The sequence below is a fragment of the Jaculus jaculus genome, chromosome 3 (genome assembly GCF_020740685.1).
Source record: "Jaculus jaculus isolate mJacJac1 chromosome 3, mJacJac1.mat.Y.cur, whole genome shotgun sequence".
Classification (NCBI taxonomy): Eukaryota; Metazoa; Chordata; class Mammalia; order Rodentia; family Dipodidae; genus Jaculus; species Jaculus jaculus.
The window spans coordinates 105,997,802-106,069,890 of record NC_059104.1 but is presented as its reverse complement, the minus strand read 5'-3'; the positions used below and the strand labels follow the sequence as shown (position 1 = coordinate 106,069,890).

At 40.0% G+C, this 72,089-nt stretch overlaps 1 protein-coding gene and 1 non-coding gene across 2 annotated transcripts; one reads left to right on the top strand and one right to left on the bottom strand.

Moving 5' to 3' along the window:
- Positions 1–18,488: 18,488 nt before the first annotated feature.
- Fdx1 (ferredoxin 1) lies at positions 18,489–56,564 on the top strand. Its single transcript, XM_045145716.1, has 4 exons — positions 18,489–18,628; positions 22,141–22,265; positions 43,652–43,781; positions 55,556–56,564. Exons 1-4 carry the CDS (start codon positions 18,489–18,491, stop codon positions 55,668–55,670), a joined length of 510 nt encoding a protein of 169 aa, XP_045001651.1. The 3' UTR covers positions 55,671–56,564.
- On the bottom strand, positions 33,235–33,365 carry LOC123459959. Its single transcript, XR_006636690.1, has one exon. It is a non-coding gene; the product is annotated as a small nucleolar RNA SNORA33 (small nucleolar RNA).
- Positions 56,565–72,089: the final 15,525 nt, after the last annotated feature.

The window sequence follows — 72,089 nt, the reverse complement described above, 5'->3', positions numbered from 1 at the left end:
TTCCTTTCTTTTTGTCTTTCTTCTTTTTTTCTTTTTCTTTTTTTGAGACAGGGGTCTCATTCTCATGTAGCTCAGGCTAGCCTCAAAATAACCATGAATTTGAACTCCTGATTCTCCTGCCCCTACCTCCCATTTCTGGGATTAAAGGTATACACCACTATACCAAGTCCTTTTAATTTTAAATTTAAGGTGTTTCTTTTTTATTATGAAATTGTAAGAATTCTTTATATTCTAGATATCAATCTTTTAATTAAACATATGCATGGTGAATATATTCTCCCAGATGGTGGATGTATTTTTTAAGCTGTGTCTTTAAAAAGCAATGATTTTAATTTTGATAATGTCCACTTTTTCATTTTTTTTAAAAAAATAATCATATTTATTTATTTGAGAGAGAGAGAGAGAGAGAGAGAGAGAGAGAGGATGAATATGGGCATGCCAGGACCAATCCAAATAAACTCCAGACGCATGTGCCACTTTGTACATCTGGGTTTATGTGGGTACTGGGGATTCAAATGTGGAACAACAGGCATTGCAAGTAGTTCCTTTAACCACCTAGCCATCTCCCTAGTTCAATAATGCTCATTTTAACAATCTTTCTGTTATGCCTTGTGATATGTATGTCCTATGCAGAAATTTTTCTCTATTCCACAAAAATAAGTATTTTCTTCCATGTGTTTTATCATGAGACTTTCATGATTTATATTTTGTTTTAGGTCTGTTATCTATTTGAGTCAAATATATACATATATATTACATATGTTGCCAGTTATTCTAGCCCATTTCTAGAAAGACCATGACTTCTTCATTCGATAAGGGTTGGATTGTTTGTCAAGCCAGGCGACCATACATGTTGAGGTCTTTTTTTGGCATTTGTTTCTTTATTTCCTTTAGTTTTCTCTTACTAATTACAGTCCATATTATATCTGGATTTAATTAACTTAATTCAATGTCCTTTTCTGTGCCAGGATCCCACCCCAGACACCGCATTACATGTAGTCATTGTGTCTCTCTCAGGCAACTCTTGGCTGTGAAAGTTCTGTTTGTTTTTGATGAAGTTGATGGCTTTGAAGAGATGTGGTCAGGTACTTTTTAGAGTGTTCAACAGTATGTTTTTTTTTTTTTTTTTTTTTTTTCGTATTTCTGGTTTGTATAGTATTTGACTATGCTCTCTCCCTGAAGCTTTATCTTCTGATAGCAAGGTCCTCCATGTGGTGATGCTGGGAGGTAGTGAGGCCTCTATGAGGGAAAGTCTAGTGGAAGGTGACTAAGTCATAGGATGAGGTCTAAGAAAGATAACTAGGTCATAGGAATGCTAATGAAAGGAAGATTTCTGCTGGTTTTTCAAAATGACTTAGTTCCTGAGAATGAATTGTTATAAAAAGAATGTCTGGTTCCCAAATCCCTCTGGCTTCTTATCTTACCATGTGACTTCTCCTTGTGCTCTGTCATGGTGACACCATCTACAATGAAGCTCTCACTGATGACAAAGTGCATGGGATCACCTGGACATTCAACCTCCAAAACTACATGCTAAATAAACCTCTTTTCTTTAAAAAGTACCTAGCTTCAGGCATTTTGTTGAAGTGGCAGGAAATAGAAGAACACTATTGGTGTAGTGCTGTGTCTTTAGAGACGAAAATCACAGAATTACTGTGCATTCTCATCATATATTAATGGTATATACTATCAATACAACTTACAACTGTTGATGCTGGCCTTGATCATTTGGCTAAGGTAGTGTCCCCAGGTCCTTCTAGTACTACATACTCTTTTTGTCCTCCTTTCCATTCTGTAGTCTTTGGGAGGAAGGTGGTATATACAAATCTCATCATGGGTGGGAATGAGCTGTAAAAATGCACTAAGGAATGAAATATGGGAAAGAACTGTGGCATGATCTCTTATGGATATTATAAATGTTTTCCGATATTGTTAGTATGAAATACATTTTTGCTAAATTTCTTACTTATAACTTATCCTAAAGTTAATCTCACAATCAAATAATTCATAAGCTCAAAGCAATGTGACTAGTTTTCCTCTGCCTTGGTGAACCTTTGCCCTAACCAGCACAGATGACCAAAATTGACAAGGAATGTTTAGAGATGCTGTCTGATCTTAACCTATGCTCTTTGCCCAATTTCCTCAGTGGCCTGGTTAGACTCTTGACTCAGAACAAGTGGTCATGTATGAGAAGTGCTGACCATAGCACTGAAGACAATGTGGCCAGTAATGAACTGCCTATAGAACTGCCACAGATCTGTTGAAGACAATAGGTGGGCTTAGGTGATTACATTTGTGAACAGAGTGTGAGTGGTTTCTGGATCCACAGAGTCCAAAGGTCATGGCTATATGTCCCTTCCTTGTCCATGCAATATTTAACTTGTTCACGTATTACTGTTCTTTGGTTATTCAATAAAAATTCCAGTGAGTACCTGAGTACAAAAAGCTACAGCCACAGAAACACCCAAGCCATGGTGACAGCAGATGCAGTGAGTTTAACCTTGGTTTAAACAACTCCAAGGTTCAGGTTCTTTTCTCTTAAGCTCTGCTGCTAGAGACAGCATGCTCACTCTTGAGTAATTCCAAGGATAAATGACTCCAAGAATTGGTTTCTGTAATTCCAGGGCTGTGCCCTCCACAATTGGGCAATCTTGAATATCTAACCCAGTACTAGAATTAACAAGCTATTTAAGGATCTCTTGTTCTTTTGTTAGAAAATGGCACCTCGATCTTAGAAAATAAATATGTAAATATCTAGGTACTCTATTTCTTTTATTATGAGTAATATTTCTAAAATAAATATTAAAAGAGAACATGCTGTTATAGATTCTATGAATGATGTTTTTTGAGGCAAGGCCAACAGACTGGCCTTTTTTATGAGAGAGAGGGAGAGATAATTGGTGTGCCAGGTTCTCCAGCCACTGTAATTGGACACCAGGCATCTGCACCACCTTGTGCACATGTATGACCTTGTGCATGCATCACCTTGAACCTGTGGATGAGCTAGTATAGTCAAGCATGGATTCTTAGGCTCCTCAGGCAAGCACCTTAACCATTAAGCATCTCTCCAGCCCTCTATAACAATTTTAATAATAAATTTGAATACAAACAATTGTATTGCAATAATTTTGATAACAGATAAGTTTGACCATTTCTGTGAAGCATACATGTTTCTAAACTTGTCTTAAGATGAAACAAGAAGTGTGTGTGTGTGTGTGTGTGTGTGTGTGTGTGTAACTTTATTATCAAGAACCTTCTCAGGCTGGAGAGATGGCTTAGCAGTTAAGTGCTTGCCTATGAAGCCTAAGGACCCCAGTTTGAGGCCCACGTTAACCAGATGCACAAGGGGGTGCATGCGTCTGGAGTTCGTTTGCAGTGGCTGGAGGCCCTGGCGCACCCATTCTCTCTCTCTCTCTCTATCACTCTCAAATAAATAAATAATAAAAAAAAATTTAAAAATAAAAATAAAGAACCTTCTCAACAAAGAAAATTCCAAAAGTTAGGCTAATGGCACAAGCCTGTAATCCCAACTACTTGGGAGGATGAGGCATTCAGATTCACTGGTCAATTCAATAAAATATATCATGGTGAAATAATAGTAATATTATGACACTCTTTTGAAAAATGGAGGAGGTAGCTACATAATAATGTGCTCGTGGCTTATAATGTCCTGTAAGTCTGTTATCAAGCCTGATCAAAACAGCAAGAGAAAATTACAAAATAAATCTTTTCTTAGCATAGTTAGAAATATCCTTATTCAAGTATTGGCATATAAAATCTAGAAAACAAGAAAAGGTTAACATCTAAGGCCCAACAGATATTATCACAGAAATGTGAAGTTTTCTCTCATTCAAAAAAATCCATCCATGCGTTAGTGCATGTTTTATTTTTTCTTGAAGCTATCAATGGGTCCATCCCAGAGTTCCGTTTTCTTTGAACCATAGTCTTACTGGCTTGTTCAATTCTTGGAAATAGCTGTCAGAGATATTTTGTTCAGTTGTGGCAGGATGGCAATGGCATGAGGCAGGTTAAGGGTAATAGGGTGAGAAAGTGAACTAAAAATGGCTGAAGACATGAAATGTCTTGGGCCTGTAGACAGAATCTGGGCCATCCTTATCTGTGCTCCCTGAGGAAGTCCTTCCACTTTATGAAATTATCTCTCCTTTCCGATGAGGATGCTCTTCCTGGAGGATTAAGATTTCAGAGAAACTGCCCTCCCCCAGAAAACCTAAACCCAGGCACCTAACATCAGGACTGGACCAACCAGTTCCATAAAAGATCCCAATCTAGGTCTCTAGGTAGGCTTCTCATTTTCTGGAAGATTCCTCTTACCCCCTTCTTGGGCATGAGCTATAAGTTTATTTCTTCCATTAGCTTTCCTTCTTTTTTTTTTAACTTTTTTTTTTAAATTTATTTATTTGAGAGCGACAGACACAGAGAGAAAGACAGATAGAGGGAGAGAGAGAGAATGGGCGCGCCAGGGCTTCCAGCCTCTGCAAACGAACTCCAGACGCGTGCGCCCCCTTGTGCATCTGGCTAACGTGGGACCTGGGGAACCGAGCCTCGAACCGGGGTCCTTAGGCTTCACAGGCAAGCGCTTAACCACTAAGCCATCTCTCCAGCCCTAGCTTTCCTTCTTTAAAAGCTCGTTCTCCTAAAACTCTACTAAAATCTTTGGCTCATGGATTTCATTTATTGAAATCCATGAGCCAAGAATTTGGAGGACTGACTCTGACAGCTTTTTGTGACCATTGATCTTCCGGGAATCTAACCCCTCCAAGAATTGAGATAAAGCTCTGATGCTCCCCAAAACACCACAGATTCCTGCATCATGAAGACTACTCCAACATCATTTACTGTGTAGTTGCCAGAAATGAAACTCAGGAAGATATTCCTTTAAAATGCTGGTGGACATGATTCAGCAGGCAATGGAAAATGTACGATGCTTGAAGCATTGATTCCTCTCTTCTTCCCTCCTGTTCTTCCTTTGTTTCTATCTCTTTTTTTTAATCTTTCTGAAGCAGGGACTCACTCTAGCCCAGATTGACCTAAAACTAACTCTGAGGTCCCCAGCTGACCTTGAACTCATGGCACTCATCCCATGTCAGCCTCCCAAGGGCTAGGATTAAAAGTGAGCCACTGTAGCCTTGAAGCATTGATTTCTTAAACATCCCAGGCTCTTCCTTCCACCTTTTCCCTTGTACCTTCTCAGGGTAATTTGCTATTTGTAACTTTGGATTCATGAGAAATAAGGCATTTCCTGTCCCCTCTGCAGCTACTACCCTCTAGGTGCTGAGGCTATGTCCCAGATTACCCAGATTACTTAATGCTTGTGGCAATCTGCCTCTGGCTGTTAAATGCACACTGTGGAGATCCTGCTAAACCACATGACAGGAAAGAGCACTAGAGGTGAAAGCCCTAACAACCTAAGGATATAGCACACTACTTCTTTTTTCCTGTGACTTCTATTCTGAACTTTGAGTTTTATGTGGCAATAGCACCACCTATATTTTATCCAAATGCTTATCACATCTGAAACTTCCTCCATTTACTTTGATTCTCCACTTGGGTTTAGGACCTAGCTCTTTGAATAGTTATTCTTTGGCTGTCTGCCAATCACAATCTTCTGGGAGTTTTAGTGTCTATCAGGATTGATTACTTACATGTCCATTTAGCTTCTTTTCTAGTTTACCTTATAGCAACATTGTGTGGTAATACAGATGACAACCCTATGCGATTTCTGATCATGTACTCTAAAGTGATGTGGACAGTCTAGTTTCAGACACCTGCCTATGCATTCATAGTACACATTTTCATGATAATGCTGATCTGTATTTGATTTTGAGATTTTGAAATATCATAAATTCCCAGGTAATTATCTTTACATTTCAGTCAGTGGGTGGGAAGCATAGCATTTATAAGAGTAAAAAAGCAACAGGATTCCTATAACCTTAATGAATGCATGACAGAAAGTTATACTTCTTCTACTAATGAAACCAAGGAAGTCTAGCATAACTTATATGTTTGGAAGAGAGAGAGAGAGAGAGAGAGAGAGAGAGAGAGAGAGAGAGAGAGAGAGAGGGAGGACACATGCCAGAGCCTCCTGCTACTGCACATGGATTCTGGATGCATGTACCATTTTGTACATCTGGCTTTAACTGTTCAGCTACCTCTTTAGCCTTAGGATAAAGTTCTACTTCATTAGGTGTGACAGTCACACATCATTGACGACTAGCTGGAATCATCGAAGAGATATGCTTCTGGGCTTGTTTGTGAAGATATATGCAGAGAAGTTTAGTTAAGGTGGAAAGACTCACCCTGAATGTGGGGGACACCATTCCATAGGCTGGGGGTCCCCTTCCATAGGGAGGGGAAAAGGAAATATCTAGCTGAGCACTGTGTTCTTTCTCGGCTTCCTGATCAGCACCTCAGACCAAGCTGTTCCCGCCTTCATGCCTTCCTCACCACAAAGGACTGTATTCCTCCCAACTGTGAGCTACAATAAACATTTCCTCCCTGCAGTTACTGTTGCTCAGGTATTTGGACACAGCAATACGAAAAGTAACTAATACACTAGGCAACCAAATATTACATTGTAAAGCAAATGCTTCTTGTCACCCCCATACTTCTCTTCAAAGTTGTGTGAAGGCACTGTAAATACCAGGATCTACCTAGCAGGGCTTATCAATTTAAGAACCATCATAAATACCAGGATCTACATAGCAGAGATCATCAGCATAAGAAAAAGGTAATACAAAAGAGCTCAGAGCATAGACAGAAGGTAAAACATAATTGCTTTCTCTTAAGTCATTTAAGGGGAAAACAAAAACCTTGTAAAATGAAAACATTAAAAAGGCAAAGGCAAGATCACCAGATCTAATGTACAACTTAAAGATTTAGAAGAACAAAAACTATGAATAGTATGAAAACATATATGGGTCATATTCAGTTTTTTTGTGATATAAGTTAGATATCTCAAATATACAATCATATATGTTTAATCTTATCTGGATTGTTTGCTTTTTTGTTTTTGTTTTTGACACAGGGTACCATGGTATTGCAGGGTGGCCTAGAATGTACCATATAGTTTAGGATGACCTTGAAATTCTGACCTTTCTATCTCTACCTACCAAGTGCTTGAATTTTAGGTATGGACCACTCCACCTGGTTTACACAGTGCAGGGGATAAAACACAGGGAGGGCCTCATGCATGCTATACAAACATTATACCAGTGCTTCACTTTGTCAGCTCTGAAACTGTTTCATTTTTTTTAATATGAGGAAACTTTTTTTTAACCAACAACTAGATGTCAAGGAATATTATGTCAACATGCATAAAATAATTACTATTTATTAATAATTTATTGTATGACGACAGCAAAGATAAGGTTTGATTGTGTATGAGATATCTTTTTGTTTCTTTTGTCTCCATCTAAGTACTCAGGCCATAATCTTTTCTTTTCTCTAAAATTGCTTACACACAGACTGAGTTGCATCCCAAAGTCGAAAGACTACTAGAATGAGTTAGAGGAAAATCAGGTGCATGAAAACTGTCTCATAGCCCCATATGGTGGTACACGCCTTTAATCCCAGTGTCCAGGAAGCAGAGATAGGTGGATTGCTGTGAGTTTGAAGCCAGCCATAGTAAATTCCAGGAAAGTCTGGGCTAGAGCAAGACCCTTCCTCAAAATCTCACCCCCCCCCAAATGCCTATATTATAAAGGCATGGAAAACTATGAAATGTTAAGGCGAGGAAAACCTCAATTGGATTATTGAGTTTCATTGGGAGAGTTACTTATGATTTCTTTGAACCTTGGATTTTCATCTATAAAATAAAAGGAGTCACACAATAACATCCAGAGAGCATCTACTACATCTTTGGGAACTTCCTTTAGGTGCTGTTAGTCTTCAGTCCTCTGACGAAGGCACTGGTACATCTTCCACTCACAGGTAAGGACATGAAGGCTTGAGAAGGCAAAGAAGTTTCCAAAGTCAAACATTAGGCAAGTGAAGAAGCAAGGGTTCAGTTTTACTCCAGAGCCCAAGGCCTTCTACTATACCACCTGGCCATACTCTAAACAGATAATGTTTGTTAAAACACTTCATACTTGTTAATTATTTTGATGCATTGTGGAAGTTATCATTAATTAACAGTCAGAGGGACATAAAGATATAAAGAAATAAACATTGAGTTTGTTCATTGTGAGTCTTGGGTTCCACATCCTGTATCTATGTTTTAGTTGATTGTGATAAGACCCTTAACATTATGGGTCTAAATTTTCTTTTTTTTTTTTTTCATTTTCATTTATATATTTGAGAGTAACAGAGAGAGAAAGAGGCACATAGAGAGAGAGAGTGAGAGAATATGGGCATGCCAGGGCCTCCAGCCACTGCAAATGAACTCCAGATGCGTGCACCCCCTTGTGCATCTGGCTAACGTGGGTCCTGGAGAATTGAGCCTTGAACCGGGGTCCTTAGGCTTCACAGGCAGGTGCTTAACCACTAAGCCATCTCTCCAGCCCTTTTTTCTCTTTTTGAGGCAGGGTCTCACTCTCTAAATTTTCTTAAGCTATAAGTATGATATTTATATCCTTTTAGCTAGAAAATGATGCCATGTTGTCATTGCACAATATTCTGAAGTAGTTTTCTCTCACAAACTGGCTCTAAGCCTCCTTTAACTAGATGATACAACATGCTTAGAAAAAGCTATGGCAAATATAAAGAGAAATATTTTCTCTAAAATTTTGTTTATTATTACTATTGTTTAATTTTGAGTAGGAGAAGTGTGAATATTTTTCCAAAGTAAGAACACTATTAAAAGTCATATATCAAGGAACTTTGCTTCCTTCTCTGGTCCTAGCTATCCTCTTTCTCCTGCCCCTATTTATTTATTTCTTGTTTATTCTTTCAGTGTTTTCCCTGTTTTGTCTTTTGATTATAAATGCACAATTTATGAAATGTATAGCAATAAAAACTTACAGGTGTCTGTCACTTTGAACTTTTAGAAATATTTGTATGTGAATGATTGTGTGTGTGTGTCTGTGTGTTAGTGTGACTACATGTGTGCCATGGTGAGGGTGTGGAGATTAGAGGATAACCTTGGGTGTTGGTCCTTGCCTTTTCATTTTATTCAAAGTAGGGTCTCTTGTTTGCTGCAATATACAACAGGTTATCTGGTCTGTGAGATTCTGGGAATGACCCTGTCTCCATCTCCCATCAGGCTCTAGGTAGCTGGGATTATATATGCTTGTGCTATGGTGTCTGTCATTACATGGGTTCTTGGGATCATAACCTAGGTCATCATACTGATACAGCAAATGCTTTACCAACTGAGCCATCATCTCTTCAGCCCCACTGGGAATTCTAGTAGCTAACAATGAGGGTGCTTCTCATAGCAGGTAAAAGTAGAGCTCTTGTGCATTCACATTTTAGATTTCATTATGTGAATCTCATCACATAATATTCTGTTTAGTATTTAAGGTGAATATGTGGCATCACCAGCAGGTTTGCATTTTCCATTGTCACCCTATCATGCTACAATTATGTCTCTCAGACAACCCTGGTAGAGATGAGGAGATATCAGTTCCATCACTTCTGGTCCAATCTGTTGCCAAGGTCAATTCTTTTTGTTAAAGTTACCAATACACACTGGCCTTTTGTATGTATGGGTTTCCCAAACAAACATTCATCTTTCTGTTGGACATCCTACATGTTGGCAACTCTGATGCTCTGCCCATATCATTTCTTTGGCACATCACCTCAGAAGTTGGGGCATCTGCTTCTGACAGCACAGCTCAGTCATGCGGGCACTGCTTTGGTCCAACCCATGCCCCCTCCCGCAGTCTGTCTCATGATTAATGACTGTTGGTGCAAGAACTCAAGACCTGGCTCCCCTGCTTCAAATGGGGACAACTGAAGAGCCATCCCAGCTTAGAATTCTTTGATGGATTGAGACTTAAGTTGCCCAGTCCAGATTTCTTTTCAGGCATAACTCGCAGGAGACTCATTAACCAGACTTTCACAAATTATTCTCTGGCTCAGCATCTGTTTCCAGTGTAGATGAGGAAAATATATTTTTTATGCCCCTCTATGTAATTAAAAAGATTCTTATTTACTTGTAAGCACGGACTGATAGAAGAGAGACAGACAGAGAGAATGGGCATGTCAGGGCCTCTACCTGCTTCACAGGCAAGCGCTCAACCACTAAGTCATCTCTCCAGCTCAAAAGCTAAATATTTTTAAAAAGAGTTGGGAAGTAGAAATGCTTATCAAACTTCAAAGAAATCTTTGACAGGTATGGGTCCTTCAAAGCATCTTCCAGTCTGAATCCCTGCACTTAATGCCTCTTAATCATAAATTACAATGATATTGGAACAGAGTAAGTTAATTTCTGCAATTTTTATCAGCCAAACTCAAGGGAATTTAGCAATTGCCCTTGGAGTTACTCAACCTTAAACCACACAGATCAACAATGCCTTCCCAGGAAATGACCTTGACTGTCTCATAGCATTGTTAACTGAACTCCTTTATTGTTGCAGTCCAACTGGGTATGCCTTCTAACTTCAAATCAATAACTGCATATTCACAAACTTTAAAGGCAAAAACACATATTGGAAGAAACAAGATGAAAAACAGAAAATGAAGATTTTTTTAATGTGGAGTTAATAATTATCTCTTTCTTTTAAATGCCCTCCCTAACAGAAATATTTCTTTGATAAAATAAATAGAAACCAATAAGAGTAATTCCCTTCTATTGCCCTCTCAATTGCAAAGGCAAATGAATCTATTTTAATATAATGCTGTCGCATTATTGGCAGAAATCACCTGATCAAGAGCACCTTGTGGGGAAAAAAGGTTTATTTTGGCTTATAGACTTGAGGGAAAGCTCCATGATGGTAGGTGAAAACAATGTCATGAGCAGAGGGTGGACATCACCCCCTCACCTACATAAGGTAAACAACAGCAATAGGAGAGTAAGCCAAACACTGGCAAGGGGAAACTGGCTATAATACCCATAAGCCCAACCCCAACAATACATTCCTTCCAGGAGGTATTAATTCCCAAATCCCCATAATCTGGGAACGTAGCATTCAGAATACCTAAGTTTATGGGGGCCACATGACGCAAACCACAACATTCCCACCCCTGGCCCCCATAAACCGATTACCATCCATGATTTAAAATGCAATGCATTCATCCAACTTTAAAAGTCTCCATAGTTTTTATCAATTCCAATGATGTTCATATATCTCCACAGTCCAAAATCTTTTAACTGAGCCATAATACCAAAAAAAAAAAAAAACAAAACCCCAAGCCCATAATGACACAGAATATTCACACTACAAAAGGTGGCACTGGACATAGCAATGAAATATTCAACCAATACAAGATTTAAAACAACCAGGACAAACATTAAACTCTGTACCTTCAAGTCCAACAACTCTAGCCAGTGACAAATCTCCAAGTCCGATAATTCTAACGAGAAACAAGTCTCTGGCATTCCAATTGTACCCCTCCAGCTAGGCTACTCACAGTCCTGGAAAACTTCATCTGGGAGCCAAGACATTCCACTTGGTCTCCACTGTAACCCACAGTTCCTCCTCACAGCACCATCAATCCTACTTCACAATGCCCATGGCCGTTTACAAAACACAAGACCATGTTAAAAGTTCTATGACCCTCTTTTTCCTGAATTTCTTATACTCCATAATATTCAATAGTAGAGTGTTAATGGGGATGGGGTGCAGGAATAAAGCAGACTTTGACGAATAGGACACACTGAGCATTCAGGCCCCTTCAAAAGACTGCATTTTTCTGTCGTCCCAATGCAGGTCAGCTGGCCCAATCTCAATGGTTGTAATCTTTCATACAATTGCAGCTGAATGGGCAGACGGTTTGATCCAAAGATTTCTTTCTATGTCATATCCCTCTGCACACACCAGTCTGTTTTTGTGCAATGCAACCCTGCACAAGTTCTCAGGACATGGGCATAACAGCAAATGTCTCACACAAACTTCTTCTAGCCCAGTCCAAACAAAGCTCTTTCTCATCCTCATAAGCCAAACCTCACAATCCACAGTTCTTACTGCATTTGGGTCTTTCAACTCTGACTAAAATAGTCCATAAAGCTGTACTTAGAGCACTGCAAGGTGTGCCTTAGGCCAAGGTTTCAAATCCTTCCACATTCCTCTTAAATCAGCTCCAAAAGGCCAAAGCCACACAGTTATATGTCTAGCAGCAAATGATACTACCCCTCAGTACCAATATTACTGTTGCAGTCAGGTTTGCATTGCTGCAGAAATCACCTGAACAAGAGCACCTTGTGGGAAAAAGGGTTTATTTTGGCTTACAGACTCAAGGGGAAGCTCCATGATGGCAGGTGAAAATGATGACACGAGCAGAGAGACATCACCCCCTGGCCAACATAAGGTGGAAAGCAGCAATAGGAGAGTGTGCCAAACACTGGCAAGGGGAAACTGGCTATAATACCCATAGGCCTGTCCCAAACAATATATTACCTCCAGGAGGCATAAGTTCCCAAATCTCCATAAGCTGGGAGCCTAGCATTTGGAACACCTGAATAAAACCACCCCAAATGCTAAAATATGTACTATATCTGTTATGTTTGCAGTCAATAAAAAACCTCTGTACATATGTGTATGTGTGTGTGTGTGTGTGTGTGTGTGTGTGTGTGTGTGTATTTTTTTTATTTTTTTGAGGTAGGGTCTCTTTCTAGTCCAGGCTGACCTGAAATTCACCATGTAGTTTCAGGGTGGCCTTGAACTCATGGCACTCCTCCTACCTCTGCCTTTCAAGTCCTGAGATTAAAGGCATGCACCACCACACTGGGCTCTCTGTACATATTCTTAATGAATCATCTATCATTAAGCTTCTCATAAACAAGGCTCATATTCACTTCTCATAAACATCATTTGGAAAAAAAATTAACTACCAACTAGGTCCTTATCCTCCACCATTGTCATCTTTTTTTTAATATTTTTTGTTCATTATTTATTTATTTATTTGAGAGTGACAGACACAGATAGAAAGACAGATAGAGGGAGAGAGAGAGAAGAGGTGCGCCAGGGCTTCCAGCCTCTGCAAACAAACTCCAGACACGTGCGCCCCCTTGTGCATCTGGCTAATGTGGGACCTGGGGAACCGAGCCTCGAACCGGGGTCCTCAGGCTTCACAGGCAAGCGCTTAACCGCTAAGCCATCTCTCCAACCCATTGTCATCTTTTTTTTTTCTCACAAGTAAAGGATATATTTCAACTTATAATTGTTTTAGTTATCACTGGTAACAATAGATGGTAATAGTCAAAAAAAAGATCTTTAGCAGAAGTAAAACATGTAATTCCAGGGCTAGATATGTCTTAAAGATTATAAAATGCAATTATCTCTTTCACCAATGAGATAAATGCAGTACCCTTAACTGAATAATGCTCTTGTTGAAATTATAGCACCGGAAAAAGAGGATTTTATAAGAAGAATCAATGAGGATATAACTATAAGATACATCATTCTGTATAATGAATATACATTAACACAATTATTTGTTGTTTTTTTTTTTAAAGGAGAGGGCTAGAGAAATAGTCTATTTGGTAAAGTGCTTGCCTTGCAAGCATGAAAACCTGAGTCCAATCCAAATTATCCACAAAGAATGCTGGATATGATAGTATGCAGCATAACCCTAGCCTGAGGCAAGAAGAGACAGTATGGCTTGCTGGCTGGCTAATTTAGTCTAATTGCTAAACTCCAGAACAATGGAGACTTGTTTGAAAGAAGATCAAAAGTAATTCAGGAAGGACTAACAAGTTTTGTTTTTTGTTAGTGCTGAAAATGTTTGAAATAAAAACCTAAGGGCAGGAGCAAAATAATGGCCCTAGCCAGGTGTGGTGGCGCACCCCTTTAATCCCAGCAGTTGGGAAGCAGAGGTAGGGGGATCACCTTGAGTTCAAGGCTACCCTGAGACAACATAGTGAATTCCAGTTTAGCCTAGGCTAGAGTGAAACCGTACCTCAAAAAAAAAAAAAAAAAAAAAAAAGGCTCCTCACAGACACATAGCCCTAAACTTTGGAACTCATGAATAAGTATTTCCTAGGGCAAAAGGGACTTTATAGATGTAAATAGGTGATAGCAGCCTAACTTGTCAGGAGGGCCCCAAACTTATTGATGGAGTCTTTAAATGAAGAGAAGCTTTGCTCCTGAGGTCAGAGAGAAAGACAATGATGGAGAAAGTTCAGGGAGAGGCCAGGTGAGGACTCCATGGCCTTTCCTGCAGTTGAAGATGAAGGAAATAGAGCCAAGGAATGCAAGCAGTCCTAGAGGCTCAAAAGACAAGAAAACAAGGTCTCTCCTTCAGCGTCTGAAAAGGAGTGTGGCACTGCTGACAGCTCTTTGAGTCTTGTTTTGGTTTTCTGACTTATGGAACATAGTAAATCATTGAGTCCTGTCTCATACTTCTTACCTATTGAGCTGCAAAAATAGTAAGTTTGTCACAGCAACAACATAGAATTAATATATCAAAGTATGTTCTCTTTAATGACATAGAGCTAGAAACGCACTTATTACATGTTTTGCACCAAAAGCACTAAAAATAGTTTAAGTGGTGTGGACAATAGAACAATATTATATGAAGGTAGAAGGTGGAAATACTGTGGGTGGAAATATTTAAGTGGGGATGGGTATTAGAGAGATGGTATAGGGAAAAGGGTGTGGGGAAATGGTTAACTAGGGATGCGTGTGAAGCTATATGGAAGCTTACTACTTTGTAAGCTAATTAAAAAATATATACTTTAAAACAAGATTGAATGGAGGTACATGGTATGGGTGGATAATGCTATTCCCACAAGATAGAGGTTATTAAATGAAAATTACAGTTCCAGGTATGTGATACCTCCCTGGGAGTTGTTGGTCAGGGAGGCCCCAAGGGCCATAAAATAACAGGTAATTGTTATTGCTTTTGAGACCAGAACTCATTCCATTTCTGAAGACACCATAAGATTTGAGTGCAGAACAAAGAGAAATCATGCTGGAACTGAACTGGAAGCTTCCACCATATTGTCCAGCATTCAGAGTGCCAGAGTGTCTAGGCAGGCTACTGGAGTAAAATTGTCATTGACAGTCTTACTCACCTGTGGATCTTGCATGTTATACAACCAACTTGCCACACAGGATGGCCCCACTGGTGTAATAGTAGTATGACTATTGTGGTTCATGACTAACCACTTTCTGATTAGATTTGAGACCCATTCCATGGGAGGGAATTTGTGCCTGGTATTGTAAACCTTAAAAGCTTGAAAGATCATAGGCCCTAGTGGAGAAGCTACTATTTATTTTTATTTTTATTTATTTGAGAGACAGAGAGAAATAATCAGGGGGAGAGAGAGAGAGAGAGAATGGGCACGCCAGGGTCTCCAGTCACTGCAAACAAACTCCAGATGCACTGGCTTACGTGGGTTCTGGGGAAATGAACCTGGGTCCTTTGGCTTTGTAGGCAAGCACATTAACCACTAAGCCATTTCCCCAGCCCTGCTATTGTTGTTTTGCAAAATGAATTAAGAACCTTTCAAACTGACCTCTGAGTAGTTATGTTTATGCCCACAAATCTGTGCTACTCTTAGCCTTGGTCAGGGAAGCTGCTTTTGAAGTGGATGGAGGCATTGCAGCGAATCCACTGGTCAAAGTGACTGTTGACTGCTCAGCTCTAAATGAGTCGTTTATGACACTTCCTCTATGGTTCAGGGAACGCTGTTGAAGAGGAGATGGAAAGAATGTAAGAACCAGAAGAATGGAAGGAGGGCTGTAGAACACTGTCTTCTAGATATAACATGGCTACTGTACTCATGAATTCATAGCAACTGTAGTTATCTGCACAAGACCTGCACAGTGTTGAGCTTTTCAACATTCCATCATGGATTGGGGCGGAGCTCACAGGCCTCACCTCTCCCTGTGGAGCCGTCAGCAGTTAATGTTTTCTGGGAGAGGAGAAAACATTAGGGGTGTGACCACTGATAAGTAGTCCATGGTGCAGTAAGTAATCGCACACCCATGCTCATGCAAGGATCATCAAAGTTGAAGGAAGTGGTAAGAGAGGGTAATGAAGGGTGAATATATTCAAAATAGATCTATGCTTAATGAATTCTGATGATTAATAGTGAACATTACCTGGTAACATTAACTTATTCCCAATTATTTATTGGACTTTTGAAATATTTGATTACTATAACATAATTGTTTATCACACATACACAAAAATACCTTACGTGCCAAATGCTGTGTCACAGCCAGGTCAAAGTGAAGATTAATGTAGGAGGCTAAGAGGAGGAACATGTGCATTCTTTCAGTTCTCCATCCGAACAACTCATCTGATGTTGGAGAGTTGATCTATAATTTTTTATGTATATATATGTATGTCTGCTCATATGTGTGTGGGTGCAAGTGTGTGTCCAAGGAATGTGTAATTGCATGCAGGTGAAGGCCAAAGGTCAACATCCGGTGTCTTCCTCAATCACATTTCATCTTAATTTTTTTTTTTTTTTAATTTGCAACTGGGTCTTTTGCCACTGTAGCGAATGGCAGATGCACCAGTTTTTATGTCTGCTTTTGCCCCTTATTTCTCAATGTTCCCCAGACTTAGCAGGTTGATATAGAGATGTCTCATCTTGCACTGAGCTTTCAACAACTTCTTATTCTCAGCATTTGGACAAGTTTTGAGTCTCCCAGGCCATCTGAAAAAAGACACTTCTCTGGTCCACACTAATAGCAGTATTAATATTCTTTCTATATCTCCTCCACAATGTTCCCTGAGCCCTGGCAAGTATGATAGACACAGGTCACCCAGTGCAAATCACTCAAAGGTCACTTCTTAGCACCTTGATGAGTCTTGGGTCTCCCCAGTGGTCATCACCATCCATGGCAATGAGTGGCTCACTGGGCCTCCACCTTACTTTTTGAGACAATAAGCAAGCCCCAGGGATGCTCTGGTCTAGGCCTCCCCAGCACTGGGATTACTGGCACACACCATGGTAGGTGCTAGGGATCTAAACTTTGTCCCTAGAGGTTTGATTTCATAATTAAAGCAACAAACTTTTTTTTTTGTTTGTTTTTTTGAGGTAGGGTCTCACTCTAGCTCATGCTGACCTGAAATTCACTGTGTACTCTCAGGGTGGCCTTGAACTCATGGTGATCCTCATTCCTCTGCCTCCCAAGTGCTGGGATTAAAGGTGTGCACTACCACACCTGGCTATTTTATAAATTAAAAAGTATAGCGTCCTGTTCAGGATTACTTGTCAAGATTTGTTGTACCCTTTCTAATTTGAATTTTCCGTTTTTTTTTTTTTTATGTAAAGAATGAGGCAATTAGGTGCCCTATAACTCCTTTCTGCCCACAGGTTAAAAACTGCTATACAACCCCTGAACTGAAAGACTTTACCTGGGCCTATACTATTTTGTTTTGAATATTTTGTAAAGCATTTTTTATTGTTTAGCATGCTTGCAGTATCCACTTTTATCTTTTAGCCACTTTAAGAGTACCAATATGGAGAAGACTCAGGAAGAAATATTGCTCATGATTTGTGACGCACGGTTCATTGTTAGTTTGCACAACCGTCAGAGTGACCTCGAAGTGTGGACTTATCTTATCCATGGTTATGGAAACTCTGATCCTCTAAGAGGGTAATTTATCCAAGGTCTTGGATGGTCTAAATGGTAGACCTTGTGTTTGAACATTGCTATTTCTGACCTCAAAAGCCTTATTCCACAACATAGCAGCCATGCTCAAATGCAGTTAACATTTCATTTTTCTGACTTTAGTAAATCTTAAATTTAAAAAATCCCCAGTTGATCAAAATATGCCTGTTGAGTCACAGGGACTTCATGTATTCAAATTAACTCTTTTTTTTGCCAGTCCAGGCCTAGGATTATTACTCACCTGCTTCAACAGCCCTCAGTAATGAATGAAAGAAGCTTTTATACCTATGCCTCTCTTTGTAATGTCTCTTGGCATTCTGAAACTTTTTGAAACCTTTTAGTGTCCCTGTTTGATATTCCCAGGATACTTTTTATTTACTTACTTTTTGGCACAATTTGAACACTTACAAACTAGGTTTTGTTTTTAGGAAGTGGGAGGAAGCGTAGGCCAAAACCAGTGGTTTAGTCAACCAGAGGTTGATATTTTTTTCTTTTCTCTTTTCCCTGCCAGATATTTTGAGTTTTCTTTAAAACGAGATTCTTCCTTCAAGCACACAACCCGACAGTCAAACAGGCTCAAGGTTAGCAGCGGGGCCGGGCCGCCCTGGACGCGCGCAGGGCAGGCGTGGCACCCGTGGGCGGGGCGGGGCGGGGCCTCGGGGCGCACGGTTATAGGTCACGCGGACGCTCGCGCACGCACGCCCAGCGCTCGCCGGCTCGGAGCAGGACCTGCGGGACCCCTGGACCGGCTCCCCGAGCCTCCGCGTCGCTCGCCGCCAGCCACCGACCCAGGCCATGGCCGCCGCGGGGAGCGCCGGGCTCCTGCGCGCCTCCTGCGCGGCCCTCGGCGGCTCGGCCCGCCGCTGGCTGCTGGCGGTGGCCGGAGCGCGCGCGGGAGCCCGCGGGCGGCCGCTGAGCGTGTCTGCGCCGAGCAGGTGAGGCGGCGGGCGGGCTCGCGGCGGCGCTCCCCTGGCCTCCTCCCGGCCCGGCCCGGCCCGGCCCGGCCCGCCTCGGTGCTGCGGCCCGGCGGCGTCGCCTTCCTTCCGCCGCGTTGTGGCCGACCGGCCGGTGCTTTCTGAAAAACCTCGCTCCCCGCCTCCTGGCTCTCCTTCCTTGTCCCTGGGATGCGGCCCTTTGCCCCGAGCCCTCAGTGACCTTCCTGGGATGTCCCAGCCTGGCTGCCTGCGTTCTCTCTTTCTTCCACCGTGGGAGTTCACTGCTTTCAGTTCTTCCAGAGACTCCCCTACGGTGCCCCTCTACAGTTAGTGAAGATTTTGGCTGTGCGTGCGTGCGTGTGTGTGTGTGTGTGTGTGTGTGTGTGTGTGAATTGTAATGGTTAAGCAGGCTTTCTAAACTTTGATACATGCTGTCAAACTTCCTCATTCACTATAAACCGAGGATAATGTCACCCTTATAGGGTTATTGGAGAATAATTGAGAACACAGGTGACATTGTTACTCTTGCACCTGGCTGAGTGAGGGTTCAACATTTTCAGCAGCAGTGTCTTGGGCTCACAGTGAATTTTGTAAATGTCGACAGGTGAAGTTGCCTCCAAATGTGTTTTGTGTTGTTGAACATGCTTTTCAAAGGCACTGTCCCTTTCGGTTTACTGGATATATTATTTAATATATATTATATGTTATTATTTGTATTTTCAGAGTGCAGTCATATGGCGGAAATCTTGACAATGGAAGTTTTCGTACAAGAACACAGCTCTTTCTCCAAGGGAGTAAGAGAGAGTTCATTCTGAACCAAATACAAGTGACTATGATGATCAGGAAGCTCACTTTTAATCTGGTTGTCCTAAATTCTTTGTTCCACTTTGGAAGAACTTTTGTGAACCTTTGCAGTCATGGAACAAAAGAAAGTCATAAACAATGTGTATGACAAATACTTGGTGGAACATGAGCTACTTATTATTGTTATGTGAGGAAATCTCTTCTGTAGCATGACAAACATCCCACTCTTTTTAAAAAAAAATATTTTATTTGTTTGAGAGAGAAAGAGGGGGGAGAGAATGGGCACATTAGGGCCTCTAGCCATTGCAAATGAACTTCAGACACGTGACACCTTGTGCATGTGGCTTATGTAGGGAATGGAACCTGGGTCCTTGGGCTTTGCAGGCAAGCGCCTTAACTAAGCCATCTCTCCAGCCCCAGACAGTCCACTCTTATCTGTAAGGTTGGAAGGAAGAAGCTGTAGGTGGCCCTTTCCCCACAGTACCTCAGATCCTATCGTATAGGGAAAGGGAAGCAGCAGTAAGTTCCCCCCTGTAAGCCTGCTGAGACCTGTGGCCCAGCAACCCCTGACCACCTCTGCTGGGGTTAAGCAGAATAAGTGGTGGAGATACATGGTAAAGGTGAGTGAGGGAGAGCAAATAAAAAAAAAAGGGGGGGGTCTGGAGGGATGGCTTAGTGTTTAAGGTGTTTGTCTGCCAAGCCAAAGGACCCAGGTTCAATTCCCCAGGACCCACACTAGCCAGATGCACAAGAGGGCACACACATCTGGAGTTCCTTTGCAGTGGCTGGAAGCCCTGGCATGCTCCCCTCCCCCCCACTGTAATAAATAGATAAGAAATTGGTTGCCGCAATGATTGATTAATTGGTGATGGAAAGGATTTAAATGGATTACATATATTTCAGTGTGTGAGATCTTAGTTTTATTGGCACCAGGTAGATGCTTTAATAGTTCTTAGAATTAGGGGTAGGGGAATCTGTAAAATTGATCAACATGAATATAACATGTATATAATGGTCTAAGGAATAAGTTATTCCCACAAACTTTCTCTCTTTTAACTGTTTTAGTTCTTTAAAATCAATGTAGTTCTTTAATTCACGCCACTCTTCCCTGACCTGGACAAAGGAATAGCTTCATGGTCACCTCCTTAAGGAGTGTATTTATTATGAGTAAGCCCTCAAGCTACATTTTCTGACTCTTAGGTTCTGTGCTCTTTCAACTTATTTGTTGACTATTACTGTATATGGAAAGTGACAAAAAATAGTTATTTAAGTTGTGTGTGTGTGTGTGTGTGTGTGTGTGTGCGCGCGCGCACGCGCGCACACAGTTGTGCATGAGCTACAGCACACTTGGAGGTCAGAGGTTAACTCTCAGGCCAATCCTTTCTTTCTACTTCATTTGAGGCAACCTTTGTCTGGCTGGATTTTTGCTGTGCTGTTCTTTGCTGCGCTTGCCCTATACTCCTGGGAATCTCTGGTCTCCACTTCTTATCTGGCAATCATTGTACTGATATTACAGAAGCCCACCATGGCTTCTGGCTTGTTATGTAGGGTCTGGGAATGGAACTTGAGTACTCTTGACTTAAACAGTGAGTGCTTTATCTACTAGCCATCTCCCCATGTCTAGAATTCATTTTTTTAATTGTGAGATAGAGAAATGATAATGGTGGATAACAAGGACCTAGTTGCTAGTATAAGTCTTCTTTAGTGATATGAGAAGGGAAATTTATGTTAGCTAGTGGAGATACAGATACAAATATCGATATATATCCCCTCCCTCGAGGTTTCACTCTAGCCCAAGCTGACCTGGAATTCACTATGTAGTCTCAGGTTGGCCTCAAACCCACGGTGATCCTTCTAGCTCTGCCTCCCAAGTGCTGGTACTAAAACAGTGTGCCATTATGCCCAGCTCTGATATTTAATACAGTAAAAACATAGAGGTTTTTCTTTAGCTTTCCAAAATTCTGATAGTTCTATTGGTATTTGAACCCATACTCTGGACTTGTGGATGAAAGTGAAATGTCCAAATACTTAGGAAAGTATAAAACTCTCATCACTTGTCATGTAGCAGCAGCAGTCTTACTGGCAGTTATACATCTGCCCAGCAGCAGCAGTCTTATTGATACTTATTATGAATCTGCCCAGCATCCATTCTGTGGGTAGCATAATTTGGTCTCGTGAAGCTGACCACAATCATGGTCTTGTCGTTTAAGGCCATGGTCATGGAGACATAGTTTTTCAAAGAGTTTGTGAGAGCAGAGTAGATTTCATGGCCTGGGAGAGGGGTGCAGTTCAGTGGTGGAAGATGGGTCTAGTATATCTGAGATCTTGGGATCAGTCTATAGCACAAAAAGCAAAATGAAACAAACAAAACAGAAGCCCAGTTGACTTCATGAGTACCATGATTGCTAAATGTTTTCACATATTTGTGACAGGTGGGGAGATACACTACACACTCAACAGGTTGCTAGGAATGGGAAGGTGTTTTCATTTCCTTTCAGGTAATAGAGTTTGTGACCTGCCAGGTAGTGGGTAGATAGGCTTCTGATTTGTGGTGTCTTCCCAAGTAAACTTGGTGAAGGAAAAAAAAAATGCTATAAAAGAGCATATTCATAAGCTAATGTTCCTATGCGCTTTGTGTCTTTGATCTTGAAGTTATGTTTTGAAATTACTAAACAAACAAACAAAACAAAACAACCTTTCTTTTCCAGCTCTGAAGATAAGATAACAGTCCACTTTAAAAATCGTGATGGTGAAACATTAACAACCAAAGGAAAAGTTGGTGACTCTCTTCTAGATGTTGTTATTGAGAATAATCTAGATATTGATGGTTTTGGTAAGTATTCCTTAAACTTCTCAAATGACATTATTGAATAGCTTCCTTTTTTTTTGAGAATTTTTAACTTATAGCTTACTAAATAAGTATTATAATGTAGGACATGTTAGTGTTTTGTCTTCATTTGTAAAGAATAATAGAGTGACATTGTTATTTTAGTCTTTGTCAAGAATTTAAATAGCCTTATGGCCAGAAATTTGTGGTCCCTTTGCAGTATGACCGTAGCTGTGTGATGCAGAGCTGAGGCGGGGTACAGCTGAGGGATAAGATTAGTGGTAGGGTAGTAAATATCCCACCAACGACAGGGGGACATTTAAATATCTTTAACTTCAATGTCAGCTCACTTTCCTAGGAAGGACAACTTACTCTAAAAGTGTATTATGCTCAAAGTTTCATTTCTTTTTTTTGGCTTGATTTTTTGAGGTAGGGTCTCACTCTAGCCCAGGGTGACCTGAAATTCAGTATGGAGTCTCATGGTGGCCTTGAACTCATGGCGATCCTCCTACCTCTGCCTCCCGAGTGCTGGGATTAAAGGCGTGTGCCACCATGCCCAGCCAAAGTTTTCATTTCTGTATTCTGACCACATTGTATTCCTTAACCACATGCACAAAGCCCATGTTTATGCACCTGCCATCTTACAGTTCCTTAGGTATTTCCTCAGGCATGCCCTGTGTATCACCAAGCCCTGGATCTGCCTGGAATGATTGTCCTCAGAAAGGGTTCCCAGGACGTTTGCCATCTGTCACTTAGGAAAAGCAGGTTCTTGTGCTGTTCTCCAGACTTCTGAGTGAGGAAGTCTGGGACAGGGCCTAGCCATGTATATCTGAAAAGGCTGATCCTATGATTTTGATGTGTGTTCAGATGAGAACCACTGTCAAAAACAAGGCATTTTTCATTTGTGACCCCTTTCATCTGTGAAGTGTTTATGTCTGCAGATCTATTATGTTATAAAATAGGTATACAAATCACAGACAATAAATCATAAGTGTAATTAAATTTATTAAAGTTGGAGGCACATTTGTATATAAATGAGATAGACATGCTTTTTAATTAAAGAAAATTTTGTTATTATTTATTGAGTGTTTTTTTAAATAAACAGGTTATAATCTTAGACGCCCCTCTCTGCTGCCCCAGTTTTGCTGAGGGTCGTCTTCAGTAGGGTTATTGGTATTCATTATCAAGACTAAGAGGTGGGGTATAGGGGAGGAGAGGGACACAGTGTCTCAAGCTATTCCCATTTATCCTGAGGTGCTTACACTTCTGCCGCTCTTCCCTAATGTTCCCTGAGCTTTGGTGGGCAAGATAGAGATCTGATTTAGTGTTGTTTTCTCTGTAGACTCTGGATTCTGTTTTGATGAGGTTTGAGTGACCACAGGGTCTGCTGCCATTTCCCTAGAATTGGTTTTCAGGTTAGCCATTAGAGCAATATTTGTGACACTGCTTCCCTGTAATGACTTCTGAGCCTGAGCAGATGAGGTAGAGGTGACCCATCTCATTGATGTATTGATGTATCCAGGTTCTCCCCAATGTTCTCCTCTATCTGTAAAATAGAACAGCCTTTTCCAACCAAAAGTGAGACTAGTTTGAACAAAAGGGGATAAACCTAGTCATTAGTGAGAGATAGTGATGTGTATGTACAATCTTCCTAAAGAACAGTGGAGGCTCTCTGGAGCCTGTTGGTTTCCTGGCCTAGAGAATCTGTCTTGGTTCTCAGAGCCAGGTATGAGCTCTCCCCCACTGATAGGTCTCATGTCAAATCCATGAGTTGTTGGTTACTTACATTGGCTGTGTGCCACTGTTACACAAGTGTATACTTCTTGCTTAGTTGGTTGATTTTGTAACTGGTAGGATCTCCTGCTTATTTAATTTCTTGGCAACTGTTATTCTCCAGCCACTCTCATAGCACTTTATAGCACAATAAGTGCTGGCTGGAAGGGAACTGGATTTCCTTTCAGTTCCAGCATGGTCACTTGATGTCCTGTAGCTGTAGGCTGTGATGTCTTCAGGAATAGAGGACTTACCTTTTACCTCTTGCAGGTAACCAAGTGTTTTGGCAATGACCTGTATTGTTTTGGGGACTTTGTGTTTCTTTGACATACAGCTCACTGTGGGGGGAACCCAATTCTGGCCCTGGGAATTAACCAGCCAGTGCCCATGGTTTTAGGTTAATGTCTTCTCTACCTTTTATGAGACTCTTCTTTACATGTCTTCTCCCTGCTTTGAGGATAATGACTTGTAGAATGGTATCCAGGAAGGTTTCTATGAAATTGATTGATGTTGCCATTAATTTTATGTATTCTCACTCCACAACCCCCTTCTTCAAACTCCTAAACCTGTCCATATCTTTCTTATATTCTTTTTGCTGACCACTGACTTGTCAAGTAGCCCTTCCTTTCTTCCCTCCGTATTTCCCCTTCCTATTTTGATGCTAGTACAGTGCCCATATTGTTGATATTTATTATGGCTTACAATTAACTGATGTTGGTCCAGGTTAGGAAATGCATATGAGAAAGATCATGCTGCATTTGTCTTTCTGAGCCTGTGTGAGCTCACTTGGCATGAATTTTTTCCAAGTCCCTCCATTTTCCAACAAATTTGCTTATTTCATTTTTTTTCTTACTGATAAGCAGAATTCCATTGTGTGTATGTACCACATCTTTATTAACCATTTGTGTGTTGATGGGCATCTAGGCTGCTTCCAGGTTGTGGCTCTTTTGAATAGAGAAGCAATAAAAATAATTGAGCACTTGTCTCTGTGGTATATAGTAGAGTCTTTAAGGCATATGCCCAAAAGAAGTATAGCTGGATGTAATGGAAGTTCTATTTTCATCCTTTTGAGGAGTCTCCATACTGATTTCCATAGTGGCTATACAAGTTTGCACTCCCACCAGCAGTGGATGAGGGTTCCTCTTTCCCCACAACCATTCCAGCATGTGCTTTCATTTGATTTTTTTTGATGGTTGCAGTTCTGATTAGAGTCAGATGAAAATCTCATAGTCACTTATTTGAATTTCCCTAATGAGCAGAGATACCAAATATTTCTTTAGGTTTTTAATGACCATTTGTATTTCTTCAAGAACTCTGTTCAGTTCCCTGCCACATTTTTTTTTTTTTTTTTTGAGCGGAGTGCTTGATTTGTTACTAAGTTTTTGAGTTCTTTGTAGATTCAACTTATTAAACATTTGTTAGAAATATAGCTAGTGAAGATTTCTCTCATTCAGTGGTTTACTTATCTGTAAAATAGTTTTTATTTTTATGAGGTCCCAGTTAAGGGTTTGCCTAATTTCTTGGGCTACTAGGAGGAGTCCTTCCCTGTACCTTTAGCTTGGAGTGTTCTCCCTACTTTCTTTTCTAATTGGTTTAGAGGTAGGTATTCTGTTGAGGCCCTTGATCTATTTGGAGTTGATTTTAGTGCAAGTTGAGAGGAAGGGGTCCAAATTCAGTCTTCTACATGTGGCTGTCCAATTTCTCCAGCACCTTTTGCTGAAAGTTCTGTCTTTGCTCCAGTGAGCATTTTTGGCCCCTTTGTCAAAGATCAGGTAGCTACAGATAATCAAACTCATCTGGCTTTTCAGTTCTATTCCATTGATCTATGTGCCTGTTTTTATGCTAGTACCTTGCTGTTTTTATTACTATGGTCTTGTTGTATAACTTAAAATCAGGTATGGTGATTCTACCAGAGGTGTTCCTTTTGCTGAGTACATTTTTTTTTGCTATCCAAGGAGTTTTGTGCTTCCATATGAATTTTGAGACTGTCTTTTAATTTTGATTTTTCAAGATAGGGTCTTCACCCTCGCCCAGGCTGACGTGGAATTCACTGTGTAGTCTCAGGGTGGCCTCGAACTCACAGTGATCCTCCTACCTCTGCCTCCTGAGGGCGGGATTTAAGGCATCCATTACCATGCCTGGCACCTGAGATGTTTTTCTAACTCTGCGAAGAATGTTGCTGGGATTTTGATTGGAATTGCATTGCTTCTGTATATTACTTTGGGTAAGATGCTATTTTAACAATATTGTTTCTTCAATTCATGAGCATAGATGGTCCCTCCATCTTTTCATGTCTTCCTCCAGCATACCTGAGATCAGGCTTTCCCTACCCACCACAAGTGAGCATACTCTTTGGTCAGGTGCTTCCTTACCCAGACTTCTAGCACACCTGGCAGTCAAGCACTTCCTCACCTGGCTGGAACACAGCAGTGGTCAGGCACTTCCTCCTCTTTCGCAGAGCATGCTCGGTGGTTGGACACTTCCTCACTTGGCCTGCAAACATGCCTGGCATTCAGGCACTTACTCATCTGGCCCCTAAACACAACTGTTGGTCAGGTACTCCTTCTGCAGGCCCCCGAACATGCCTGGTGGCCAAGTACTTCCTGCTTTTTAATTTTTATTTTTAAATACAGAATTAAATCTTGGCTAATTATTTAGTACTGTAGGATATAAACCACCTACATTTGTTAGAGCTGGTTGGTAGTGTGATTTTGTCATTGTCAGGGCTGACAATGCTACTTTTTATAAACACATGGCATAAAATGGCAGATATATGTTTGGGGCCAATTCAGAAATTGTTGGAAATTCTGTCCTGACCCCAAGTCAAACTTCATCAAATGGTTTGTTTTTAAAAATAAAACTAAAGCCTCCAACTCAAATAGTTTTAATAATCAAACATTCTAACCTGATATAATCAAACTTATACTAACATGATACATGCTGAGGAGTAGCAGGATAAGATTAGGACTTTGTTTTCTGTAAGGAAACCATTTTGTTTCTCTAAGAACAGAAGACTTGTAGAACAAAACACTGTAATTCATACATAGCATATACTAGCTATGAATCAGAACCAGTTTATTGGCATTGCATGGTCACGTAACTTTGACAATACATAGTGCACCCTATTGTGAGTTCATAAACAAGGCTGTACTAAAGTCACACAATACAGCATGGCCAGGTACTGCCAGAAAGACTGGATTCACCACGAATTTGACTTTCATGTACTTTTGTCATTGTGTTCAGAAACTTTTTGCTGTTGCTGAGTTATTCTTTACAAATGACTGGTAATACATAAAACAGCAATTGAGACTAAAGTGTAAGACAGCTTTTGGTCCACAAACCAACATTGTCACTTAACCAGTTATGCCTTAGTTTTTATTTTTTTATTTTTTTATTCTGTAGAATAGTAGTAGTTATATCTTCAGTTTTTTTTTTTTTTAATTTTCCTTTGAGATAAGAGTCTCATATATCACAGGCTGGCCTAGAGTCTGCTATATAAGAACTATTGATCCTCCTGCCTCCATCTCCTAGGTGCTGGGCTCACAAGTGCATGCCACCATGCTGGTTTTATGTGATTGATGGTTGAACCCAGGCAAGCAATGTACCAGTTGAGCTACATTCTCTGCCCCTTATTGGATTGTTTATACTTACGAAGTGAATGACTTAGCAGAGTACCTATCTTGGCAAGAACAGTAGTGTTTGTGGCATGGTAGCTTGACCTGTTCTCATCTCCCCAGTGACTCTCCCTTTCCAACACCACCCCTGAAATCAGTAGCTGTGCAGCATTGGAAGGGGAGACTGGATTGAGTTATCCAGAAACATCCCATCCCTAAAATTCTGCCACTCTTTGACCTGCTTGCAAAGTGCTCTAGAAAAGCTTTGTGCCAGGGAGTTGCCCCATCTTCCTCTTTGGTGAAAGCTCTATTTTCTGGATATATGTCTAAAATGGTCAGCTTTGGGCTGGAGAAATGGCTTAGCAGTTAAGCAATTATCTGTGAAGCCGAAGGACCCCGGTTCGAGGCTTGATTCCCCAGGACCCATGTTAGCCAAATGCACAAGGGGGCGCATGCGTCTGGAGTTCCTTTGCAGTGGCTGGAAGCCCTGGCACTCCCATTCTCTCCCTCTCTCTCTCTCTCTCTGTCTCTGTCTCCTTCTTTCTCTCTGTCTGTAGCTCCCAAATAAATAAGAAATATTTAAAATGATCAGCTTCCTGAGCTAGTGAGCAAAGGGCCTAGCTAAACATCTGTGAGGAGGTCTGTAGAGTGAGATATCCATAGTGGGCTTTGAAATGCTTTGGGGATCTAGAAGGTCATGCACATGTGCAGAACTATTGTGTGCCCAGGAAAGACCCGAGAAGTACTAATCTTTTGTCCCTGGTCTGTTGCAAGTAGAGATGTTGTCTGTTATAGACACAAATTGCTTGGTTTTGGAAAGATTGCCCAGTCATCCCCTGTGCCTTGGCAAAGTATGTAAGGCCTGTTGGTGCAAACATTTAAGGAAACCTTTGCCCAGTCATTTAGCTGACAACTAAACTGAGCAGAGGCTCTTGGGGCCACATGTTATCAAGAATATAGATTTTAGACTATTTGCCTAGAGATATCAGTAAAGAAACAGGTAACAGATATGATTGCTAAAGAGCAGGAAGGTAGTGGTGGTCCTCATTTCAAGTTGCTACATTATGTTAGCTTCAAGGTCACTGCATAACAAAATAAATTCAACACATAAAGAAAAATGCATGGCCTTTACTCGGGATATACACTGTCAACAAAATTTGTCCCTTAAGCAGCCCAGGTATTGGACTTCCCAGACAAAATGTTAGGATTGGTTTAGAATGTTCATAGCTTCGAAGGAGATTATATGGTGCTGTTCTTTGACATTTTGTAGACCCGCACATCTATATGTGTGCACGCCATCACTACTCTGAATATGTTCAAAGACTGGTGTACACGGCTCTAGCCCTTGAGCAAATGTAAAGGCTGTCAGCAAGCAAGCTTATTTCTGTAAATTTCTCTACAGATTTATTGTCATCCAGGAAAAGATATATCCTAGGCAGTTTACTGAAGAGATATTTCTAACAGAAAAGTTTAGCAAAAAGCAAATGTCAATCAATAGAGAATTGGGTTATGGTGATACAATGCAATATTATATATCTGTATAAAAGTTTTATAGAATGTTTTAAAACATTAATAATAGGAAGAAGTATTTTGTAATAAAAGTTTTTCTACTTTTTTATTTTTGAACAGTATAAGTAAGTTGCTTCCTTAAAAGTGCATTTAAGGAAAAAATTGAGGAACAACTTTGATGTCTTCCAATAGCAATAAGGTCCGTGATAGCATTTCTAAATTATATAGAATGTGGTCATATTTGCAGTGAATTAGCAATAACATAGTTGGATGCTTGTGAGTGAAAAACACAATGTATTTTGTTGCTTTCAGGTTTTCATCATAATTTGAAAAAATGCCAAGAGAACTGTCCAGATACCTAATATTGGTTTCTTTTGCTCTGATTGTGGGCTTATCATCATCTTTGCACTTTTCTATATATGTCAACTTTTTTTTCCACAGTGACTTAGTACTGTAACACTCTATGACTAAGTTACTGACCTTTGCTTCACTTTCATTACCTATCAAGTGAAGGCAGTATTATTTGGCAGGGTTTTTGTAAGGATTAAAGGAATGTATATATATGTTCAGAACAGTATCTAACATGCAAGTGTTACAAGTATTTGCTGCTTCTTGTATTATATGACAGTTATCTGTATATAATGAAATATATATCATTTAGGATGCTGTTACTTGAAAATGACAAGTGTTGGCAAGGATGAAGAGAAAATGGAACCCTTATGTTTTGCTGGTAGAAATGTTAAAAGTACAGCACTGTGGAATACAGTTTGGTTGTTCCTCAAAAGAATAATGAGGAATTATTTTATGATCAGTTCTGCTACTTGGTAGAAGAATTCAGGAACTTAAATATATACATATACCAGTGTTCATGGCAGCATTTTTTACAATTGCCAGAAGGTAGGATCAACTGTATCACTAAATAGACATGGTGTATTCAGATAATGTAATATATGTCATCATTTAAAGGAATAAAACTCTGACAGATGCAACAACATAGTCGAACCATGGCTTTATGCTAAGTGAAATAAGCCAGATACAGTATACGATAAGCAGGTCATTATACACATACTGTGCATTCAAGTTACCTGAGATATCTAGAACAGGCAAATTCACAGACCAAATAGAGAAGAGATTACTGAGGAGCAAAAAGATAGGCGACTTGTTGATTAGTTGATACAGAGTTTCTTTTTGAGATGGTGAAACTCTGGATAGTGTTTTTTTTTTTGTTGTTGTTTTGTTTTTTCGAGGTAGGGTCTCACTCTGGTCCAGGCTGACCTGGAATTAACTCTGTAGACTCAGGGTGGCCTTGAACTTATGGCGGTCCTCTTACCTCTGCCTCCTGAGTGCTGGGATTAAAGGCATGCACCACCACACCCGGCTGGATAGTGTTTTTGATTAACATTTTGAATGCATCCTGTGCCACTAACTTGCACACTTGAAAGCTGCTGAAATGGTTGATGCTGTGTGTACATTTTTGTACGAATTTACAGATTGTGGGCTGGAGAGATGGCTTAGAAGTTGAGGCTTTTGCCTGAGAAGCCTCAGGACCCAGGTTCAATTCCGCAGTACCTACATAAGCCAGATGTACAAGGTGATATATGCATCTGGAGTTCATTTGCGGTGGCTAGAGGCCTTGGTGAGCCCATTCTCTCTCTCTCTCTGTCTGCCTCTCTCTCTCTTCTCTCTCTCCAGCAAATTAATAACTATAAAAATTAGAGCGAATCTTTATAAATACAGAAAGGAACATTTTTGTTTGGTTGGTTTTTGTTTTTCTGAGGTAGGGTCTTAACTATTGGTTAGCCTGACCTAAAACTCACTCTGTACCCCCAGGCTGGCCTCGAACTCATAGTGATCCTCTTATCTCTGCTTCCCAAGCGCTGAGATTAAAGGCATGTGCCACCTTGCGTGGCTTAGAAAGGAACATTTTTATGTGGTTAAAAAATTAATGTATCACAAGAAATTTTAGAAAATATCAAAAACATGAAAGGTAGCCACATATGATGGTGCATGCCTGTAATCCCAGCACTGAGGATAGGCTGCGGCAGGAGAGTGTTGAGTTTCAGGGTAATTTGGGTACATAGTGAGACCCTATCTCAACATTTTAAGAATGCATGTAAGTTAAAAATCTCTGATTACTCATCTACTCTCTATAGCCACTAATAATATTTCATTTGTTATAAAAATATTATCATAGTCACACTTCGAAAATATGAATTATATAAATATAAAATACTGAAGTCTTAAGTACAAACCAGAAATTTTGTGAATCTTTTCATGTTTTTAGATATCAAGAGGTTTACTTGATATTGAAGCTAACACTTACGAATTGTAAGCTGTGTTGTGGTGGAGCTGCTTTGCTGACAGCCAGTTCCTTACCTGTGACCGAAGTGGGTGAGGCGTGCCTCTGTGTGCACTGGCGCCTGTGACCATTATGCACTTGAAAAATGTAAATCTATATATTAGTATTTTACAACAGTGTAAACCCAGTTTCTATATGGTGATGGAGTGGTGCAAAAATTCACCTCAAAATTGGTCACCCTTAATTACACATAATGCTACATTGTGAAGAGAGTTACACAATCACCATGACATTCAGTACTATTCATTTTTTAAGTAGATAATAAATAGGGAAAAGGGGGGTTGACAATGTTGTTTTAAAAGGTATTAAGATAAGAGTAACAATATTGTCACTTGAGCAAGGATAATAGTAAGCAATATTGGTGATGTGTGCAGTTGTAGGCACTCTCATGCAAGGATAATAGTAAGCAATATTGGTGATGTGTGCAGTTGTAGGCACTCTCATGGGTAATGTGGCTCAGCCTGCCACAGCTGTTGTTTATTTACTGAAGATGCATTTGCACCCTTGTCCTACTTTGTTGCACTTACTGCTATGAGGTTAGCCTCCCGTTGAGTTTTGAATTATGTGTAGATTTCATTATGGGCATACCTGTGTAAAGATTATTGGTTTAGATGCTCCTTCTCCCTACATAAACTATGAGACTGTTTTGAATTTTAAGCCTCCATGGCTGGAGACTTCTTTGTTGTGTAGATGCCATGACCTTATTCACTGCTTCCTCATCTCCAGACATGTAAGTGGCTTCCAGTTTACCATAATTATAAATAACATCTAGGAGAACATCTCAAGGACTTTTTTATGTATATATTTGCATTAGTTTTTTTTGTCAGTGACAAAATATGTGACAAGCAGCCTAAGGAAGAAAGGGTTTATTTTAGCTCATGGATGAGGGGATACAGTCCATCAGTGACAGGAAATTCAGGACAGCAGGAGCATGAGGTGCCTGGTCACATAACATCCACTGTAGGAAGCAGGGAGAGATGAATGCTGGTGCTCAGTTCCTTTTCTCCCGTTTGTTTTGTCCGGGACTCCTGTGGTGCTGCCTATAGTCCGGGTGGATCGTCTCCCCTCAGTTAAACCTTCTGGAAACATTCTCACAGACGCACCAAGAGGTATATCTTCTACATGATTCCAAATCCAGTCAAGTTGATAATGAAGATTAACTAGCCAAGTATTTCATCATTTTGTTGCAATAAATTTCTGACAATGGAATTGCCCCAGAAAGCTGATTTTATAAATCATATACTTAAATTATTTATGTCTGTTTTTCTGATGGGTATTGCTTATTTGTATTGGTTAGCCAAAGCTCATTAAATACATTATTTTACAAGACAAAATTTTGTTTTAGACATTTATTTAAATGGCTTTAAACCTCTTATAAAACTATTTTCTTTAAACTCATTTTTGTATAATTTTTGAGTTGATATACATTAATTTCTTCTAAATTAAAACAAGAGTTGCAATTTTTTTTGCAATTTATTAACTTTTTCTAGTTCCATTAAGCTTTGAACAAATTACAGTAATTTTTTTTTTTTTTTTTGTTTTTTGAGATAGGGTCTCACTCTAGCCCAGGCTGACCTGGAATTCATTATGTAATCTCAGGGTGGCCTCGAATTTACGGCAGTAGACCTACTTCTTCCTCCCAAGTGCTGGGATTAAAAGCATGCACCACCACACCTGGCTTACAGTAAAATTTTAATTAAGTCTTATGAAAACATTTCAATATTATAGCCATTTTGAAGGACCATAATGACCTCAGTTGTCCTTAAGGCTCATGAAATGGCATTGCTGTTGCCACATCTTTCTACATTACTGCAGAAACATAGTCAGATAAGCAGATTAGCTAGCTGGCCTTGGTCTATTTTTTAAGTTTGTTTGTTCATATAGGAGGGAGAGAATGAGAATGAGTTTGGACATAGCAGGGCTCCTGTGGGTTGGCTTTACATGTGTACTAGGGAATCAAACCTCCACTGTCAGGCTTGGCAAGCTAGCTCCTTTAACTGCTGAGCCATCTCCCCAACCAAAGGTTGTAGCCTTAGCATGTTAAAAAGTATTGTTAAAATGTTTTTCTTGGGTTGGAGAGATAGCTGAGTGGTTAACATGCTTGCTTGTGCAATAGCCTAAGGACTCAGGTTCAGTTCCTCAACCCTCATAAAGCCATATGCACAAGATTGTGCATGTATCTGGAGTGTGTTTGTAGTGGCTAGAGATCCTGGTGCTCCCATTCTCTGCCTCTTTCCCTCTCTCTCATAAGTAAATATTTTAAAAAATATTTTTCTCTGTAACTACATTGCAGTGTGGCATTTTTGCATTTTGTAGGTATTAGTCACTACTGGTCATGAAGCATCTTCAAGAAGTCAAAAGGAACAGGGCATACAAATATAGCATTATATAGCATTTTTGGCAAGAGTGTTCCTATGAAATATTTATTTAGCTATTTCACACAGTGTGTATGTAAGTGAAGTTTATACTATGACCCACAGAATTTATTTATTCATTTATTTATTTTTGGCTTTCTCCTCCCCCCACCACTCCCCTCCGCAAGGTAGGGTCTCACTCTAGCTCAGGCTCACCTGGAATTCACTATGGAGTCTCAGGGTAGCCTCGAACTCACAGTGATCCTCTGACCTCTGCCTCCCGAGGGCTGGGATTAAAGGCGTGCACCACCACACCCAGCTTTTAGATACAGGTTCTCTGTATCCCTGACTAGCCTGTAACTTTCTGTGTGGATCAGGTAGGCCTTCAGTTTGTTAAGATCCTCCTTCTTCTGCCTCCCAGGAGCTAGGATTACAGGTGTGTATCTTTAGATGAGTCACAGTTTAAAAATATGTTTTCATGCCCTTTTGTGGAGTGCGGAGTGAGTCTCCTAGCCTAGGCCTGTTTGTAACTCTATTACTTCCCTAGTTTTGTGACATTGGATTAGGTACCCAATGTCCTCATATCTTATATTCTCACTTGTAAAATGGGAATAATGTTAGAAACTACCTCATAAAGCTGTTGTAAAGAGTAAATGAATTCACCCAATTGGGTGCTAAATAAATATTAACTATTTAAGGAATGAATATATTTACTCATTATAGCAAATTTTAAAAACACATTAAAAAAGGAGTTAAAACTTCCTATGACCTCATCACACAGAGATTAGTACTAAAATAGTTTTTTTCTCTAGTATCTTAGAAATAGGGAAATTTTAATACCAGCATAATCTTTAGATGTTTGATAAGAATTCATATGCCCAGGACTGGAGGAATGGCTTAGTGGTTATGGCGTTTGCCTGCAAAGCCAAAGGATCCAGCTTCAATTCCCCAGGACCCACGTTAGCCAAATGCACAAGGGGGCACATGTATCTGGAGTTTGTTTGCAGTGTCTGGAGGCCCTGGCATGCCCTCTCTCTCTCTCTCTCTCTCTCTCTCTCTCTCTCTCTCTTGTTGTTTCTCCCTCTTTCTCTGTCAAATAAATAAATAAATTAAATTAAATATTAATGAAAAAAAAAAGAAATTCATATGCCCAGATTTAGAGCACTGCTTTAAAGATCAAGGATCCTGGTGTGCTAGAAACATTGTATGTAATTATAAGCTTGGTTAGGTAAGCTAAACCAGGGCCACAAAATATAGTTTTAAACTTAAGATTCCTCTAGAATAAAGATGAAAAAACCAAAGATGTCTGAAATGTTGTTTTCCTGAAGGAAAGGTTATTATAACATCATCATGGGGTAGTTATTAATTCCTAGAACTGAATATAAATGGCCCTCTAAAATATTGTCCTTGTCACAAGTCATACTCACAGATAAACACCAGACTCCATGTGTGGCTAACCAAGTCCATGGTCTCTATAGTGTCTGTCCTGTGATCTCATCTGTTCTGTGACCTTAAACCCTTTTAAGTTGCTGATGAATACTAGATCATATCTTTGGCTCAGACTTCTCCTCTGAGCCCTGGACTTGGAGCTCCAATTCCCTGCTTTATATTTCTTGAAATCTCAGATACTGAAAACTCATGTATATAAAATAGCCTTCTCCCACCAACCTATCTTTCCTCCCGTGTTTTGTTTCAGTAAGGAGCACTGGCCAGCTATGGAAGCTTGAAAGCTGAGCATCTTGCATTTCCCCTCGTAACCAGCCCATCAGCATCTCTAGGCACTTGTGCTTTCAGGGGCTTCATTGGCTCCATACTTATATTCATTACCTGGGGCTGAGGACCTATTGCATACTTGGAACTACTAATGTTTCTGCTGTCGAGCCCAGCAAGTGGAGTGATTTGTCATGACACACACCAGACATGTTAGCCACCCATTAAAACCATACTTAGAATGAATGTACATTCCTTACCCAGCCATGTTCCATCTACTGTTCTTCCATGGCTCCACTTTGCCTTTTTCCTCCTACCTGGTGACACTGGCCTCTTCTCAAGAGCTTACACTCACCTGGATCTCCGCCTTTGTGACAGTCTTGGTCTGCACTTTCCCCTCTGCTGGGAAGCTTCCCCCAACATGCTGTTTGTTGCTTTTCCTCTGTGGTCTGCTTGCTTGATACTTCCTTAGGTCTGTAGAGGAGGTCCACAGTTACTCCAGTGTGACCAGTGCCAAGGGAGAAATGAACAGAATGCTGGGATAGATGGCAATGTATCAGTTGGCAAAAGAAACCCTCCTTTGCTGAAGTTTGTCTTATTACCCCAAATTATTCTAAATGTGTATTGCTTGTAAAGTGCCTACTCTGTGGTATTCTGTTATAGCAACAGGAAAGAGGCTGTTAACAGATACTGAGTTTATTACTCTCTAGTCTGTCCTACTCTTCTGCCACTGACTGTCCTTTCCTAGCATTTGTGACAAACTGGTAACATATTTCTTTGTGTACCTGCATCTCTGTCCCAGTGGGGAGAGAGTAAAATTGAGACAGAGGCAGATAGAGAATATGAGTATTGGCATGCCAGGGCCTCCAGCCATTGCAAACAAATTCCAGATGCATGTGCTACCTTGTACATGTGGCTTATGTGGGTTGTGGGGAATTGAACTGGGGTCTGTTGGCTTTGTCGATAAATACCTTAACTACTAAGCCATCTCTCGAATCCTATAAACATTCTTTCTTTAGAAAAAAATTATTTATTTATTTGAGAGAGAGAAAGAGACACAGAGAGAAAGAGAGTGATAGTGACAGAGAGAATGGGTGCAGCAGGGCCTTCAGTCTCTGCAAATGGGCTCCAGATGCATGCACCACTTTGTTCATCTGGCTTACATGGGTTCTGGGGAATTGAACGTAGGTCCTTTGGGTTTGTAGGCAAGCGCCTTAACCACTAAGCCATCTCTCTAGCCCCCTATAAACATTCTTATTGCCAACTTTTACATTGAAATGTTTTTGATGATGTATCTCTGAAAATTTTCTGTGTGTTTTCTGTCACTAGGGGGCAGTTATACATTTGTGATTAAATTTATCTAGCTTACTTCAGTTTTTAATACGTTTTTGTTCCTTCATATGTCTGTTGTGTAGGAAACCATCCATATTGGGAGATCCTGATAATGTTTATATAAATCTGTACTTATACTTACCTTTATGCTTTATGATATATTTCTGACTATGTTACATAAATCTTTACTCTAGACAATTAGATACCTTTATACATAAATTTACTTTTTCAGTATGCAATTTCCCATGCACCTACAGGAAAAGGTCAGTATCATTGTAGATATCCAGAATGATCCTGATACACACACACACACACCCACACAACTCTTCTGTTGGCAAGCACTCAAGTTATATAAATGGAATGGAGCAGTGGTCTACAGATACTTAACTTTCTCTGAGACTTTTTTTTTTATGTTTTATTACTTTTAGTTTAATTTTAAAACTAGGTAGATTTGAAATTATGCAGATCACAATATTCTTACTATAGCAAAATCATAAGTATTATGAAAACTCAGACTGTTCACCTTCAGTTTGGCTGTGAATTCCAGTCACATCTGTATAGCAGCTGAAGTCTTGCTGCTCTTGTTAGTACACAGGTACTGCTGTCCTTGGTTGGCATCATGTGAACCGTGCAGCAGCTGGCATCTGAGTGCTACTAGGGTTCTGTTAGCTTGGCTGCTGATTCTTAAACTGTGGTTTTTACAGTTCATGAGAATTGTGTGAACTAAATGAGGATAGTAAAGTGCTGGTCCTTAAGGCCATTATGTGAAGGATTATTTATTATTTTTAATCTATTATTATCATTGTTATTAACAAGATGTTTTGTATGGATACATTTGGTACCTCTTTTCCCTTGTCCCTGCCACCATCCCATTGGGGATGCTCCTCAGTGGGGTTGCAGGTATTCCCTATGGGATTGTGGTTTATGCATTTTGGGAGCAGTAGTCAGTTATTTTGGGGGAAAGGGAATGCCTCTGGGCATGATGTTTCAACATGTGGCTCTTACAATCTTTCTGCCCCCTCTTCCACAAAATTCTCTGAGCCATGGTAGAGAAGTCTTAAGTCTACTTCACTGATGAGCTCTTAAGAACCTCTGGATCTCTGCTTTGGTAGGTGTTGAATATCCTCAGGGTCTGTCTCTTGCACCCTGACACTGATTATCAGGTTCAGCATGGAAGCAAAACTCATGCCCATATCCTCAGTTCCTCTGTGGTTTCATCTGTGGCTTGGCTGAAATGTGAGGGGTAGTTTATCTCCTCCAGTCTCACTACTGCCTATAAAAGAAGAACAGAGTATTCAATGGAGAATGAAGTCAGCATAGTTTAAATGGGATAAACATTATTAATTTATGGAGAATTTGATGTATGTAACCACTCTTAACCAAAGACCAGTGAGAGCTTGACACTGGAGAACATATATATTCTTTATCGCCATAGGATTCTGATTTGGTTCCCAATTTCAGATATGAGTTCCTTTACACTGTGTGGATTTCTTAGCCAATCAGAAAGCTATTGGTTACCCACCTAGGCTGTGTGCCACTATTGTACTGGCATGTACCTTGTGTCAGGGTGTTTGCTTCTGAGTAGCTTAGATCTCTGGTTGCTTAGACCAGTGTTGGCCACTTTTACCCAGTAGCTCATGTAGCACTTTCCAGCACTAGAGAGGCTGTCTGGGGACTGGCCTTGCTCTGGATTCCAGCCAGGTCTCTCCATGCTCTGTGTCAGCAGCATATGGTGTCTTCAGTAATAGAGTCTTACCTTTTGTCGCAGGTGGGTAATCAAATGATTTGACAGAAAGCTGTCTTGATTTGGAGACCTTGTAGGTCTCTTTGATCAACAGCTTAATGTGGGTAGCAACCAATTTCTGGTACTGGGTATTGTCGGCCAGAGACAAAAAAAAAAAAAAAAAAAAAAAAAAGAAATCTTTTAAGCTTAGGCTTCATCCTACTTTCTCCAGGGCCTTTCTTTTCAGGTGCTCCCCCTTACTCCTTTTGAGGATTATATCCTTTAATCTGTCTCCAAGGATAAAGGTTTCTATGGTACCAGTTCATGGATTTGTGTGTTTCACTCCTCCCATGAAGGATTATTTTTAGATGACAAATCATAATTACATAAACTTATGGGGTACACAATATGCTATTTGACATACAGTGTGGAACCACTAAATGAAGCTAACATATACTTCATGTCACTTGGTTTTTGTGGTAAGACATGTGGAGTTTAATTTCTTGACAATTTTGAAATAAACAACTTATAATGTCCTTGCTTTGTCAGAGAGCTCCAAAAATTCTCCCATCTAAACAAAACTTTTACATTTTAAACAGTGTCTCTATTTGAAAGAGATCATAAAATAAGGAGAGATCATGAATATGGCACATTCGTTTAAAGACTGAATATGGGACTAGAATACATAATAGGAACTTGGCATGTAGGAATCAAAAGTTAATCTTCTGTATATAGTCAACTTTTTTCATTCTTACTAGACTGTTATCTTCATTTCTGAGCTTGGCAGCTTGGCAAAGTAGCTTAGAAGAGCAATGGAATTAGAGAGTAAAACAAGACTAAACAGAAGGCTAGTGGAACCCAGATTTCTTGGGGAAGAGAGCAGGGGACTTCAAAGCACATGAAGACTTGGAACATGGAGGGTGACTAATTTCAGCAGGCCATGTGATACACCAAAAGGGAGACCCTCAACTTTGGCCTAGGAACCTTTCTCTTCAGTACAGGTTGGCTGAGGCCTCTCTGGCCTTTCCTGATATGGCAGGCGGCTGATTTTCTCCCTACCTGCTGGACCATTCTCACTGGGACTTTTCTTCTCAGCACATTTTCTCTTAGCTCTCTGCTTCTTGTCTTCACCTCTTTTTCTCCTTTCTGTCCTCTTCAGTGGAATCTCATGGCTTTTGCTTCATTTTTTTTAAGTATTTTAATATATTTATTAGAGACTGGGGTGTGGGGAGAGGAGAATGAGAGAATGGGTGCACCAGGGCCTCTAGCCACTGTAAATGAACTCCCTATGCATGTACCACCTTGCTTCTTAATTCAATTCAAATATATCCAAAATAAAATATGCCATGTCATTTTCCTACTTAAAATCTTTAATGTACTTTTTGGAATCTACAGCAGGGACTTACCACCACTGTGGTTCTTAGGGCTGGATCATGGGGAAGATGGGTAGAGAGACAAGTATCCATGATAGGTGTACCTGTCCAGTATGACTTCTGTGACATCTCACTGGAGGACTAACCTGAGCTTGCAGCTGACCCCACCCTGTGGTCAGGAAGCAAGGTTAAGAATAGTGGGTTTGCAGGACAGGTTTGTGCTCTTCCCTTAGAGAGCCTCCATGCTCAGCACACTGTTTTCCTATCTCTGCATCTCCAACATCTCCTGCCTAGAATGTGAATTTCATTTTCCTCTTTTCTTTTTGTTGCATGTGGCGTACAATTCTCAGGATTTGTTTGGAAATATTTTGTAATTGCTAAACTTACATTTTAAAAACTAAAGAGGGCCTGGGGAGTATGTAAAATGCTTGCCTTGTGAGTACGACCTATACTCAGTGCCCAGAATCCCAACAAAATATCTGAGTATGACGTTGGCACTTGTAATTCTGACCCTGGTGGAGATAGAGATAGGACTCTGGGGCTTACTACCTAGCCCGTGTAGTCTACTTGGTGAGTTCTGGGCCAGTGAGTTAAACAGTCTCAAAACGAGTGGATAACACCTGAGGAATGACACTGAAAGTTGTCCTCTGGTCTCCACAAATGCATGTGCACACATATTCACGGATATAAAATGAAAGAGTGGGAGGGAGGGAAGGACCAAGGGAGGAAGGTTTTCTGGTAATTGTTCCACAGTAACTACGATTTGCTGTTGTTTGAAGTTGTCTAAATTGGTTATTGACAAGCTAAAAATAGAAATCAAGACAAGGAGATATTTATTGGGTACTAGTGAACAGTAAGTTCATTTAGATCTATAGTTCTTCTTGATGATGTCATAAGTGTCAGTGCCAACAGTACCTTTGAGATCACCTCCCGCCCTCTCTGCACTGGTGAGAAAACAGACCTATGATGTCTTTTACAAAAAGTACATCCTGTGAGAGGAACATGGCCATTTACCTTCTTGTCAGATATTTCAAATATTAAAAAACCATCCAGGACTGGTAGCTACACCTTTAATGCCAGCACTTGGGAGGCAGAGGTAGGAGGATCACCTTGAGTTCGAGGCCATCCTGAGACTACATAGTGAATTCCAGGTCAGCCTGAGCTAGAGTGAGACCCTACCTCGAAAAACCAAAACAAACAAAAAAACTAAGCTTCTTGGTTGCTGTGGTGGGTAGGAAAGATTTAGATAATATCTTGCTATGTAAGCCAGGTTAGCCCTGAACTCATGATCTTCTTGCCTTAGCTTCCTGAGTTCTGAGCTTAGGCATGTCCTACTGTGCCCAGTAGCTACTTGTTTTAAGAACCAATTAGGGTATATTCATATATATAATCTGTTGTTAGGTAGATGTATATGTAAGTTTTAAATGGAGTGATTTAGTTTACTGTATTGTAGGAACTAGTTATTGTCAATATTGGGAAACTTATTTGAAATCAAACACATCCCTTACTGGTAGTATGACCTTAGCCCCTTTCTTTCTTTCTTTTTTATTTATTTATTTATTTATTTGAGAGCGACAGACAGACAGAGTAGAGGGAGAGAGAGAATGGGCGCGCCAGGGCTTCCAGCCTCTGCAAACGAACTCCAGACGCTTGCGCCCCCTTGTGCATCTGGCTAACGTGGGGCCTGGGGAACTGAGCCTCGAACCGGGGTCCTTAGGCTTCACAGTCAAGCGCTTAACCGCTATGCCATCTCTCCAGCCCCTTAGCCCCTTTCTTTATTAGCTTCTTAGGTATAGTTCCTCATATGCCCTAAAAGAAAGTTGAATTAACAAATTTCTTATAATTTCTAAATAATTTTCATGTCCTACCAGTCATGGTTGCCAGTATATACATTTATTTATACTCATAAGATTCTTCCAACTGCCATATGAGGTTGCTATGATTACTGCTAGAGAAACTGAGGCATGGGGTATAAAGCATGGCATGATTAGTGAGCAAGGAACTGGCTGAGGGCAAGAAATCTGGCTCTAGAGCCTATGCTCCAAATTCCTTTGCCAAGATGGAGCTACTGTGAGCCTGTTCTTACTGCTTTGAATTAGCTTTAATAAAAATGACATTTTTTGTTAAATTAAAAATCTCTTGTTTCTTGTATATTTAGATAGTAAAATATTAAAATTAGGAGGGAATCTTTCTGGGGGACTTAAATCCAGGGTTTCTGGCATGCTACTAGCTACAGCCCCAGGCCTGGAACAACTATTGTTAAAAAAAAAATACAGAAACAAATTAATATCCTCAGTTATTAATAGCAGTTTTGTCACATATATTATAAGCAGTTCCAAAGAGACTAACTGAAGTTACTCCTATGTCTGTACAGTGTTTAAAATTATGCTTTTTAAAATACAAAAGTAAGTATTTGAAGATGACAAGCCAGAACATGATTCTGCCCTACGTGTTGCATATTCCCTGAAATATTACTTCATTGTGGATGCCATGTCTGGAGAAAAACCCAGACATCCTGAGGAAAGGAATTTAGAGCTGTATACTGAATTAATTTGAACAACCTGGGCATGCCTGGCCTCAAGAAGAAAGCATACTGTGAAATATAGGAAATGGTCTTGTTTAGTTTTAACTCCAGAGCATCAGGGGTGACAGACTTCAGCAAGGTGGAAACTAGCTGAAAATAAAATTAGAAGCTCATCTATTGCTTCTTAAACTGGGTGGTGGGGTTGGGTAACTAGATTTGGAGACTATGAAGAATTTAACTAAAAGGTCTCTGAACATGCAGTTTGCAAAAATTAATTCAAAAGTCTAATGTGTAATAAATGCCAGGTAGTTTTTGCCTGTGTTGGAACACAGCTTTACTGCAGCCTTGGTGCAGAACCTGGAGTGTGCACCTAGCTCTGTGCATGCTGTCACGCACGCAGCACCACCACAGGCTGCTGGCAACACCTCTGCTCATACTCAAGACGACGAACGTTATGAGTTGCAGTGTTTTTAAAATAATTCCTTTTTGCTTTCTTTTTATTTATTTATCTATCTATCAATCATCTATTTGCAAGCAGAAAGAGAGATAGAAGACAGACAGATAGAGATAATGGGTATGCCGGACCATCTAGCTGTTGCAAACAAACTCTGAATGTATGTACCACTTTGTGCATCTGGCTTATGTGGGTCCTGGGGAAACAAATCTGGGTCATTTGGCTTTGCAGGCAAGCACCTTAACCACCAAGTTATCTCTCCAGCCCAGAATTGAAGTGTTTTTAACTCTGTTCTTACAGAAATAATGGTTTAATTTCAGAAAATAAAGTGTTAGTATTTTTCCTCTGTCATTCCTCTCAGCATGTAAGTATCAAATTGGCTCAATTTGTATTGTGTTAGGATACATATGGTTTTAAAAATTAATTGTTGAATTGCTGACTTAAATTTTATTTAAAAATCATTCAGTGAATTTTGGTTTGGGATTTGAACAGAATTTCTCACAACTTCTGAAATTGGTGGTATATATATGTATTTTATCTGGTTTATGATCACTCAGAGAAGAAGTCCTTTTATTTAGTATTCTAATGCTACTTATAAGTTTAGAAATGTTTAACCAGCCATGTTTGAGCTAGTGAGAAGTATGTTCAGTGTTTGCTGCTTTTATAGGTGCATGTGAAGGAACTTTGGCTTGTTCTACCTGTCACCTTATCTTTGAGGATCACATATATGAGAAATTAGATGCCATCACTGATGAGGAAAATGACATGCTTGATCTGGCATATGGACTAACAGACAGGTAAGTGTTTTTGGTTTTTTTCCCCTTGAGTTCAGTTCTTATTATAGCCCAGGTTGTCCTCAAACTTGTGACAGTCCTCTTGCTTCAGGAGTACTGGGATTACAGGCATGAGACCCCATCCCTGGCTGGCTGCTTCACTTCCTCAATGGGACAATCTATTATTTATTACTCTGTGTCTCACATTGTACATACGTACATATGAGTTTGATCCTGTTGTCTTATGTACATAACAATCACGAAGTTTGTATATCTAGTTGGTGGCATTTCTCTTTCACCTGTTTCACAGTTTAACCATTTTGAAACTTACCCTTTTATAAAAGTGAAAAAGTTGTTAGTGCTGTAAATTCTAAATCTTCTTTAGTCTATTTTTTATCCCAGGAATTAATATTTATCATAATTGAACAGGGTGGAATTAATGTAATGCTTTTTATAGCATTTTTAAAGATAGCTTTGATAATTGAACAAAATTAGTGTGGAAAATTTACTAAAATTTCAAAAAATATATAATAGTAATTACATTAAGATGAATAGTTCTTTTTCTAAATGTATACTAAAGTAAGTTAATCAGCATATTATTATTAATTAGTAGAGTTTCTCTTAAAGGTAGTAAGATTTACAGTAGCTGGTGATATCAAGTGTTACTATTTTTAATTATCTAGCCTTGGAGTCAAGGAAAATTTTTACCTGATGTGCTATGTCAAGCAGCAAATAAGGAGGCTTATTGGTCCACTTAGAGTGGACTTTGTTTAGCTATATTTTGATAACCCTAATAAAGCTTTTTTAAAACAGTTACAAATAATTATTGATAATAGTATTTCAGGTGTATGATGCCACTACAGTATGGTTAGACATTTAACAAACTATCTCATTTAATCCTCAAAACTTTTTAGGTCATTTGTATTTATTTACAAATGAAGTATCTTGTTCATCTCTTTGCTATTTTGGGGGGGTTTGAAATATTTATGTATGTGTATATGTGCATGATATACGTTTGTGTGTGTGTGGCACAGTGTACTTCCACTTTACTTGAAACAGGGTCTTCCTTGTTTTGCTTTTGCCATTTTGTGTGCACTTACCTAGCAGGCCTCAAACTTCTGGATTCTCCTGGCTCTACCTTCCATTGCTTTAGGCATGGTGAGATAACAGATGCATGTGCCACTTGTGTCCAACTTTATGTGCTGGGGAATACTCAGGCTAGCTGGTTTGCAAGCAAGATGAATTGTTCATTCATCTCCTGAGCTCTCTTACTTGGATTTTGTTTGGTGCAAGGGACAGAACTCAGGGTCTTGCACATGTTAGGCAAGTACTCTGTCACTGAGTCATTTCTCTAGCCCACACAGCCCACATTTTCCTGTTAATGAAAGTGAGACTGATACCTTGGGAAAAGAGACTGGGAACATACATCTCTCTCTCTCTCTTTTTTTTTTTTGGTTTATTTTTATTTATTTATTTGAGAGCGACAGACAGAGAGAAAGAGGCAGAGAGAGAGAATGGGTGCGCCAGGGCTTCCAGCCACTGCAAATGAACTCCAGATGCGTGCATCCCTTTGTGCATCTGGCTAATGTGTGTCCTGGGGAATCGAGCCTCGAACTGGGGTCCTTAGGCTTCACAGGCAAGCGCTTAACCTCTAAGCCATCTCACCAGCCCAAGGGAATATACATCTCTTTAGACCCTAAAACAAAGTGGCTTGTGTTTGCCATCAGCCTGTGTTGCAGTCAGGTTTGCATTGCTGGTAGAAATCACCGAACCAAGAGCAGCCTCTGGGCAAAAGAGGATTATTTTGGCTTACAGACTCAAGGGGAAGCTCCACAATGGCAGGGGAAAACGATGTCATGAACAGAGGGTGGACATCACACCCTGGCCTACATAAGTGGACAATAGCAACAGGAGAGTGTGCCAAACACTGGCATGGGGAAACTGGCCATAACACCCATAAGCCCACCCCCAACAATATTCCACCTCCAGGAGACATTAATTCTCAAATCTCCATCAGCTGGGAACATAGCATTCAGAACACCTACTTTATGGGGTAACCTGAATCAAATCACCACATTCTGCCTCTGGCTCCATAAACTGATAACCATACATGATATAAAATGTAGTGCATTCATCCAACTTTAAATGTCCCCATAGTTTTTATCAGTTCCCCATAGTCCAAGGTGTTTTAACTGAGCCATAATACCTCCACCCCCCAAAAAAATATCAACCCTAAAACTCATATGGTACAGTATAAACATTCACACTGCAAAAGATGGCTTTGGGTATAAACTCAAGCAATACATGATTTAAACAGGGCAGACACCAAACTCTGTAGCTCCAATAACTCTAGTCAATGACAAATCTTTGGAGTTCCAATTCTGCCTCTCCAGCTAGGCTACTCCCAGTCCTGGAAAACTTCATCTGGGGCCAGCAGCTTTCCGTGGCAGCCATCTCTATTCCTGGCATCTTCACTGGGTCTCCACTGCAAGGTTCGTACTCATGGCCCCATGGGGTCTTCATGTAGGCATCCAGCAAACCAGCTTCACACTGCCCATGGCCATTTCCAGAACACAAGACAGTGTTGCAAACTCAATGACCCTCTCTTCCCTGTACTTCTTATACTCCACAATACTAGGTAGGGTGCCAATTTGTTAATCCAGGGGGAATAAAGCATACTTTGAAGAACAGGACACTCCTTGAGCATTCAGGCCCCTTCAAAAGAGTCTACATTCTTCCTGTTGTCCCAGTGCAGGTCAGCTGGCCCAATCTCAAAGGTTGTAATCTCTCAATTACAGCTGAACAAGCAGCAGTTCACCCAAAGATTTTTCTTTCTGTGTCATATCCCTGGGCTCACACCAGTTCATTTCTATGCAAAGCAACCCTGCACAACTTCTCAGGACCCAGGCACACCAGCAAGCTGTCACTCAAACTGCTTCTAGCCCAGTACAAAGAAAGCTCTTTCTCACCCTTATAAGCCAAACCTCACAATCCATAGTTCTTAACTACATTCAGGTCTTTCAATTCTGACCAGAATAGTCCATCAAGTTGTACTTACAGCCCTGCAAGGCGTCTGTTAGGCCAAGATTTCAAATCCTTCCACATTCCTCTTAAACATCAGCTCCAAAATGCCAAAGCCACACAGTCAGGTGTCTAGCAGCAATCCCATCCCTTTTTGCCACTTTATTGTTGCAGTCAGGTTCACATTGCTGGTAGAAATTACCCAACCTAGAGCAGCTTGTGGGAATAAGGAAGTTTATTTTGGCTTATAGGCTAGAGGGGAAGCTCCACGATGGAAGGGAAAATGATAGCATGAGCAGAGGGTGGACATCACGCCCTGGCCAACATAAGGTGGACAACAGGAACAGGAGAATATGCACTGGCAAATGCAACCTGTAAGCCCACCCCCAACAATAGACTGCCTCCAGGAGGTGTTAATTACCAAATCTCCATCAGCTGGGAACATAGCATTCAGAACACCTAAGTTTTTGGGAGATAACTGAATCAAACTACCACAGCCTGAACCCACTCACATCTTGCAGTGCCATATTTACTGTTAGCATTTGTTTTGCCATCCCTGAAGGATAATACAGACAAGATATCCAACAAGTACTAAGATGTATATGAGAATGGTGTCTCTTCATAAGGTGGTTCATTCATAGCTAACTGCTTGACTTAAAGGCCTAATGAATCTGTCTGTTGCCACCTTCTTAAAATGTGTAAGTTGGGCTAAGGATACAGTTTACTGCTAGAGTGCTTGGCTCTCCTATGTTCCATCTCCAGTACTACAAACTTTTATTGAAAAATGTAGGTATATGAATAGATGGAATAGATAATAAGTGAAAAGGAAAAGATTATAAGAGATAAAGAATGTAATATATAAAAAGGCCTGTAATAAATGTAAGCTAGACATGGTGTTAAGATTTCCTGGTGTTAGAGCAAGATAGAAGAGAGGAAGGAATAGCTTTTATAGCATCCTGTAGCTGGTTTCTTGTGTTTTTGAGTCAGGATCTTTTTTTTTTTTTAATTATTTTTGTTTATTTTTATTTATTTATTTGAGAGTGACAGACAAAGAGAGAAAGACAGAGAGAGAGAGAGAGAGAGAGAGAGAGAGAGAGAGAGAGAGAGAGAGAGAGAGAATGGGCATGCCAGGGCCTCCAGCCACAGCACACGAACCCCAGACGCATACACCCCCTTGTGCATCTGGCTAACGTGGGTCCTGGGGAATGAAGCCTCGAACCAGGGTCCTTAGGCTTCACAGGCAAGCGCTTAATAGCTAAGCCATTTCTCCAGCCCTTGAGTCAGGATCTTGCCATACCAAGGCTAGCCTAAAGTGTGTGATCCTTCCACCTCAGGCTACTGAGCCGTAGGATTACAGTATGTGCCACTGTGCCTAAATCTTGCTACTATTTAAGGAAAAATAATATTACTTTATTTTAAAAATAATTTTATTTACTTATTTGAGAGAAATAATATGAGAGCATCAGAATGTATGAGTTTGGGCACTCCAGGGCTGCTTGCTACTGCAAACTCCAGATGCAAAATGTGCATCTGGCTTGACATGATTCTTGAGAATTGAACCTAGGCTAGCAAACTTTGTAATAAGCAAGTGCCTTTTAACTACTGAGCCATCTCCCCAGCCTCAGAGAATGGTACCAGAGGCAGTATTTTTTTTTTTTCCTTTTTCATTTTTTTCAGGTAGAGTCTCATTCTGGCCTGAGCTGACCCAGAACTCACTCTGTAGCCCCATACTGGCATCAGATGCTTATTGATCCTCCTGTTTCAGCCTCTATCATGCTGGGGTTAAAAGCATGTGTCACCACGCCCAGCCACACAGAATTTTAACAGAGATACTTCTTGGAAAAAGACTATTGCATTTCATATAGTATTTACAAAACACTTTGATATTATGTGAGATGGAAAGGGGTTTGTTCAAAGCTAGTTACTACATTATAATTCCTATTTTAGAGTACCATACAGTTCAGATGCATTTATTTTAAAATTTATTTATTTATTTTTTATTTTATTTTTTGTTTTTTTGTTTTTTTAAGGGACAGGGAAAGGGAGGAAGAGAATGGGCATGCCAAGGGCTGTAGACACTGCAAACTCCAGACACATGTGCCACCTTGTGCATTGGGCTTATGTGGGTACTAGGGAATCAAACCTAGGTCCGTAGGTTTTCATAGACAAGTACCTTAACTGCTGAGCTATCGCTCCAGCTCCCACTTATTTTAAAATTAAGGGATATATTTGCATATCTCTTTATTTTTCAAAGTAAAATACATCCTCATATGGTCCTTTCTTGTTGGTTATGTCTTTTTTTTTTTCCAGTGCCTGATGCACAATATGGGGTTGTTACCTATTTGTGCAAGTAATAATTCATGGATGGGAAGTTTCAGAAAATATCTATGAATCTATATTTGATGATTATCATTGCCCAGTGCCACTAGTTTCTACATAAAATGTGTACAAAGGCCTCAGGTTCCTTCTAGATAATTATGTTTCTTCCTGCATAGGGTTACTCTGTGGGATTCAAAGAATAGTGCATAGACAAGGAGCTCGTTAAATTTTACTTGTTAACGTATAATAACTACAGTGATCTTTATTTGTCAAGTCCTTGCATTAGGTGCCTACACATTTAGTGAGAATTCTTTCCATCCTTTGGATTTAGAAAATAAGGCTTAGTTATCATATTTGGTTAAGGCTGTACAACTTGATTTTCTCAAGTCCTAGTAGAACAACTAGTTAACGACAGACCTCTACATTGAGTTCAGTTATGTTGTGTTCCAGAACCCTGCTTTAGAAGTAAAACAATATTCCATGATTTTTTACTGTAAGAGAAATACGGCAAGAACAATGGTAATGGTATCTTTCGTGTTTGCATGAGTGTCAATATACTGTGGACTAATAGTATGAACTTTAGGAAGCCTCATTGTCTGTCTTCCTTAGCACAGTGAGACACTGTTTACACTGGCTACATCACACATCTGTAAGGAGTTAAATAAGCAGAAGAGTGACAAATGGCTACAGAGTAGCATTTCATCTTCTAGAACGTTCTAGAGCCCTCGGTGCTGCTTCTCTGTTAGCCATGATGTGCTTATTCTTCCAACGCCATACAGCTTTCTGCCCTGCTTCATTGATAGTTGCTTCCCTTACTAAGTTGTAGTTACTTGAAGAGTAGCATTATTTAATCTTTTTTTTTTAATTTAATCTTTTTTTTTAAATTTAATCTTTTTATATGAAAACCTGATGTGTGTGACAATCTCACTATAGTTCACTGATGAATCAGTCCAAATTACCTTGCCACATTTTCTCTTAGGGACAGAATTTGATGTGTATTTGAATATTGTTAAGGCTGTATTTTACTTCTACAAATAGACTTTTGGTGAGAGGAGAGTTTTTTTTTTTCCTCAGCAATAAAAATTTTCTAGGTTAAGCTGTCTCTCTTGCTCTAAGACTTCACAGTGGTGCCTTACTGTTTACCAGCTAAAGCAGATTTAATTGGCATTTAAAACTATATGTGGCCCTGGCTACCTTTTCATCCCATCATTATGCTTGTCCTTGTCCTTTTTCTCCTCTCCTTCTAGGGGTGATGGTGGTGTTGGGTATTGAACCAGAGTCTTATACACTCTGCCACATCCAGTTCACGTCTCATGCTTATCAGTGCTAAGTGACACTTAGACATGCCTTTAATTAATTTTTCTGTGTTCTTTTGTCATTGCCTCATATGTGTGTGTGTGTGTGTGTGTGTGTGTGTGTGTGAGAGAGAGAGAGAGAGAGAGAGAGAGAGAGAGAGAGAGAGAGAGAGAGAGACAGAGGTTATACTCTTACAGCTCAACTCCCCAAACCCCATTCCACTGAAAGCCCTCCTCAGTGGGGTTATTGTTATTCACTGTGGGTCTTGAAGGCCTCATTCAGTCTATGGAAAGTTGCAGGCTAATCCTACTAAACAGTTTTCTGCCCAGTCTTGCATAATGTTCCCTCAGCTATGGCAGGCGTTTTAGAAATCTGATTGAGTGTTAATTCTCTTTAGCCTCAGGATTTCTGTTTTAATGTGATTTGGGTGACCACAGTGTCTGTTGCCCCTGGGACTGGTTTTAGGTTGGCGGTGGAGCAGAATTCAAGTTGCCTCTTCCTCTGCAATGACTCCTAGGTCCACTGGCAGATGTGGTGGAGGTGATCAGTTTCACATTAGACAGTCTGCTGTCTTTTCTTGTTTTATTGATGTATCCTGGATCTTCCCAGTATTCTCTACCATCTGTAAGATAAAACAGATTCTCCAACCAAAAGTGAGAGCAGTTTTAATTAAAAGATTAAACATGGTTGGGAGACTTTTTTGATGTGTATTCCCACTCTTCTTCACCAAAGGGTAGGGGAGGTTCTCTCTGGAATCTATGAGTTTCCTATGTATGGAATTCTGACTTGGTTCCCAGTACCAGGTATGAGTTCTCTCCCACTAAGCGGCCCTCATGTCTCACATGGGCTGTGTGTCACTATTGCACAGGTTTGTGCCTTTTGCCCAGCTGGTTGATTTAATAACCTGAAAGATCTCCTGCTTATTCATGCTGTTGGTAACCATTGTCCCCAGCAGCTCCTATAGTACTTCCCAGCACTATGAGGGCTAGCTAGGAGGACAGTCTTAGTTCCAGCAAGGTCTTTTGATGTCTTGTGACTATTTGGCTGTGGTGTCTTAAGCAATAGGGTTATAACCTTTTAGCTCGGGCAGGTAACCAAGTGCTTTGGCAGGGGCCTGCATGATTTTGGGGACTTCATGGATCTCCCTGAACAATAGCTCACTATAGGGATAACCAAGTTCTGGACTCTGGATTTACTAAAGCTCATGATTTTAGGTTTAAGTTTTTTCCACCTTCTGGTGGAGAAACCTGTCTGGGTTTCCCCCCTCCCCTCTTGCCTTATTGAGGGTTATATCTTGTAGAATGTTGTCCAGGAAGAAGGGTTCTATGCTACTGATTCATGGTGTCATTAGTTTTGTGTAATCCTCCTTCCCCTTCTCCCCATTCCCCCCTGAAGACCCTCCCATTTCTTATTTTCTTTCTGTCTTTTAAAATTTATTTTTATTTATTTGAGGGAGGGAGGGCGTGAGTGAGCCAGAGAGAGAGAGAATTGGCCATACCAGGACCTCTAGCCTCTGCAGAGGAACTCCAAATGCATGTGCCACATTGTGCATCTATCTAGCTGTACATGTGTACTGGGGAATTGAACCTGGGTCCTTTGGCTTTGTTGGCAAGCAGCTTAGCCACTAAGCTCCAGCCCCTCCCTCTTTCTTTCTCTTTCCCTCCCTTCACTTCTTCCTTCCTTCTTTCCATCCATCTATCCATACATAAATACTCCTTTCTCTCTCTCTCTTTCTGTTTTTCTTTCTTCCCTTCTTCCTTCCTTCCTTCCTTTCATATATCCTCCTTTCTTTATCCATCTTTCTTTCTCTCTCTCTCTCTTTCTTTGTTTTGCTGGCCCTTGACTTGTTTGTTGAGTAACCCTCCTCTCCTTCTTCCCTGTTTTCTCCTTTTCCTAGTGTTTGTTTCAAATCCTTTGTCTTTTCTAAATCCCATTCATCTTTCAAAGTCTGTTCCACATACCATCTGCAACAGTTGCTTCTCCTTACTGGGACAAAACACTCAACCAAAAGGGCAGAAAGGGTTTATTTTGATTTACAGTTCCAAGGGGAAGTTTCATCTGATGGAGAAAGCATGGAAGAAGCAGACATTACATCTTATCAGGAGGGAGGAAGTGAGCTGGGTGTGTTGAGCAGGTCTGGGCTGTACCACACCCCAGCCTTCAGAGATGCCCCCTTCCCAAGGCTCCACCAGCTAGAGATTATGTGAGGGTTAATCACAACCACAAGAGACTATGGGGGAACATTTACATCAAAACTACTGTACCATCTACCCTAGCCAGAAGTATGGCTTTCTTCTCATACCTCCCATTTGTCGCACTGTCACATGTTAATTATCAGTGAGTTGTTTCATCTCTTCTGTCTGAAAGTTCACTGTTTAATGCTGAAATAAGCAACTCATCTCCACAGCAGTCCTTTGTGGAAGACACTTTGTCCATTGAACCTTGTCACCACCCCTAACTCACTCTTTAGCCCAGGCAGGTCTTGACATTTCAGTACTTCTGCCTCAGTCTCCTAAGTAGCTTGGATTACAGGTCTGCGCCACCAAACATGGCTTTACATTTGCTTTAATGGGCCACTAAGAAAAATAAAAAACCTGATGATTGAAATGTGCACAAAGTTATCACTTAGTATATTATATAAGTTATTGAAACATGTTACATATCTATTAAAAACAAAAAAACAGAAATAAAATTGGTAGTAATTCTTCTATGAAAGAAATGGGGGAAGAAAATGGAATGGTAGTTATTCTTATAAAGACAAATATCATTTTCACCCTGCTATGTTCCTATATCCTTACTAATTTTTTTGTAATCTTTTCAGATATTTTGAAAGGCTTTAAAAGTTAAACACATTTGATGTTAACATACCCTTCTTTATTCAGTTGAAAAGACACTAGTATGGATATTGTAACCAAATTTGCAGCTATGACATGACTGCTACCTCACATTGTGGCAGTGAATCTAAGATGCTATTGGTTTTAAGATAAACCTTGATTTCAAAGATGTTAAAACCATGAGGAAATTACATTATTATAGTTGATAGTTTGAGCCCACCATGCCTCTCAAATTTCCTTTTTTAAACTTATTTATTAATAATGTCCATGATTGTAAACAATATCCCATGGTAATGTCCTCCCACACTCTCCCCTTTGAAACTCCATTCTCCATCCTGTCTCCTCCCCTTCTCAATCATTCTCTCTTTTATTTTGATGTCATGATATTTTCCTCCTATTATGATGGTCTTATGTAGGTAGTGTCAGGCACTGTGAGGACATGGATATTCAATCCATTTTGTATCTGGGGAGAGCATGTTGTAAGGAGTCCTACCCTTCCTTTGGCTCTTACATTCTTTCTGCCACCTCTTCCACAATAGACCCTGAGCCTTGGAAGGTGTGAAAGAAATATTGCAGTGCTGAGCACTCCTGTCACTTCCTTCCAGCACCATGATGCCTTTTGAGTCATCCCAAGGTCACTGCCATCGGAAAAGAGAAGGTTCTTTACCAATAGTGAGAGTAGCATTAACATATGGGTATGATCATTAAGAGAAGTGTTTACTGGGCAATTTGATGAGCATAGTATACACATTACGCCAGACAGCAGCAGACATTACACCCCTAGGGCTCATGACTAACCCTGTTTTAAATTTTCAATATCAGGGATGTATTCCCTCCCACGGAGCAGGCCTCCAGTCCCATTAGAGGGCAGTTGGTTTCCACCATGACAGATGTGCCACTGTTGCACCCATTGGCTCATTTGGCCTGGCTGGCAAAATTTAAAACTTACAGTGTTTACTGCTGAGTATCTTCACTGGTGATTTCTCATTCTCCCATTGAACTGCATGCAGAATGACTTTTTCCAGCTTTCTGTCAGTTGGTCTACATGGAGAGGTTATCAGCTCAGTTCCAGCAGGATTTCTCAGTGGCCTTCCAGCCCAAGTATGTGGAATGTCAGCAGTAGGGTCTTACTGTCTATTCCTGGTGGGAAACCAGGGCCTTGGCAATGGCCTGTAATGTTTTGGGGGGGTTCATCGGGGACCTCCCTGGCTAACAACTCACTGGAAGGTATCACATCCCTGGCGCTGAATATTTTCTAGCAACAATCTATGACTCCTGAGTGTTCCCTTGTTCAAAAGGTAGGTTTCCATATGATTTATTTATATTCTCTTAGATTTTTTAAAATTAATTATTTATTTATTTGAGAGCGACAGAGACAGAGAGAAAGACAGATAGAGGGAGAGAGAGAGAATGGGTGCGCCAGGGCTTCCAGCCTCTGCAAACAAACTCCAGACGCGTGTGCCCCCTTGTGCATCTGGCTAATGTGGGACCTGGGGAACTGAGCCTCGAACCGGGGTCCTTAGGCTTCACAGGCAAGCACTTAACCACTAAGCCATCTCTCCAGCCCCCTCTTAGATTTTGATTAGCCCTCCCTCCACCTTTCCTTTACTCAATCTCTTCCCCTGACCTCACTTGGGCCTTTTAACTCCCATTTATCTATTCTTCTACTTACATATATACAGTACCATCCTATTTAAAGGCTTTGTTACTACTCTTATTAAGATAGTGTCTCATAGAGCCCAGGCTGGCTTCAGACTGGTTAGATAGTTGAGGATGGCCTTGAACTCCTGATCCTCCTGCCCACATCTTCCAAGTGTTGGTATTACAGTCGTGCACCACCATGTTTGGCTTTAAAAAGTGTATCTATATTTTCCAGTCTGTATGCTTTCAATTTAATTATTTTTTGACCTTACTAATAATATCAGTTCTCGTGTCCACCTGTTTTTCCTCTGTATATTTTCTTGCTTGTCAGCTGTTTCACCAAATAGTTTTGATGGGTCCATTGGTGCACCAGCTTGTTTCCATATTTACCTTGTTACCCTCTATTGATATGGATGTTGTGTCTACTTTGACCTAAAGGAAATTTAAAAGGTTAATTAATTCCCTAACAGTTTTGGGTAAGAAAGTATAGGTGGCACACACCTTTAATCCCAGCACTTGGGAAGCAGAGATAGGGTTGTCATGAGTTTTGGGTACCCTAAGACTACATAGTCAGTTGCAGGCCAGCCTGGGCTGGAGCAAGACATTATCTATCTGCTAAACAACTGCATTGTCTTATGAATAATAGATACTTAGTACTAAACCAAACCTTCTTCTTTTTCTGTACAGATCACGGTTGGGCTGCCAAGTCTGCTTGACCAAGGCTATGGACAATATGACTGTTCGAGTACCTGATGCAGTGGCTGATGTTAGACAGTCTGTTGACATGAGCAAGAAATCCTAAGCTACAATAAAAGGAGATATTTTCATGAAATTTTACCTATTTTTATAATTATTTCTCTATATAGCTAAATGAGAACATGGGTGCCTACGTTTATTATTATGACCAAATTTATTATTTTAAATCATCTTATATAACTATTCAACTTTGTAGTATTAACAGTTAGCAGTTTTTATTTTGGTTAAATTATAAAAATATCAATCAAAATTTGAGGGTAGCTGATATGATGGTCTTTAGTAAAATGTTACCATTTAATTTTATGCTCGCTTATCTAGAAGGTAGGTTTAAGAAAAGCATTATTGTCCCTTTATTTGGGTGAAGGTTGAACTCTATCCTGGTTTGTCTAGAGCAATGTAACTAACTAGAGAAATCTGTCATAGAACCTTTATTATTGTAAATTTTATTCTTAGATGGACTGGAGAATTTAAGAAGACCTTACTGAGGCTGGTAGGGACAGAAAGAGGAAGGTTGCAAGGTAGTTAAATTGGATGCATTCAGAGAGCTTATTACAGAGGCCATCATGTAATTTCTTAGCCAGTATCATCACAAGACCACCCCAAACCAGCTGTGACCAGAATTGCCTACCAGGACTGAGCTAGCTATCTTTTGTTTTGTTGTAATAGCATATCCATTTCATTAGCTTTGCACAATTGCATCATCTTTGTGATTAATGACATATCCCCAAGCTGCATTTAGGATTCGAAAAGGGGAGATTAAGGCTTATTCAGGGGAAATTTTTCCCATTCTTGTAATTATCCATACTGCCTTAATTTATGAATAATCTTTTCTACCTCTAAAATTTGCCCTTAAGACATTATCAAAAACCCCATGCTGCATATGCTTCTTGAATATGTACTTTTGCCTTATAATAAAAAATTTCCCCTAGTTCTTTCTTAAGTTTTGTATCTGATTTTTTTCTTTAATGACAAGAACCTGGATACCATGGGAAGTATTCTCTGAGTCTGCTTTCTCTGTTTTTGACAAGCAACATTGGGTTATACCTGTAATTAAATATGAATGTGTATGGAAAAATTTAACTTCCTAGGAAAATGCTTAATTTTAATGATAGTTATTAACCTAATAAGTATTTCAAATTTTGACTCAATAAGAATTGTAAACCAAGCATAGACATTATCCTGCTGTCAAAGAAGTTTCTATTCTGACCAAACCAGGAGAAGAAACTAAAATTCAATGTGTTTATTCTTCTCTATCTCAAGAGCAATTGTCTTCCTAATCTCTTTAAAAAATATTGTGTATTTATAAATTGCTGGCTTTAAAGAATGAAATCTGATGCCTTTGGTATGTATATGAGCTGTGTGATGCACTCACTGAGGCATATTGCACAGCCTACAGTGCCACTCCTCTCTCTCACAGAGTACAGCCAGGTCAGCCGTATGCCACAGGTCTAGAAATAGGGGGTAATTTCAGATTACCAATCATGTATGAAGGTCATTTGTATCCTTATCAGCACTAAAAATACACTTATAAAAATTAACAAGAGCACAGAGTGTGTTCTATGGAAGTAACCAGCTAAAGTATACTGATTGTGAGGAAGATAGAACAAATTAGAGTGGTAAAAAGTATGGGTTGAGATAACTTCAAGTACTTTATTATAATTGGTTCCTTGGTGTAAATATCAGTCAAGAATAAAACTTCACATAAAGCCTTTAGTTGTGCTCCATAAAAAGGCAGGTTACCAAGATGAGAAATGTCCTCAAGGAAGGGAGAATTATCAAAGGTAAAAGTGTGTATATGCATACATAATCTGTTCAAATCAAACTGATTGATTTGCTCAATGGGAGTTAGAGCTAATGAATATGTGACTGATGATTAGGAATAGCTTGAGGCATCTGGTGCTCATCTGCTGCTTGGAGAGAGCATGCTTTCTCTATGGAGAGTGCTGTCCTTTAAAGTTCTTCGAGCAATTCTGCTAGCTGGTTTCAGTATTATGTTCTTATGCAGATACCCAAAACCCACCTTTCCAGAAAACTTTAGTGAGGATACTTGACCAAAACATAAAAATGAGTGGTCTAAATTATTTCAAATTAAGAAAGTTCAAATCAGTGATGTTTAATTGTATAAAAATTAACCTTATTTATTAGAGACCATACTCAGTAGTTGGTTTATATATAAGGTTTATTCTTCCAGGGTAATTTTAAACCCATATTTGAAGGATGTGCATTGTAGGTAACTATTGGTGTATCTATTGCTGTACATAACCTATTGTCATTTCAGACAGAATCTATGGGTCAGGAATTCAGAGTGTGGAACAGGGTTGATTTGGTCTGCTTCCTGGTGTCTGAGCTCCAAGCTACAAGACTAGAAATATAGGTGTTGGAGTCTACAGGCTTATCCCTCCTAACTGGCAGGTGTCAGCTAAGGAGGCTAGCAGGGGCTATTGGGTAAAACAACTATATGTGGCCTTGGCTTTCTTACAGAGTAGTGACTGGGTTCTAAGCAAGCATGCTGAGAGGCACCCACTCCATGGTACTTACTATGTCTTATTTCATTTGAAGTAAAGAACTAGATCTGGCCTGCCATTAGAATAGCGGGGTATCAGAATTTGGAGATATGTTTTAAAGCTACAATAGTAATGTTATTTCAGGTGAACTTACCCTTTATTTTGCCTATGAATATTGACAGAGCCCTAAAAGTTTTAGGGAAAGCAGTTTTTCATCTTCAATATTGAGAAATCTTATATTATTTTTATTATGATGACTTGTTTTATTATGTAACTCACATCATTTTCCTTTTTGACTGGTGATTTAAATTAAAAGGAAAAATAGTAGGCTCCTTCTCAGTGCCATGCACTGTTAGTTTCCCTTTCTTAGTCATTTTCCAACAAGAAAAGCATCTTTCTTTTGTGTAGTACTCTTAATTATTGGTTATGTGCTAACACTTATATTATATTTGGATTTCACAGATAAAACCACAACCTGTAATTACATAAAGCACTTCAGAACCACTGAATTCTTTTTATTTTTCCTTAAGAGAAGCATTGTAGGAATTCATTCCTAAAACCTTCTTACTAATTTTCACTGAAAATATTCCCATTTTTGTCTTAAAAGACAGCTTTCCTATTTTTTTAATAGCTACCAAAGTATCACGTAATGGTCCATCTAGTCTATATAATGGTCACTGAGCATTCATTACAGCAGTTACATTTGGCTTTAAAAGGGAGACTTAAGGACTCTATGCCTTTTCCTTCCTTAAGAATACTTAAAGTTTTGTGGTTAACCAAATTTTGCATTAGAATTTGTTACATGGATTTCTTATTTATAACATAACTTACAGTATAAAAAAAGAAAAAATGTGTTATATATTTATTACTAAAAATAGTATGTTGAAACTTAAGTTTTAAGCCACAATATGACATTAAAAACTCTGTTTCCTATAAGAGAGGTATAAAAGAAGAGAAATAGGATCTCAGTTAAGCAACAATTGGAATCATTTAATGTCAGCAAATCACATTTATTTATGAGAGACACAGATTTTATATATATGTATACTATACAGATATATATAAATATATACATATATATATGTATAGAGAGGGGGAATGGGTGATCTTGGGCCTCAGGCCACTGCAAGTGAACTCCAGATGCATGTGCCACCTTATGCATCTGTCTTTATGTGGGCAGTAGGAAATCTAACCTGGGTCCTTAGGCTTTGTAGACAAGCACTTTAACTGCTGAGTCATCTCTCCAGCCCTCAAGTTATTTTTATCTGATTTTCTTCTGTTTATAAGCTTCTAGAAACTCAAAAATTAGATAATCAGCTGGCAGGAGGAAGGAATGATCATTAGCAGACACATAAATATGGGTATACCAAGACAGATTTGAGGCATGAAGAGAGAATCTGAATCAGCCAGAAGCTACTTCCCAGAAGGCGTGGTTGGGAAAGTTCTGTACATTGAGAGAGGACTAATGCATGGCTGAAACAACAGAATTTTCAGTTCTCTTTCCTTTTGATGTCCTGGGTACTATTTAAGAAATAACTCTTAAACCGGGCATGGTGGTGCACACCTTTAATCCCAGCACTCAGGAGGCAGAGGTAGGAGGATTGCCGTGAGTTCGAGGCCACCCTTAGACTACATATATAGTTAATTCCAGCAGTAATAAAGGAACACAGCTATGCACAAAGACTGTCTGATGATCCTTAGGTGACCTAGTTAACCAGCCCTGTATATGGAATTCTGAAGTATCATGCAGTAACACTTTTGGTGAGTTTCCAACTTAGAGTTACTTTTTTGTTTGTTTGTTTTTCGAGATAAAGTCTCACTCTTGCCCAGGCTGACCTAGAACTCACTCTGCAGTCTCAAGCTATCCTTGAACTCACGGTGATCTTCCCACCTCTACCTCCCTAGTGCTGGGGGATCAGAGGCATGGGATCAGACTTTCTTAGATAGAGTTCTTTCTTTTTTTCTTTTCTTTTTTTTTAGTTTTTCGAGGTAGGTCTCACTCTGGTCCAGGCTGACCTGGAATTAACTATATAGTCTCAGGGTGGCCTCGAACTCATGACAATCCTCCTGGCAGTTCCTCCACATTAGTGTCCCTATTTAGAGCTTGTCTCTCATACCTGTTCTTCAAGTTACTTCTCTTAAGTAGGGAAAAGTTTTCCCACTATCTTAGCGAAACTATTCTCACCCATTTAACAATAGCCACTGGACATAGTTTTCTAATTAAAAGATTTAAGTGTAAACACTTCTGAGTGCCAAGCACTAGGTAATTGTAGAATATTGCTGCTGCTGTCTTTTTTCTTTTCTTTCCTCTTCTTTTCTTTTTTTTTTTTTTTGGTACAGTCTCAGTTACTTCAGACTTGCCTTGCACTAGTTATGTAGAGGCAGTTCCTCCACATCAGTGTCCCTATTTAGAGCTTATCCCTTATACCTGTTCAAGTTACTTCTTTTAAGTAGAGGAAAGTTTTCCCACTATCTTAGTGAAATTATTCTCTCTCCCACTTAACAATAGCCACTGGACACAGTTTTGGAATTAAAAGATTTAAGTGTAAACACATCTGAGTGCCAAGCACTAGGTAATTGTAGAATATTGCTGCTGCTGTCTTTTTTTCTTTCTTTCCTTCTCTCTCTCTCTCTCTCTTTCTTTCTTTCTTTCTTTTTTTGGTAAGGTTTCAGTTATTTCAGACTTGCCTTGCACTAGTTATGTAGATAAGGATGACCTTGAAACCCTGATCCTTCCTCTACCTCCTAAGTGCTGGGATTACAGCTATGCACCCACTGTATGCTTCAAGATAAAATCTAAATCTTAAGCATTTAAGCATAAGTTGAATTGTATGATATATGAACTGCAGGTTCACTTGCACTTTTTAATTGCTTTTACATATTTTATTTATTCATTTATTTGGTGGGTATATTATATCCATTTAGCCAAACAACAGCAATAGCTTCCCCCATCTCCCACCACCTATACTAAAGCTTATGACCTTGCTAGTTTTTGACTAGATTTTTTAGTACCATGCATGATTTCCTCCTCTGGAGCAGTAATTCAATCCAATCAGATAGCAGTTGGTTACCCCCATAATAGACATGCTACTATGGCATTAGTTACTGTTAATTAGTATTGCATTAATTTGTGTAGCTTGCAGAGTTCACTGCTGGTTAAGGCTATTGATGACTTCTCTCCTAGCAGGCTGTATAACACTTTCTAGCGCTGTGCTGGCTGGTCTACAGAGAGGAGGCTTCCAGCTCAGCTCAGCTTGATCTTTTGTTTTTTTGAGGTGGTGACTCACTCTAGCCCAGGCTGACCTGGAATTCACTATGTAGTCTAGGGTAGCCTTGAACTTAAGTTGATCCTTCTACCTCTGTCTCTCAAGCACTGGGATTAAATGTATGCACCATTATGTCTGGCTCCATTGTGATTTTTAAGTGACCTGCAACTGAAGCATGTGTTGTCTTCACCAATAAGCTCATACTATCTAGTTCTGGTGGGAATCCAAGAGCCTTAGCAATAGCCTGTACTGTTTTGGGGCCCTCAGGGCCTCACTGACCCAGAAGTCACTGGGATAATTAGGTTTAAAAGGCAAGTGGGTAAAGAGATTGTCTTGAGCTCACTGATCTGATTAGTGCTATTGACAGTGGAATTGCTGTATTTTATTGTATGCTAGAGAAATGCTGTGGTTGCCACATACATTAAATCCTCAAGAAATAATAATGATTTGATAATGTCTAGGGTATAAAGACTTTGGGAGCACATGATGGTACAACTTCATATTTATTGTTTGGGAGTGGGCTGGCTAATTCATTGTCTTTATTGAAAGAAAAAGTAAGGAACAATACTGTTAAGAAAACTAAAAGAGGGGCTGAAGAAGATGTCTTAGTTAAGGCTTTTGCCTATAAAGCCAAAGGACCCTGGCTTGATTCCCCAGGATCCACCTTAGCCAGATGCACAAGGAGGTGCATGTATCTCCATTTCTTTCTGTCTCAAGTTAATAAAATAGGTAAAAGAAAAAGACAACTGAAAAAAGAAGTATCTGTAACCCAAATAAGAAATATAAATTGGTTCTGATTTCAGCATCTCAGATCAGGGCAGAATGAATTCTCTTAGTGTCCCATTATCCTTATTATTTATGGTGAGATTAAATATAAAGGTAAGAGTTGAAAGAGGGATACTCCTTCATAAAGTATCAAAAACTAAGAACAGATAAGATGTTGAATATGTTATAGGAAAGGACATACTTAGGACACATTTTGTTTCACTGAGTCTCATACCATAATTTCTAAGACAGATTCTAGCTGTAAAATTTGATGAATCTGAATTTTTGTTCTTCTGGTTGAATTTGTTATTGAAATCCTTATAAGCTATAGCTGCATCCCTTTCTGTAACTGAAAACCAAATATCCTGTCTCAGAAATACTATGTTTCCACCTGTCGTACTAGGTAATCACATATGAGAAAGTACCATGGGAAAATAGCATACACAAATGATGTTCCACAATAAGAATTCTCTGAAATCAAGTTTCTTCTAAAAAGTCTATCCCAACAAGCATTTTAAAAAGGTGCTGAATTAAAAAGGACAAGAATCTGCTTTTATAAATCAAGTTCCTCAGGAAATGTGAGGTGACACTTTCCATTTGTCTTAGAATTTAGAAAAGTAATCTCTTGATAGTGAGATGACACAGGGCTCAGGCACTTCTTTAGTGATAAAATCTTTTAGATATTTGGAATGTGGATATTTCTGTGAAACAAATAAGATACCCTAAGTGCTCATCAATTTATATCCAAGCCCTAGGGGAAGGAGTGGGAGGCAGATACTACAAAATATCTATTTCATAGAGCTGAATAGAAGCTTGATAGAAGTTAGTTTGTCTGAGGGCAGAACACAGGCCACCTCAAACCACATGTCTATCTAGAGATTAAATGAAACTGTGAGGGATACTATGTGGATCGTGGATGCCTTAATGTGACTGGTGTTGGCCACTGGTGGATATGTATGCACCCATGGGAACTAGTCTGATGGAAGCAGTCTTTCAGTTTACCTTCTTACAGCACAAGTTCTTCCTGACCATAGCCTCGATGAGGAAGTAGGGAAACATGGTGCTGATTACTTTCATGTGTTTGGGGAGGCTGAGGTGGTTAATATCACTAAGGTACTTGCCTGTGCTCAAGCCTTCCTTAAGTGGCACTTGTATGTCTACATTAATTCATCTATGCAAATTGTGTTTTCTTGGTTTGTATTTTACACCTCTGTCCAGTTTGTTTCTTTCAAATATCAGGTTTAACATTGATGTTATGAATAATTTTCAAACCAAAGTATTGTATAAGTAAGTCTGTGTGCTTTGTTCTCCTTGATGGTTTGAGATGAGCATGTATCTGGTCTTCTCTTAATAAAGTCATCCATTTGTTGAGTCAAAAAAAAGAAATATAAATTGTTTACTTTGGGACAGGTGAGATGGCTTAGCTGTTAAGGCACTTGTCTGAAAAGCCTAAAGACTCATGTTTTGACTCTCCAGGTCCCACATAAGCCAGACATACAAGGTGATACAAGTGCATAAGTTCACAATATGCACAAGGGGCGCATGCCCCTGGAATTCATTTGGAGTGGGTGGAGGCCCTGGCATGCCGATTCTCTCTGTCTCTTTCTCACTCATTCTTGCTCTCACATAAAAAAAAAAAAAAAAAGGCCAATCTGTTGGGCTTGCATAAAAAAAAAAAAATACTTTCTAGAGCAGTATTGACTAGTTCAAGCCACTCAGTTCTTTGTAATACTCCAGTACAAACTGCTGTGTACAATTCTGTTTTGAAAGGAGTAATTGCACTCTACCATCTACTAAGTTGAAACAGCATTTAAACATGTAGCTTTAATTAAAATATTGAAAATATTTTTTACATCTTTCTTAACAGCCTTGTCTAATTTTTTGAAGTACTGACATAGAGTATACCTAGCCTGGTAAATAAGTCATTCTTGTGCACCAACTAACACACATTGAGGTAGACTTTACCAGTTTTAGAAGGCTTTCCCGTAAGGTAATTCTGTTATGGAGAGACAGCACATTCTGGATGCTCACTGCAAAAAGCTGTGTCCTGCAGTATGCAGTAAAATTGGCTAAAAATGCTCACATATGCAGTAATTTCAAGTGATGTGTTCTACCTGTGATAAAAATAAATAAATAAAAACTACAAACTCAAGAGTAAATTCCAATCTCTTATTCACTTAATATTCCTAATGCTTTGAATAACTGACACATAGTAAATAATCAGTAAGTATTGGGTTAATTTGCTGAATGAATCTCCTACTAAAGATCTTTATTTTTTTGGCTCATCACTGTCTCCCAAAGATTTCTGGGCATAAAGTGACAGAAACGTGAGAAGGAGATCTTGGGTTAGAGCTTGATGTCAGTACGTATGATTATATTATTTGAATCAGCTAAACCAAGCAAAGCTGAAAATACTCTTCCATCAACAACTTTTGCAGTCAGCCCTGACTTGTTGCTTTCATCAGGATGGTTGGGAGACAAGCTTGCAAGTGTTTTTAAGTCCTTCCTGCTTTTGCCAGGCGGTTGACCTTTTCAGGAGGACACTTTGATCCTTTCCTTTAAGAACACTGCCAGAATTTACAAAACTGAAAGTTCATGTATACAACAAAGTGGCATTGACTGCTGGCACCATACACCCGCTACTGAGTGGCTACACCTTTCACAGAGAGATTTCTTGAAGAGGACACCGAGAAATGGCCTCAGGAAGTGGACATTCCTGGCATTTTCTTCCACCAAGGACTCAACCTTTATCTAACCACTGTTCTTGTTTTCAGCCAAGTAGACTGTGCAGTCACATGTGGCCTTGGAGTTTGTCTGTGGCTACAGTTAAATGCCATCTTTGGGCCAGGGTTGTATCTTCATTTGATGTGGGAATGTGTGTGTTTTAGCATATCTATCACCAAGCTCAGGGTTCTTGCTGAGAGCCAGGATAAAAGAAGGAAACAAGGCTTCAGATTATGAAACCACCTGTTGGCACTTTTCCATCTCCACTATTACCCAACTTGTTATGCCCCAACTCCAACTTTGTGGATTGACTACAGCCTTCCATGCCAAAAGATGTTTGGAGAGAGAGCAAAGGAAAAACTAAACAGGAAATAAGTAAGCCAACAATCATCAACTAATGCAGCTACATAGAAATCGTTGAAAAAATATGTTAAGTGTTTTCAAAATGTTTGTAGATCTTAAAGAGCCAAACCATCTGGGTGAAACATTCCATTGCTCTTATTTCTTTTGTTGGGGCATTAATTTTGAACTGGAAAAAGCTCACCCCTGCCTAAGTTAACATACTTTGCACTTAACACTTCATTCAACATTCCCAACATGTTAAGTCTAATTAGTAATAAAACTGAGAAATGCATAGATATTAATGTTATTCTTTTACACATAAGTCTATGAGGCTTGCAAGGGAGAAGGGTACTGGTCTTCTCTTCCATCCTGCTGAGATATAAATTCCCTTCTATTTCCTCCTTTAGGCACTGTCCCCCATTTCCTGTCTTTCCTTTTTAAATAGTCCTTCAGGTCTTATTTGGGGGGCTCTCTCCTTACTTGACTCTGTTTTTCTTCTTGTATGGTGCCATTACATTCTTCACTCCAAAAGATTCTGCCATGCTCAGCTTTTTTTTTCTTTTTTCTTTTGTTTTTTACTTTTATTAAGAACAAACTTTGTATAAATACATCATGTGTTGGTACCCTCTTTTTCCTTGTACCTGCCCCTCTTCTACTGGGGACTCTTCTCAGAGGAGTTGCTGGTATTTCCCATGGGGTTATGGGTTATGCCTTGTGGGAGCAGCAGTTATTGGGGGGAGGGAATGCCTCTGGGCTTGATGTCCCAATCTGTGGCTCTTAAAATCTTCCTGCCCCCTCTTCCACAAAATTCTCTGAACCTTGGTCGGTGTATTTTAAGTTTACTTCAGTGATAAGCTCTTAGGAGCCTCTGGATCTCTGCTTTGGTAGGAGTTGAGTGTCATCATGGTCTGTCTCCTTCACCCTGGTGCTGATTATCAGGAATAGCTTGGAAGCAGCACTCTTGCTCATCTCCCCATTCCTCTCCTAGTGTCAAGTAATTAGCAGGGGAGAATGTTTTGGCAGGATTCATTAGTCTTGAAAGAATTTTTTTTTTAATTTAGCCACCTGATAAGCCAAGATGGAAATGGAGAGATGGGTGCATCTGAGAACACTTTGAGTCAGTTTCTGAACTGAAAGGTGCTTTGTAGTGGAGATTGAGATCATGCCCCTCATGGAAGGAAAAGGACAATGGGAGACAGCAGCCACTATTTCACTCCAGCCAGTGTAGAAGGCAAGAGAACTGTATTCAGGTCTTTTTCCAAGAGAAGCTGGAGCCCAGGTTTTTATGTGACATCCAGTTTTATGTTTTCAAGGATTTTCAAGTTGCTTTAGTTTGTTTTTCATGATGCAATGAATAAAACATCCATGAGCAGATCCAGTGGCTTCCAGTGTGCAACCTTATCCCAGATATTCCCTGAGATTTGGGTCTCTTGCATTTGCATGATTAAGACTGATGCAAAAAGGCTTGGAAATGTCAACATGCATTTCTTTTTGAATTTGGTTTTCAAGCAACCTCAAAACTGACTCTTGTACCTGAGGACTCTGGTCTCAGAAGGCTAGCCAGCTCTGTATGGCATGACCTGTAGCTGTGCATGGTTGGGGGTTGGGTGCAGATCACCTATAATCTCCAGGAACATGCTTCATTCTTAGGTGGCCTCTTGGTTGTATGAGATTCTGCGGGGGCTGTATCCTCTTCTGTCAATTTATGGAAAGGCCTAGGCATGTTACTCAATGGCCATATACCATCATGTACATAAACTACTTCATGCATCTTGTAAAAAGTTTTATAAGAAATGTAATACAGTCATTCTTGAGGACTACCACATAACCTCTCTCCAAGGTCAAGTATATAGCAAGTTGAGAGGGCAAGGACATTCTTAACCTAAGATCCAGCATTGTCTATAAACCCTTGTAACTGAAAGTCAAACAACAGGTAATGTACATACAGGGCCTGCCTAAAAGAACTCAATAAGTGTTCATATACTTTTCTGTTCCAAAGTCCCATAGTAGTGACATCAACACTACAGAGAATATCTGCTTTATCTTTGAAAACTAAAGCTAAGCACATCCATGCACAGTATAGATTTTAGTTTGCTAGAAACATGCCTCTCTTTTCCCTTCCTGCCCTTTTCTTTGAGTTATTCATCATGCATTGAGCTGATTGGTCTGTTCTCTGAGGCAATTGCTGGGTATAAAAGTTCTTTATTGATTCTGAGGTGTTCTTAGATGTTTGTTGCACACCCTCTTTAAGTATGGGGTTATGCATGTTGAGGGAACTATATTAATCCTTAATGGATGATTAGAGGGTGTGATGATAGCATAGCCAGGTTTGATACTAATGCCCTGTTCAGGTTTTATCGTGTCAGGGGACTTGCTGAGGCAAGTGCCTCAGGGAGATCTCAAGAGTTTCTGAAAATGAATGCCAAATATAAAATGTCACTACTTCCCAAGCCATGCTGGAGTGATTCTGCCTCTCATATGTCATCCTTATTACTTTATAATTACCTTCTGACCTTTACTGACTCTGACAGTTGAGAGTCTTTAAAAAAAGAATTTGAGAATATTACCATTATGCAGTTGCCTAGAAACAAGGCCTAAAATACATCTGGCTTTAATAGAAGAGCTAAAATGAGTTTTCATTTTTTTGGCATTGTCTCTTTTCTCTCTCCTCCCTCCCCTGGTTTCGTTTCTTTTTTTTTTTTTTTTTTGTATCAACTATGAATTGTAATAGAATTTCTCATTAATTCTTTCTGAACAGACTGAAGCTAGAATGCCCAACTTGGAGAGTTCTCTATTGTGGAAGGCTGAAACAACCTGGTCTTTTATTGTGAAACCTAATTCCCAGCCCCCTCACCAGGCACATATAGAATCCATACTGCCTGTTCACTCATCCTTTGCTGAGGCATATTTTGCCAGTACTCTTACCAATGCACCTGAGGAGATCCATGACTCTTCTCTTCAAGTCATGTTCTAACACAGTTTGCCAAGTAGCCACAGGCATGATTTTCTGAGCCATAAAAATTTCTATTTGCCCCTCCAATTCCACTTCCCATATATATCCTCTCCTTTCCTTCAACCCCTTTTATCAGTGCAGCATGCCATTTTTCCCAGCGAACACACTGCCAGTACAAGCCCTTATCACCTAATAATAGGGAAACAGGAAGCCGGGTGTGGTAGTGCATGCCTTTAATCCCAGAATTTGGGACGCAGAAATAAGAAGATCGCCATGAGTTTGATGCCACCCTGAGACTACAGAGTGAATTCCAGGTCAGCCTGAGCTAGAGCAAGACCCTACCTCGGAAAACAAAACAAAACAAAACAGAAAAGGGAAACAGGGAGGAGGAACTTTAGTTCATGTTTGCTGTGTCTACTGTTTGATTTCTGCCTGTGGAAATAGGCTGATTTGTTGAGATGCTTCTGGCAGTAAAGGTTACACAGCTTCCTTAGCCCATTGGGTCAGAATCTGTAGGCCAGGATTAAGCAAGTGCAGCTCTGCAAGTGGGGTGTGCAAAGTGGGGGAACTTGAGAAATCAGGTTAAGCCAGTTAAAAAGTGATCTAGAATAAGTTTATTATTTCACTCTTAGCTCAGACTGTTTCTAAACTTGCCTGAGAGTTAAGAGCCACCTGAGGACTTGCTGTGTGCATTGATTCAAAGACTCCTTGTCAAAGATCTGGCATGGATCTTAGGAAACAGCTTTCACCAAGTACCCTGATGATCCTTATTAGACAAAGCTGTAGCATTTTCCATATCTATGACCACAGCAAAGTTACATCCCAGAGCCTCAATTACTCAAGTGGAAAGTGAGGGTGGGAATTGCTATTTACTGAGCCCTTAATGATACTTCTGTCTCCATTGGCTGATATGCTCCACACCATTGTTCCGTAAGATGTGCCCACCACACAGTTTGGGCAAGTGTCAACTCCTAGTGATGACTATCTTCCTTGCAACCCCTAGCCCCTCACCTACCCCTACACACACCTGATGATTTTCAAAATGTGCCACCATATTTTATAATGCTGTGTCATATGGAGACTTATAATTAAAAAAATAAACTTGGGCAAGGGACACAGTTGAATACCTTGCCTGACATTGAATTTCTGGATCATCCTTCTCATTCTACTAAGGAGCTGAGCTCATTTAGGCTGCAGGTGGCACTGGAGTTGGGCAGAGAATGACAGCTAAGCATCTAGCTCCCAAGTGAAGAGGCTGGCCTAGAGAATAACAGGAAATTGCCTCTTTGTCCTGCCCTGGTGTCAATAAATCAAGAAAAGAATGCCTGGGGCAAGTATTTCATGCCATCATCCAGCCACACTCTCTGTACAGGAACCTTCCTTCAGAAGCCAGGGCATTCTTGGGAGTGTGTTTAGAGGTGCCTGTGCCTCTTTAAAGTGACAGTAGTGAGGTGTAGCAGCTGTACAGGTGGAATTGCAAAAAAAAAAATGTCCATTTTGAAAAACTGTTACTTTGCCCTGCCCCATCAGCCCATCATTTTGGCTAACTTGTCAAAAGCTCTTTGTATCCCAAATCCTAAACAATTGCTAAAATACCTGAGCTATACACAGCAGAAAACTATCCTGTTTATGTCTTCCTTTCCAACCTGGAGGTCTGCTGTTCTGAGATGAATGTGCTGTCTGACAGTTTCTTTCTTCTTTTTCTCCCAGAGTTCAGTTTGCTCCTTAAGCAGCTAGCTCTAAATAGATGTGCTCAGCACCACCCACAGAAGAGCAGTCTTTGGTGAAAGACAATATGGTTAAGCTGCAACTTCCGAATTCTCTCTGAAGAACCCACTAGCTCCCTTCAAGGATTGCCAGCTCTGAGTCCAAGGAGAAGCTTGGAGCCACAGAGAGATCTTTAGTCACTTATATTCTTTTGGTGAGAGGTAGTGCTGCCAATTACCTATCATGGTGGTGTTCCTAAGGGAAATAGTATTATATAACCACATATCAGATATAAACCACCTTCCATTCTTCCTACTGAAGGAGGAATTCTTGTCATCATGAGCAGGCAGCCACCTCCTGCTTCTCCAGCTTCTTCCTACTGCAGAACTGTTGTGATGCCAACTGCTGGCATGGATGGGAGTTCAGTACACCTCTAGAAGGAAAGCCTGCTTATGTGGGCTTTACCATAGAATAGACAGAGGTGTCTACACCCTCAATCTGCAAGCCAAAGCCCAGTAAGCAAGGAGGTGGGAAAGTTCTCATTTAGAGAGGTTGCTGAAATTCATGTTTCAAGACCTTATTTATATTCATCATCACAGAAGACTGCTTCTTTTACCTCTGCTCATGGTTTTTGAATGGTGCCTGTGAACTACATGCCAGTACTACTGCAGAAAAAAACAAAAAATATCTGAGGCACAGATTTTTTCAGGCTGCCTCCATTTTACCCAAGACTACTTGGTGATGGAAGGTGTTGCTCCTCTTGACTTGGAACTATGCCTCAAGGTTGTTTTTCAGCTGTCTAAAGCTTGCTATATTCATTGCCACAGGAGATGCTCTGACAAGACCCTACACCTTGGTGATTTAATACACAAATGTTTCATTCTTATGCACCTGAAGTCCACTGTGGGTCTGGTTGCCCTCTCTATATAGTAAGAACAGCTGGCACACGGGTCTCTAATGTGTCTCCTGAAAGGGAAGAAAAAAAGAGTAGAACAGCCTGATTCACAGACTACTGGGCAATCAGTCACATGACTGTTCCCTAACTTTATGTGACTGTAGACTAGAAAATATTAAATATTTGGTGAATACTGACTTTCTCTCTTCCATTGTAGTTGTGATATTTCCCTAATTTTATGTGGTTTTCTAGCAATTTTACTGATAAAATGTTGAACAGATTAAAGCAAGGAAAGAAGACTGAGTAGGCCATGTATGAATCACATTCTTTCACGATTTTTGGCTCAGAGAATCACTATCAATACTCCAACCAGCCAGCTCCAGTGTAGACTTGGGACAGGCTCTGGATCTTGTTTTGTTTGTTTGTTTTTAGTTTTTCAAGGTAGGTTATCTGGTCTAGGCTGACCTGGAACTCACTATGTATTCTCAGGGCGGGCCTGAAACTCACAGGCCTCCTATTTCTCTGCCTTCAACTGCTGGGATTAAAGGCATGCACCACCATACCTAGCCTTGAGTTATTTTTTGAGGTAGTGGACCTAGAACTCACTCAGTATTCTCAAGCTTGCCTGGAACTCACCACAATCCTCCTACTTCCCAAGTGCTAGGATTAAAGGTGTGCACCACCATACCCATCTTCATTTTGTATTTTAAAATTTTATTTATTTATTTTTTATTTGACTCACACAGGCTCTGGATCTTGTCAGGACTGTCGGGGAATGAAGCAAGCTGGTCCTAAAGGGAGTTGTTCTGCACAGTGTTTACAGTAAGAAGAATGTGTTTCTTATGAGTCATTAGAATCATTTCTAGAAGCAAGGAAGATGAAAATAAGCTTAGACAGGTTTTCTTTTGGTGGCTATATTTCATTTCATGATAGTTCTCATATTTCATTTCATTTCATTTTTTTCTCTGAGATAGGTTTCACTATGTAGCCCAGGCTGGCCTTAAATTCACGATATTCCTTGACTCATCCCTCTGAGCATCACCACATCTGGATTTTATGTCCATTTGCTCCTCTGTTGGGGTGCTATCACAAGCCCTGGCCAGAGGGTTTATGTATAATCCTGACGCTCAGTTTCTTTTTGGCACAAGGAAAGTCATAGCTACAGAAAGTATGTCAGGTACCAAGGATTGAGCTGAAAAACAAAATAGAATCCTTGTGCAATGAACCATTTCAACTTTTACCCTGATTGACCCAGAAATCGTGAGATTGGGTCTGGCCATATTCAAAACAAAATTACAAGCAGGGGAAA

Excerpts from the sequence above, each read along its gene's own strand:
- Fdx1 (XM_045145716.1), top strand. The coding sequence starts at position 18,489 with ATGGCCGCCGCGGGGAGCGCCGGGCTCCTGCGCGCCTCCTGCGCGGCC. Across the intron at positions 18,629-22,140 it reads AGCGTGTCTGCGCCGAGCAG|CTCTGAAGATAAGATAACAG; the intron begins GTGAGGCGGCGG and ends TTTCTTTTCCAG. Across the intron at positions 43,782-55,555 it reads GCATATGGACTAACAGACAG|ATCACGGTTGGGCTGCCAAG; the intron begins GTAAGTGTTTTT and ends TTTTCTGTACAG.